This window comes from Telopea speciosissima, chromosome 9 (assembly GCF_018873765.1).
Source record: "Telopea speciosissima isolate NSW1024214 ecotype Mountain lineage chromosome 9, Tspe_v1, whole genome shotgun sequence".
Taxonomy (NCBI): Eukaryota; Viridiplantae; Streptophyta; class Magnoliopsida; order Proteales; family Proteaceae; genus Telopea; species Telopea speciosissima.
In genome coordinates this window covers 51576609-51648697 of record NC_057924.1, presented here as the reverse complement: position 1 = coordinate 51648697, position 72089 = coordinate 51576609, and the positions used below count along the sequence as shown (strand labels likewise).

The 72089-nt window shown below is 38.7% G+C and overlaps 1 protein-coding gene across 1 annotated transcript; it reads left to right on the top strand.

Moving 5' to 3' along the window:
- The first annotated feature begins 20792 nt into the window (after positions 1–20792).
- On the top strand, positions 20793–69593 carry LOC122639043 (probable alpha-galactosidase B). The gene is made up of 12 exons (XM_043831882.1): positions 20793–21316; positions 47627–47780; positions 47889–48146; positions 66281–66455; positions 66659–66720; positions 66822–66985; positions 67095–67192; positions 67956–68014; positions 68125–68259; positions 68347–68461; positions 68543–68593; positions 69376–69593. The coding sequence occupies exons 1-12, from the start codon at positions 20811–20813 to the stop codon at positions 69591–69593; spliced, it is 1995 nt and encodes a 664-aa protein (XP_043687817.1). The 5' UTR covers positions 20793–20810.
- The last annotated feature ends 2496 nt before the right edge of the window (positions 69594–72089 follow it).

Here is a 72089-nt window from a genome sequence, read left to right as displayed (position 1 = left end):
CTGATAAAGAGCCTGATGGCTCAGTTTGATGATGGGGCAATAAAACATGTCCCTCGGGTAGAGAATCAGACTGCCAATGCCTTGGCATAGGTAGCGTTAGGTTTACGCCCCACAGAAGACGGTATAGACCGAACCATCGTCATACGAAAGCAGTTGGTCTCGTCGATACTCGACATGGACTAGGTAGAAGTGAACTAGGTAGAGGACACTCAACCAGACTGGAGAACCCCAATAATCCAGTACCTAAGGGACCCAAGCCCTAGCATGGATAGGAGAACCAGGTATAGGGCGTTGAGTTATGTCCTGATGGGGGATGACCTGTTCAAGAAAGGGAAGGACGGTCTACTACTCAAGTGCGTCAGCCTCAATGAGTCTATGGTTGTTATAGCTGAGGTGCATGAGGGGATCTGTGGGTCACATCAGGCCGGTCCTAAGATGAGGTGGCTAATCAGGAGGCATGGCTATTACTGGCCAACCATCCTAGCAGACTGTGTAAGGTACGCCAAAGGTTGTCAAGCTTGTCAACGGCATGGCCCGGTGCAGCAGGCCCCTGCGGTGGAATTCAACCCGGTAGTGAAGCCGTGGCCGTTCAGGGGATGGGCAATGGACCTAATCAGGAAGGTGACGCGACTAGCTACGAGGGGACATTGTTTCATAATCGTTGCGATGGACTACTTTACCAAGTGGGCTGAGGCGGTTCCCATGAAGATGGTCACTCAGACCGAAGTCAACCAGTTCTTGAAAACCCAAATAATTCACAGGTTTGGGTTGCCTGAGACTATCACATACGACAACAGGTCAGTCTTCACTGGGGATCAAGTCTTTAAGTTTGCCACGAGTCTTGGGATCACCATAACTCATTCCATGCCCTACTACGCTTAGGGGAATGGGCAAGTCGAGGCAAACAACAAGGTGCTAAAAAATTGCTTAGCGAAGGAGGTAGAAGAAAACCCTAGAAGATGGGCTGAGCTGTTGTCCGAGGTTCTATGGGCGTTCAGGACGTCGCAGCGAACAAGCACTGGGACCACACCATTCGCCCTTACCTATGGGCATGATGCAGTCCTTCCCCTGGAGATAAGTGTCAGGTCTGCAAGGGTGACATACCAGCAGGGGTTCACACCTACCACCTATAGTGAGGCCATGCTGGCCGAGCTGGAGGATTTGGACGAAGAACGCTTTAAGGCCCTTGACCAAGTTTTGGCGCAGAAAGCCAAGGTGGCGATCGTGTATAACAGAAAGGTGATGCCCAAGAGTTTCCAGGAGGGCGAATTGGTACTAAAGGCCGTCCTTCCAATAGGGACTAAGGATCCCACTTACGGCAAGTGGTCCCCCACGTGGGAAGGACCATTTGTGGTCCATCAAGTACTAAGAGGGGGAGCATATAGGCTAAAAGAAATGGAGGGAGGCGTGCACTTAAAACCCATAAATGAGAAATTCTTAAAAAGGTTCCACCCCACTATGTGGGATCTAGGGGTGTTAAGGCAAAACCAATCTAAGGCCGACCCAATGGTCAAACCGACAAGTGTGTTTGGGCGAGACAGACCCAGACGGTCAGGCCATGGGGCAGAGAGAGAGTTAATGTGTTACTGCAACAAAAGGAAGTGTTCAAGACTAGGGGACATCTGCCCTAGATTTTGCTAGGCACGCAGGCTTAAGAAAAGTCTTCTTTGGGGAACGACCCCCAAAGGTCGTTCCATTGGGATTCGAGGTTCGCAACATCTTGGTTGGCAGTCGCCAATTGGGTAGTTCGATCGCCCTTCAAATTAGCGGCCTCAGCAGCGGAGGCCCGAAGAGCCTCTGTAGTTTTGACAAGAACTTTAAAACTAGCGAAGGAGGGCTTCACCAGTTCTTCCTTCTCTTCTTTGGCTCGTTAGGCTGCAAGCAATTCAGCCTCCAGGCGAGTGATCTCGGAGCCTAGGGCGTTGATCTCATCCTTAAAACGTTTTTTGGTCATACCCGATTCCTGGAGCTTCGCTTTGGTCTACTCCCACTCAGCACATAAGCCGTCCCCCTCCTTGATGATCGCTTTCAGGTCACAAACTGCCTTAAGAGCATGTGGTGCATTGGCAGTTAGATCTGGGATAATGGTAGCGGCCTTGTTAACCCATAACTTGGCTGAGTCCGGGAGGGTGGTACAGGCTGACAGAGTCTGAAGTGGCTGGTTGAGCACGAGAAAACGGTCCGGGTTAAGACCTTCCTTAGCGGGGAGCTGTTGCTCTACAAACTCAACAAAGGCACACTTCGCCGAGTGGGGCTGGTGTGCCCATAGGAAGGGCTTCCCAAGGGGGGTGAGGCAGCTAGCCAGGACCAAGTCAAAATCAAAATCCTGTTAAAAGAAAGAGGAGATTGGTCAGGGGATGCCTAGCCAGACCTAAGCGCAAAGAAACCATCGTTAGGACGTACCACTAAATCAGGTGAAGGACTTCGGACTGGAGCAGGAACAGGACTAGAAGTACCCACTTGCTCCCCGGTGCTGATGACTTTCGAGAAGGGTGACGAGACAAAGGGAGTAGGCGATTTGGAGATTGCCTCATCATGGGAACCTACGACCGGGGTGTCCTCCTCTTCTGAACCTAAAGCAACATCCAGGAGGGTTGGGGAGGATGGTACATGAGCTTTTACAAGACGACGTCGGGAGCATCTCAGACCGGAGGGCGCTTCAGAAACCTCCTCGATAGGGGGAGCCTGCTTGTGGGATTGCAGCTGCTTGGGGGGCTTCTTCGTTGTTTGCTTTGGTTTTTTCTAGAGATGACCTATGGACAACGGACTAGTGGGGGCTAATGAAGGGTCTTTCGCTTCTGGGAAGTGTCAGCGCCAGCTGTCTGGGAAGGCACAGACCGGGCAAGGCGAGCCTCTGGACACCAGGTAACAGACCGTTAGTGACAAAAATAATAATAAATCAAAGACTACAGGGTTACAGGGGTACAATGCCGGACAGGATTGATGGCCTGAACAGCCTGCCTCATACGAGTGACCTCGTAGTCATTGGCATAGGAGCCGACGAATTCAACCCCGTCGGACCACATCCAGAGGTGGGGGTTGACAAGCTCAGCCACGCCCAGGCCGACATTGGGAAGAGCAGGCTGTCGATCCATGAAGGCTTTAAATGAGCAGTCACAGCTGCTCATATCCACGGAGGCCCTCCTAGCCACTTTGGTCTACAGCTAGGTCATGGCGTCGCTGCATAATAACACGGTCTGGATGGTACTTGACTCCGAAAGCCTCTTCGTATCGAAGGATAGAGTTCATAAGTGACTTACTTGAGACATGGGAGGTCGATGCTTTACCCTTGCCGAAGACATCCTCCATCTGCAATTCGGATTCAGAGTCAGCGTCGACAGTAATGGGAGGAAGCTCTTCGGCATACAGGTTAGCGGAGTATATGGACCACCAGGCCAAAAACTTTGTCGTAGCGAAAGGCTCTAGGTCGAACGGCTCAGGGGAGAAACGAGGCATGACAGGGTCGTCCATGATGGCGGTAAGCTCGATCTGACCCGTCACTCTCAAGATAGGTCGAGTGGGTCCACCCTTATTTTCGAAGAAATAGCACGAGAGAGGGACAGATTGCCATAGGCCGAACTGACAGGCACAACATTGGGGATTGTACACTTTGACCCCGCACGTTTTATTGCCAGAAGGTTCTGAGGTGACCCCAAAGTGCAGGTCCCTGCACACTAGGAACTTACGCCATAGCTCGGGGGCAGCTTGGGGATTGGACGAAGCAACCAATAGCCAAGGAGGGAGATCGGGATGAAGATGAAAGGGCATAAACAGTGCAGGGGAATGGGACTCCCCAAGATCAAGAAAGAAGGTATGATAATCCTGCAGAGAAGGGCGTTCGTCCTCCGCCAACTTTAGCATGAAATAGAGGCCGAGGGAGCGACACTCAAAGACGGAGGAGGGAGTGTAAAAGGAAGGGAAATAATCCCGCAACCAGGCTTGGAGCAGCCAGAAAGGGCCACCCCTTGACTTGAAGTTAGTGCTAACTATATTGCTGCAACCCCTGTAGAGGGCGGACAAGACGAAAGAAGCCATATCCACTAGATGCCCTCGGGCAAGGGCATTTGCCAGACGCAGGTAGGTCTTGGCAATCTTGTTGGATTTTACACATGCCAGGTAACGGCAAATCCAAAAGCACAGGAAAGCTATGAACTCGGCCTCAGAAATGGGCCCTTCGATTCCCTGAACGGAAGACAGTACATGCTATAGATGGCCTTTTTGGTGAAATCTAGGCCGTGTTATATCTCAAATCCTCTGGAATCTATGTAGCCACGAGAAGCCCCATGAAACTCGGGGCCAACGGCCTTGAGGCCGGTAAGGGCCCCAATGTCAAGAAGGGTGGGGCTCATAGGCCCGCAGGGAAAAAGGAAAGCGTTGCTGGAACTCGACTAGAAACGTAACACAGCCTGTAACAGGGGGACGTCTGGGGGAATGGCAGTGCTAGACATATCCAGGGGTTGAGAATCCCTAGGGCTGTGAGGCGATCATGCTCTATCGCCGCGACGTGGTTCACCAATGCCTCCCAATCTGGGAGGAAAGACGGCCAGAGACGGCTAAAAGGCTTAGGGTTGACGCTGAAAGGGGCGAAAGAGAAAAGGAGAATGGCTTCATCCGTATGTCGTGGGAAGTTGGGAGTAGGAGCTGGTACATCAGGCTGAACAGGTCCTAACGTAAACTGGGGAGGATCAGGAGAAGGGATGAGTACCTCAAAACGGGATGAAGGCGGGAGTTGTGCTTGTTTCGCCTTCAAGGTCTTCTCGAGCTCTCGCTCCCTCTGAGAAATCATGGGGTAGGGAGGAAGGTTGTCCATGGCACAGGATCAGAAGATGGATGATTGGAAGAAAGTGAGAACGAAAGGAAAACCAGGGAGAATGGCGCCTTAAAAAGGAAAACGGAGGGAATTTATGGCGCCAGTCTGGGAGAATTTGAAATTCAAAAGGAGCGTGGTTATTCGGACACTGATGGAGAGGTCGGCGGCTACATGGGGGGTGTCGCACTGATTGAAGGGGCAACGTTCCAAGGCGAAATAGGGTGCTGCGTCATAATTAGGGCATTGGAACTTCAGGAAGAAGTGCAAAGGGTGCACAATTTCTCGATGCTAGGTAAGCCACGTGGCACGGCCCCAGGAAGTTGTGAGGGGCAATTGTTGGAACCATTTTTGGGTGGGTCCCACGATACCATGCACTATCTAGAGGACCATTGTGATGAGCCACATCAGTGGCCTCAGATAAGGGGGGGCTTGACTCCGTCAAAGGCAGTTGAGAGAATCACTCCCACAAGGGAGGTGCCCCCTGCTTCCAAGGGAGAAGGAAAGCAGGCCACGTTCACCCCAGCGGTGGGGCCCAAGAAGGGCACAACAAGATCTGCCACGTGGAGGTGGAAAGGTAGGGTTTTGAAGCCAAGGGGGATCCGCCGCCACTATCTAAAAGGACCACTATAAAAGGGACGATGGCTACTGCAGATAAAGGACAAAAAATCAAACTCCTTGGCATTATCTTTACTGTTTCTTGCTTATCAATTTTATTTTAGCTTTCTTAGTAGTTATAGGAGTGTACTTGCCATCGAGCCAATCATTGAAGAAGTTCTGTTCTTGTGGATTTGGTTTGTTTGTAACTGGTCAGTGTATTTCTCTTATTAATTAATTTAGTAATTCTATTTCGTGCAAAGGTCAGCCCCTTTTCTCAATCGATCTTTACAAGCTCTTGATGAGCCCCATCGAGTCCGTAGCCTATATAGTCTAACCCAAAGGTCCTTGGAGATAACTCAGGCACGAGGGAACCCTACATCCCTGGTTGGTAGCCAGATAGGCCGCAAACCCCAGTCCGTTTGAACCTGCGTCAAAGATTCTAGCACGCCCTGCATTTGTCATAATCCACATCATCTTGTGAGTGTTGGATACTTTTTTTCACCAACACCAGTTAAAGAATAAAAACTAGATTCTCGACGGTAGGTACAATTTTCAACTTTCTAATGTTCGGGTTTTTCTCAAATCTAAAAATTCCATAAATCATAATATGGTAAACCATTGCTAAAAACCAAAAGTGCGGTAAAATATTCATTTGTTTTGATGTCCAAAAAAATATTTTCATTCAGAGCAATTTTGACAGCATTCACTCACACCAAATTAAGTTTGACCGGTACATAACTCCTTCAATATAAACCAGATTTAAGCAATCTTGGACTTATTGGAAAGCTACCAAAACAAAGCTTTCTAACAAATCCAAGATTGTTTAAATCTGATTTATATTGAAGGTGTTATGTTCCGGTCAAACCGTATTCGATATCATGTCCAAGAACAATATACAGTATCAAACTTGGATTAAAACCACAAGTATTACTTTTAATATTCTCTATGTGAAACTAATGCATGGATTGGATTTAAAATGTAAAAAATGGGCAGCACAACAAGAATCAGGGCAGAAAAACAACTTCTGGGCCTCGAAACCAAGGTTCGAGTTAGCCTGGAGAAAGTTCCAGGTTTCGACCGAGATATGGTCAAAATTGAGACGAACTCAATTTCTGGCTGGTCGAAACCTAGTCGAAACCCGAGTTTTAAAACCTTGGTTGAAACTGATTAAAATCTCCGAGTTGTCTCGGTGTTAAGCTTGGCCAAAATAAAACCCAAGATAGAAACCCATGTTTCAACCCTGAGCTTCAACCGAAGAAGTTCCCAGGTTAGAAACCCATTGTCAAAACCTCAAAACAAGATCTGACACATCTCTATTTCGTGTCAGAAACCCATTGCCAATTTTGGAGGTTTGATTTTTAGTTTTGGAGGTTTGATTTTAGGGTTCATCTTCCCCAAATGGTTTAGGGTTTAATTTTCAATTTCAAACCCTAAACCATTTGGAAAAGATGAGGGCATTTTGGTTATTTTATTTTTAAATTTTGGTGAGTTTTTATCATAAGGGCATTTTATTCATTAGATATCCTGAAACTAACATCTAACGTTCTAAATTAACGGCAGGGACCAAAACAAAGTTTTGAAAGTAGGGGGGAATTTGCAATCAAAAAGTTGTAGGGGGCATTTCGACAAATGGGTATTTTCAAGGGGATATTTTTAAAAATCCAAAAAAATAAATAAATTCTATGAGGGTCTTAAGGTGTCCTAGCCAAGGTTTTAATAATTGGTATCGATCTTTGTTGATACCAATCTGAATCGGGTTGTAGGGAACCCTAGCGGCTCAAAGAACCCTTGTTGCTTTTTCGAGAAACCCTTCGTCAGCCCTTTCCCCCCACCTTAAAACCATGGACTCAGATCCTCTACTGCCGAGCTGCCAGGCAGGATCGTGCTACCCAAATATGGTGAGGCGCGCAATGACCGCCTTACCCTCACTCGGGCAAGACGCTTGGGTAGGGATAAGGCAATCATTGCACGCCTCACCGTGTCTAGGCAGCACAATCCTGCCGGGCAGCTCGATAGTAGAGGATCCAAATTGTAAAACCATTACCTTACAAGGCTTGATCTCTGTTGGTTTGTGCTGACTTGTACTAGCAGGCCATAGGTCTCTAGTTGGTAGCTCACCCCCTTGGCCGCCCCACTTTGGAACCCCTTAAAAAAACGCCTTGCCTTATCTATGTTTGCACTTTCCACATCATAATTTATATACTCCCAAGGATATGATATCGAACCAAATATTTTTTGAGTTAGAAATCCCTTTTAGTGGTGCCTTTCTCGTTTTTCTTTTCCTTTCTTTCTCACTCACAAACGACCCCATTAATCTTATCCCAATTCCCAACAGCTATATATAATGACCCTTCTCTCTCACTCTTCCATTAATCTTTATTGTATTCAAACTGGTTAATTTAGATCACAACATCAACATGGTTTGGAACAAGATAACTGTAGTAGGTCTCTTCATCTTTGTATTATTTATCTCTAAATCCTCTGTTCTTCAAGCTCAAGACAGTCAATGTATCCAACGCTGTACGCCGAATTGCAAGACCCAATGCGAAGAGACTTGTGAAGGACGAAGTAGCTGCATTCAGCGTTGCATCCCCAATTGCAATCTCGCATGCAGAGAGAATTGTAAGAAGCGATCTCATCATCTGTAGAATAGCCGATTTCATAAGACCCTCAAAGCTTTCTTTATGTAGATTCTATATATGGGTTCCATTGGATCCCTTCTGTGCTCTACTAATAGAATTTTCTCTTTTCTCTGTAACTCTGTTCTTCAGAAAATTTGGGTCTTTAGAATTCCTTTCTAAAAGAGTTGATCGATTTTGATCTCTTTTAAAGAACAATAGTGGATTTTTTTTTCTCTCTCTCTCTCACAAAAGAAGCAGTCTTCCTGCAACTCCAGTGGAATCTGAAACCTTAAAACAAAATCCTCAAATCATTGAAACTTTAAACGTGAAGTTGTGAAACTGAAGCTGAACACTGTTATACTCGGCAGAATTTGAAAGACTTATCTGACTTAAGATGGTTGATGAATACCAGTAGCATAGCTACAACAGAGAGTCAATCACAAACCAGAAGCAGTGAATCCCAAGCAAATCTTAATCACGAACAAAAACAAACACGAACAGGTTGAGTTGAGTCGTATCTAACAGAATATCTCCCTAAGGTTTTAGATGCCCCACTTCTTCAAAACTGGTTTGACCTTGCATCTAGTTCTCCAAGATGAAACAACCCACTAAGCGTATAACTTGCAGTACCAAATACGAGTACAGAGGGATTCCAAAAGGCTATACTATCATTCAGTTTTTTAAGAAAATACAGTAAAAAAAGTCTCTGGAATGGACAATTGCAGAGACAGAACTCGGTTTCTGTTGTGTAAGTTAATACAAAAACATCAGGCTTAACATGGTATATATAGACTTGAAATACCCTTTCATGAAGAGGTTTTTGATCTCTTTTAAAGAACCATAGTGGATTTTTAGTCTCTCTCTCTCTCTCTCTTGAAAGAAGCAGTCTTCCTGCAACTCCAGTGGAATTTGAAACCTTAAAACAAAATCCTCAGTCATTGAAACTTTAAATGTGAAGTTGAGAAACTGAAGCTGAACACTGTTATACTCGGCAGAATTTGTAAGACTTATCTAACTTGCAATAGTTGATGAATACCAGTAGCATAGCTACAACAGAGAGTCACGAACTAGAAGCAGTGAATCCCGAACAGCAAATCTTAATCACGAACAGGTTGAGTTGAGTCGTATTTAACAGATTCTCTCCTTAAGGTTTTAGATGCCCCACTTCTGCAAAACCGGGTTGACCTTGCATCTAGTCTTCCAAGATGAAACAACCCACTAAACGTATAAGTTGCAATACGAAATATGAGTACAGAGGGATTCCAAAAGGCTATACTATCACTTAGTTTTTTAAGAAAATACAGCAAGAAAAAGTCCCTGGAATGGACAATTGTAGAGACAGAACTCGATTTCTGTAGTGTAAGTTAATAAAATATTAGGCTTAACATGGTATATATACACTTGAAAACCCTTTCAAGAAGAGGTATACGAATATGATAACGTATGGGTGAACCGAGTTTTAAATTTTAAAAATTTAAATTCAAATGCAAAACTTTCATTATCTCAAAAAAAGGTTTTGTCTACATCCATACCCCGGCCGTGGTCGATTCAAAGCACCCCAGGGATCACAAATATGAAAGAAGGGTGACCAACTCTCCAAGGGGCTCACACCCTTAAGAAACTAATCTATATATATGCCACTCAAATTACTCTCCCAAAACCAATGTGAGAAATATTCTTAATCATGTTGCCTCTTACACACAAAAATACAAAAAAAATTTAAATAAAAAATAGGTAGGAAAGTTTAAAACCACTTTTTAGAACTTTGACTTTAGAAACAATATTTTCAATTATATGTACAATGCATGCGAAGGTGTACCTTTTATAAAATGACACAATGAGTAAAGGAGATGATCTAATGTGTCATTAATGTACTTTGGCTCAAATAGAAATAGTACTTAATTATAGTTCCATTAAACCTTAACAACAAGCATAAATGACATTATTGCATTCCACCTCAAGTTGATTAGTATCAATGACAAAAGTCACTCCCTCCCACCATCTATTCTCTCAAGAAAAATGCAAGTTGTGGCACTCATTCTTTAACAAAAAACAGAAAGCAACAATATTGAGATAAGAAGATATCTCATGAGTCACTATACACATTCAAAACTTAAATCCCATTTGACATGGACTAACTAACCTGATCCTTTATGGTCAGCTAAAACTTTAAAGGTAGTCTTTTTTCTGTCATGTTTTAAAAGTTCCCTACAGGGTGAAGAGATATATCCACAATGCATCCCATGATGTGTTGCAATGCAAAAAAAATATTCCCCACTACAACTAATTTTTAAATATTTCCTTAATATACAACTCCTACACTTGTTTAAGCCCCCACTCACCTTAATTTTTTGTGTTTTTGTTACCTTTATAAGGGTGTACCCTTTATATACACTTCCCATACTTGTATAGCCCCTTATTTGTTAGTGCTAGATGGTAGTTCCATAAAGGATTTGCATCCCTATTTTTGTGTTATTTTTGTCTTTATAAGGTCTTCCCTTCTATTTAAAATTAGGTTTGTATCAAAACATACCACAACCTGTTTCCAAATTTGCTATCTGACATTGAGGGTCCAGTCATTAAATTTTGCACAAAATGTTAGGAATTATCAGATAATCTGTAGTAATTGTATCTCAATATTCTTGATTGATAAATAATGAATAATTTATTTTTGGCAACAGACTCTTTGTAAAAGCAGAGGTTAAGGCTGCGTACATTATAACCCTCCCCAAACCCTGCATTGGGTACACCCTTTATAGTGTAACTTACTTGGCATCAAAATAGTCTCCATCCTCTTCTTTATAACTTGTCATATTTTAGGCAAGATAAGTGTAGGATTGGGTGGCATCTCAAGAGGGGAGGTGAAATGGGTATTTTAAAAATTGAAATATTGGAAGCTTAAACTTAAACAAAATGCATTGCGTAAGGGAATAAAAGAAGCACGAGAGAGTGAGAGGCAATGATTTATGGTGATGTAGAAAAACTTCCGTACTTCCACTCCAAAGAGATACCCACACTCCTGTCTTTGGGTCCTGATTAAGCTTTCCACTTTAAATCCTTCTAATAGTTTCCATTTTGTTTATGAGAGTGCTTGTTTATCATGTGTTGAATCTCCTTTATGCTTCTTCATAACTTGGGATTATTTAGTCTTTGCGCACTCATACACATATTAGTAATCCCATAGACCATCATCCAAATGTTTGTTTAGTCGTAGAAACACGAGGCATGATTCAATAATAAGCTTTTAAAGGGCAAAGGTTTCTGTTATTTTTTAACTACTCAAATTATATTTCAGGTAGGATATCGGTTTGAGTTCAAACTTAGTGGACTTCTTGCTCATCTCATCATTTTTCTATATTTTAATTCCCATTTAAAATTATAAAGCTTCAAAAGTTATTTGGAAATTCAACTTTATCCACTTGAGATTCCTTAGTCCTACTTTGAAAATACAAACATAAAAATTATGGGTCACATATGGTGGACCTAAAACTTGACATGTGGTCAGGATCCAAGTGAGGGCTTCTCTCATCCAGTGGTTATTTCAGTCAAAGGATGTTGAAAATGGCTAAAAAAAGGGAGGCAGCTGGATCAGATTCTCGTACCAGAATCAGTCTTGTACGCCCTTAAACTCACAGATGGAATCCAATCACTCTTTTGGAAAGTAATTTTGTTTTTGACATGACAAACTTAGCCATAGTAAGAGCTTCTTTGAAGCTATTTGTTGGGTCCTTATGGGAGTATTGAAATTTATTTGTTTTCAAAGGGAGAAATTAGATCCGATTCTATCTTGATGAGAGCTTTGATTACTTTTTTTTTTTTTTTTTTTCGGTGGAAGAGCTTCGATTCTTTTGGTTTTCATAATGTTGATCTGAATAGAACTACTCTTTTTTTTAATACGTAGAGGAAAAGTTTAAGGTTATTTTTTAAAGAGATACAAACGACTAAAACATAGACACAAATTTCTATGAGGGGCTTAAGGTGTCCTTGCCAGGGTTTTAGTAATTGGTATTGGTTGTGTAGATACTAATCTAAATCGGTCTGTATCGGTCAGGTCTACCCCTACTTTCTTCAACAAAAAAAAAAAGATTTATTTTTTACATTTTTACCCTTGTCCGTATCGATCCACCAATACAAGATCGGTCAAGAGTTGATATCGGTCTCTACTGATACCGCTACGAATCGTCGATCCGATACTGATTCCTCAAACCATGGTCCTGGCAGTTCAGAGATACTCATTCTCCCAAAAGTGTTATTGGTGAAGCCTGAATTTAGTTTAGAAAGTGTTGCGACAATTCTTTGGCGGACCCTTTCGCCTTCGAAGTACACCAGAATGGCCAAAAAGTGCATTCTTCAACGTCATAGGTACTGAACCTTGTAGAGAGCTTTGATTTGATATGTATTTCGACCTAGTTTGGTTCAGGTCCGAACCAGGTGGATTATAGAGAATAATTTTATTCTTTATAGGATTAGCATTTTCTTGTAAATAGTTGTTATCTCTTTGAGAGATGAGTTTGAAGGTTTTGTATTGTGCTTTACATATTAAAGGATTCGTATTATCGTTCAGCCGTGGACGTAACCTTCCTTCATAGAGGTGAACCACGTAAATCTTGTCTTGTGAGTATATTTCTCTTTGTCTTTGTGTTTTTTTTTGCAAATCGTCATTTTGTACGTTGTTTTTTTAACAGAAAAATGAATATAAAAATCATCTTGAGGGGCTGTAGGGTACTATTGGCTCAAAGAACCCATGCTGCCTTTTTTTTAGAAACCCATTAATCAGCCTTTTCCCCACCGTAAGACCATTACCTTATAAGGCTTGGTCTGGTGGTTTGTGCTTGACTTGTAGTAGCTGCAGGCCTTAGGTCTTGGCCGCCCCACTTTGGAGCCTCTGAAAAAAACAAAATAGGCCTTGCCTTATCTAGGTTTGCATTAGGTTTGTCAATTAATACGGTTTCGATATGGTACCAAAAATATGTACTTAATATCGATACGGTAAAGTACCGTTTAGAAGCCTTATTTTCAATACCGCAATCGTACCATAACGGTACGAAAATGGTATACAAAACAGTATGGAGAATAGGAGAAGGGAAAAGAAAAAGAGGAGAAAAGAAGACTCATTCAAAAAACAAAAAAAAAAATTCCTAATAGTCCCTCAAGCTTCAAGACTCCATTGATGTAGAATACATCCGTATGAACCTTCCATTTCTGAAAAATCCATATGAAGATAAAACGAAAACACAGATAAAAAAAACAAGAATCAGAATAGCAGAAATGTCTTCTTCTTCCTCCAAACTCGTATTAATGTATTCAACCAACCTTATAGAACAACAATAGCGGTAGAGGAGACCCAAACCCAGTTAAGAGAAGCAAACCCATTACCCATCTCAAATATTAAAAGTAAAGAAAACGATTTACAGACAGAAAACAGTAAAATTCAAAATCTTAAGCTTATATGAAGATGATTGATGAGTGAGACGGTGAAAGAAAGAGAGAGAAAGAGAGACAGGGAGAGGTTATGGGTTTGGGTTCACGGAAGTTACAGTGAAACAAACCTGAAAATAAATTTCAGAAATTAATGATGATTTAGTGATTTACCTGAGAATCTAGAAATCCAGTAGCAGAGAACCAGAGAGGGATCTGAACTCTGAACAGTCTGAAGAGATCTCGTCGGAGTGCTGCTCTGGGCGTCGCAACTCGTCTGGAGTCTGAAGAGATCTCGTCTGGAGTCACTGCTCAGTCAAGACTCGAGGAGGCTCTGGCCGCTCTGCAGGAGTGCTGCTCTGGGCGTCGCAACTCGCAACGAAGCTTAGCCAGGAAGGGCGAAGCCGTAAAGGGGAGAGGGAAGTGGGAAACTAGGTTACTCCACCATTACTGTGAGAGTGTGAGACTGAAACTCTGAAAGTCGAAAGCGTGAAACTGTGAAAGATTAAGCCGTTCAGGAATTAGGGATTTAGGATTTGGTTTTACAAATACCCCCAATATAGTACAGTTTTGGTATCATTTCGGTATAACGGTACGGTTTTGATACATATCGATGGTATTGTATCCAATATCAATATCGTATCATACCGTGATCAATACCATTTGACTATACCATATCATACCGCATCATTTTTGCAACGGTGCAATTTGATACGATTTTACACGGGCGATTTCGATTTCGATACACGGTTTCGATTCCAAATTGACACCCTTAATTTACACTTTCCACATCATAATATATATACTCCAAAGGATATGACACCGAAGCAAACATTTTATGAGTTAGAAATCCCTTTTAGTGGTGCGTTTCTCGTTTTTCTTTTCCTTTCTTACTCACTCACAAACGACCTCATTAATCTTATCCCAATTCCCAACAGCTATATATAACTACCATTCTCTTCCATTCTTAATTGTATTCAAAGTAGTTAATTTAGATCAACATGGTTTGGAACAAGGTAACTGTAGTAGTTCTCTTCATCTCTGTATTAGTGATCTCTAAATCCTCTGTTCTTCAAGCTCAAGATAGTCAATGTATCCAGCGATGTACACCGAATTGCAAGCCTCAATGTGAAGAGACTTGTGAGGGACGAAGTAGCTGCGTTCAGCGTTGTATGCCCAATTGCAATCTCGCTTGCAGAACGGCCTGTAAGAAACGATTTCATCATCTGTAAAATTAGGCAATTTCATATATATTTGCATAGGAAGAACTATCTTGAAACCCTTAAAACCTTTCTATATGTGGATTCTGTATATGTGTTCATTCCCTTGTGTGTTTCTACTAATAGAAAATATTGTCTCCTGTCTCTTTTCTCTGTAACTCTCTTCTTTACAAAATTTGGGTCTTTAGAATTCCTTTCTAAAAGGGCTTTTGCTTTTGGAGTCTCTCTTTGTCTCTCAAAAGCAGCAGTTTTCCTGCAATTTCAGTGGAATCTGAACCCTTAAAACAAAATATCCTCAATCATTGAAACTTAAAGGTGTGAAGTTGAGAAACTGAAGCTGAACACAAACACTCAAATTGATGAAATTGAATGGCTACAGCTCTGTCGGTACAGTTGATGTGCCCACCAATGAACACTCACTCCCTACAGGGTTTGTTGTTTATTGTTTGATTTGATATGTGTGGGGGTCTGCAATTGCCAAAAATTTCTTCTTTTGAATCTTCTAGATAGAGTCGCCTAATGTGTCCAAATGAACCCCTGAACTTGGCCAGAAAATATGTAAATATTGTTTGTTTAGAGAGACACATGGCTAACTTTGAGTCGTGTTTAGAAATTGTGTCGGTATAGAGATTATGACATGTTTGCACATGTGGAATCATATCAATCTCGGGAATGTTTATTCACACACTCACACGTGACTGAAAAAGAGTTCAGTTCCTCTGTTGGGAGTATGGTTCATGATCTCGGTATCGGTTGGATCGGATCAGATTGAGATCGGATTGATCAATACGGATCGGAATCTCCTAAACTCGGGCAAAAATGACACTCTTGTCCCTATTATCTTATGAAAAAAATAAATTTTTTTATATTTTTATCCCTGTTCGTACAGTTGGATCGTAATGGTATTAGGATCGATCTTGGTTGATACCGGTCCGATCCGACCAAAATCGGCCAATTCGTTTCAATACCTCAAACCATGGTTGGGAGGTAATGACTTGCCTCATTATTGCCATTTACAAGGTGGAGAGGGGTATTTATGAAATTACAAGGGACAAATGGTTACCTCTCACATATGTATAGAAGATCCTATCTCAAAAAGAGATAAAGGTAAGAGAATGCTACTTGAGTTGTTACTTGTGTACGACGTGTGATTCTTGCGCCTAGACACAGGATCATATGAAATGACTATTGCGCCTCATGAAAAGACGAAAATCTCTAAAGACACACTGATCATTTCATGCAGCTTTGTGTGTAGGCGCAAGAGCCGCACACCGCACATGATCAGATAACCTTCTCTTTCCCCCCCCCCTCCCCCAAAAAAAATATATATATATATATATATATCCGATTCTTTTGCTTTTCTAAAATATTGCTTTGCTTCATCACGTGATTCTCTAATTTCTCTTTGGGGTTTATACATTTAGTTATTGTTTTGGTAACATATACATTTAGAATGAACCAACTAAAATGTATACCTTTCGGCAAGTGGGACTCCTCTTTTGGTGGATCAAAGTAAAAACTATATTCGGCATGTATATATATGTTAGAAAGGAGATAAGATTTTCAAATTTTTTCTTTTTTTTTTGGGGGAGGAGTGGGGGTTGTACTTTTTTACATGTTAAGTTTCATTTATCTATGCATGGAGGTAGAAGATGTTCTAAGTAATTTTCTTTCGTTCTTGTTTTAATTTAATGAAATATTTTATTTTTTCATAAAAATAAGGGTAATCTTCCGTGTCACTATAGCAAGTGAACCAGTATACTTCACTATGACTGGTTTACCGTTACAAATGCTTTTGGTAAGTTGGAATAGAAGGATTATTTTGTAAAACCACTTTTAAAAACACCGAAGCAAATCCCTTTTCCTAGTCTCTGGCTCCAACATTGGCTTAATCTCTCCCCTCCTCGGTAGGGCTGTAAACAGATCGGATTCGGCTTGGATAGTGCTATATCCGCATCCGCATCCGCATCCGATTAGCTATCGGACGGATTCGGATAGTGCTAAATGGATACGGACACGGATACAGATCGGATATTTTATCCGTTTACATGTAAATATAGCTTTTTGAATAGCTATAGCCTATCCGTATCCGCATCCGTTTAGCTTTTGGACGGATTTGGATTGTGCTAAATGGATACGGATACGGATACGGAAATGGAAATGGATTTCGGCTATTCATTTACACCCCTACTCTTCGGCCCTCTCTATCTCTCTACCCTTATGTAGTATCAGCTTCCCCCAACCGAGAAAGAGAGAATGCAGTCCCAGAGAGAAAGATTGACCAAAACACCTGTAAAACCTTGAGTGAAATTGAAGCACAAGATCAAAAGAAATGTAAAAAGAATATTTCTTGCCAACGCCGTTGCCACTGCTGCTTCCGTTTGCTGCGATTAACTTCCATATTTTCTTTGCATATTGCAATCGAAGCTAAGGTTTCGTGCTGGCCATCCATCATAGCAGTAGCAAAGATATGGGGAGGGAAAGTGGAAGGAAAATGAGAAGAAGACAAAGCATGGCTGGTAGTAGACCAATTTGGATCCTCTACTGCCGAGTTGCCTGGAAGGACCGTGCTGCCCAGACACGGTGTTGTGCGCAATGTCCGCCTTACTCTTCCCAAAAGCCTTGCCCGAGTGGGGGTAAGGCGATCATTATGCGCAGCACCATGTTTGGGTAGCACGGTCCTGCCAGGCAGCTCGGCAGCCTGGGTAAATATAAAATTATATTTTTATCCCTCTTCTTTAAATAGTGGAACAGTTCACTTCACTCTCTTTAGTGATGTATAGAAAGACCCTTTTATAAAACATTTACCACACCAAGTCACGTCTACGAGTTTATAAAACCCCAACTAACCAACTGCGAGTTTGTATAACTTTGAACTCATGGTGACCGATGCTACACTCTGTCTCACTTGAGTCACTCTGCTCATGTTTCATGCTCTTACTTATAGAATCACCACTCACTCTTAGTCTCACTCTCTCATTCTCATTCGCTTCTCCTGAAGTAAGGGTGTAAGTTTGATCCTATCGGCCCAAGCCCGCCCTGAGTCTGAACATAATTCTTTTTTCCAATAAGAGTATATTCTATAAATTGGTGAAAAATAAGTTAACCATATTTTTTTACAATTTTCCTATAACACATTTCTTTTTTTCGATAAAAGAGTAAATTTTATCATTTTAACGAGAACTTAAGACAATGGCATAACTTTATTTTGAACACCTTTTTATACCATGACTTAAAAAAACTTTTGAGAATAAAACAAGGAGGCAATCAATAGAAGATCACAACTTCTCACTTCATTACTTTGTTTACAATAAAAAGCACCCAAGACTAAATCAAAAGACTACAACAATAATGTAGGTGGAAAACAAATTAATTCTAAGAAACTGCTTGAATTGGTGTTGTCACCACCAACAACCTGTTAGACAGAAGTAGGCTTGAATCTCCAAGGCGAAGAACGTTTGATTTGAAATAACTTGGGTATTTATCACCCACTTGGCACCTGTTCCCAACAGACAGATCCTTCCATATTTGAATCTGGATAGTTAGATCGTAAATTGAATGCAAGTTCTCGCACATACACCGTAGCAACCTCTATTTATTAATTTAAATGATACACAACATTTTATTAAATATATCCAAAAAATCATCTTTACATTTTTTATGTGGGACTATTCCTAATGCCATTATGTTGGAAAAACCTCCAACACAATCACTACAAAGCTCCAAAATCAAAAGCTGCCTCATCATCCTCGTCAAGAAGTAGTCTCTCCATAGTCATCGACGCCTAATCATCTGCCTCCTTGTTTTCAAGAACATTCTTCTAATCGCACTCAACAATCTTGTTTCTTCAACCCGGGCAATGGACAAGCTGCCTCCTCCTCCTCCTCATCATCCTTGTCATTGATTTTAGACCAATTGAAGATTGAAGAAATCTGCTACCAGTATGGCACTCGAATATTGATTAGGCTGTCGCTAGTCAGGTACCCTGTCCTCGAACAAAATCTCCCAGAATTTTGGTCTATAACTGAAAATTTCCCAATAGCCATCTAAACCAATTGAAGTAATACCTACAATCTCAATAGAATCTTTTCCTTGCAAAGGAATCCCAAATCAGTCAAAGCCTTTGAAATGGTGAATGTAGATTGTATTAAAATCCTCTACAGTACCGGCGGGGCGGCAATGCACATCCGACTGCACAGCAGAGGCCATGTATGCCATGTGTGCCACCTGGCCTCTACTGTGTCGTTGGATGTGCACTGCCGCTCCGCCGGTACTGTAGAGGATCCTGGTCCAATGTAGATTATATCTCGACGAGTGACAACCTCAACGTTCTCAATTCTCAGACAATGTTTACACTTAATTTTTCTATCTTTTTTATGAATGATAGCAGAAATTTCAAAATAATCGGTTACTAGCTCACCCTCTTCAAATGGCATATAACCCTTGAATTAAAAAACAAAGCACCAAATTAAACCCTTATTATAGTTCCCATCATTGGCCCTCAGGGGATAACTATTTCTCTGTGTCATGTCTGGTAAAAGTAGAGTTCCATACAAAACAAAACAGAGGAAAGGAAAAGAAAAGAAAGGAGCCCAAGTCAATCATCAAAGCAATCAAAGTAATTGGTGTGGACCTTGATCCTCTACGGCCGGGCAGCCGAGCGGCAATTGTGTAGCCTCACACAGGCAGGTGCAAAATGACCGCCCCAGCTACTGCCCGAGCACCTTGCCCAAGTAGGGTCCATGCCCTGCATCTGTGAGGCTATGTGACTGTCCTGACGCAGAGGATCCAAATTGAGTGTCCAATAGTTCCAATTAGAATTAAAATGGGAAAACAAGAAACTGAAAAAAATACCTGGCCATGTATCTTCCTCCGAGTACCTGCCTCCTCAGAGCATCTTTGCCAAAAAAAATAATTTAAGGATTCTATTCCCTCAAGGCCTTGAATCTCCTCCGGATTCGAGGAGGAGAATGACATGTGGCATATTTTAAGGATTCCCAATCAAGGTTTGTGTTTTTTTTTGGGGTATAAAAGGAGCTTGTATTACATCAATATGCTATAAAGATTAGGTATCTCAAAATGACACGTGGTATATTTTAGGAATCAAATTTAAGTTTTCCACTGTAAAAATGACCCGTGGCATATTTTAATCCAATGGCTAGAATTTAAATCCAACTTTTAACCATTAACTAACTCTAGATTACACCAATCCCTACACTAACCCGAGTAGATGTAACTAAACCTAAACTTAAACCATGGTTTAATTAAAGAAACATTTAGGTCACGATTGAAAGAGAGGGAGATGCTATCTTGACCTAAACGGAAAATTATCACCTCAATTTATTTGTCCATCAATTTCCTCAATTCCTTCTACTGGGGGGAGGTGGACTCTACCTGGGCAGTGTATTCGGGTAAGATGTAAGGTGATCATTTCCACCCCTATTAAATGGAATTGAGAAAATTAACGGGCAGATAAATTGAGGGGATAAAAATCCTAAACAATGGTTTAACCCCTAGTTTTTTCTCCTTCGCAGCTTTGTTCGCCATGCCAGAGACGAGACAGGGCCGCAGCGGCGTTTGGAAACAGCTGAAGCAGGATTATAGCTACACAGGTTCCTCACTCTGGTGATTGTGAAGATGATAATGGCTTTACAAAAACAAAGAAGATGACAATGGGAAAAGCTCATGATGAAAAATCCGAATCCGGTCAACCACTTTAGAAAATGTCAAAATGAATTATTGTCACAGACGTGGCCACACTCCCGGACAGAGTCGTTTTCTTCATCTCACAGCCTTAGAGACCAGGTAAAGAAAGTCATGGAAACGTAACTTCAGGATGTAATGGGTCATGACCTCTTCTAATACTTTTCAATGTTTTCCAATTCCATTTTCATGTGATCTCCGAGAGAACATGAATTCAATTATTAGGGATTATAAATTATAAATTGCAACTCAGAAAAGTCAAATTGACCAGCCCAATAACAATTATCAGGAATTAAAATTTAGAAGAAGCAACTCAGAAAGTCACTCGGCAAATGCTAACCATGGAAATCATGAATTTTAAAACCAAAGAAAGTTTCTTGAGAGGAAACAGCTCTTTGAACATCTTTATCTTCTCTGCAACTGAAACTGCAATTTCATTTCATGGCGACACTAGATTGGACTTCACCGTCCTCCTCCGTTGCCTCCACAAGCACTGGATCTTCTAGTTACGATGTGTTTCTCAACTTTAGGGGCAAAGATACTCGCAATAATTTCACTGGTTTCCTTAACTTAGTTCTGAAAGACAGAGGAATCAATGTCTTTATTGATAGTGAAAATTTGTGGACTGGAGAAGCCATTGGCACTTCCCTCCTTAGAGCCATCGAGGGCTCCAAAATCTCTATCCCTGTCTTCTCTAAAGAATATGCTCATAGCAAATGGTGTTTGATGGAACTTAATCAGATAGTTCATTGCTACAGATCTAAGGGTCAAATGATCCTACCCATTTTCTTCTTCGTTGATCCTTCGCATGTTCGGAATCAAACAGGAAGTTTTGAAGAATCATTTCTGGAACACGAGAAGAATTTCGAATCCCCCATTATAGGGAGTTGGAGGGAAGCTTTGAAAGTGGTAGGGAATTTGAAAGGAGTAGTTCTCGACGAAACTAAGTAAGTCTTCATCTCACAAACTTCTTATTCTGAAGGTATCTCATTATCATAGCTTAAAATGATTTGGTGCAACATTTGTACTAGACTCTCTCTGCTTATAACTCAAGTGGTTCAAGATTTTCAAGAAAATAGGACATTTCAAACTGATTTTGACATACTATCAGGGATCTTCTACATTGTTTGAAGCCCAATATTGATAGGTTGATCATAGAGATTCAATTTTCCTATTACTTAGTAGCTCTAAGTTGCAAACACATATGACCTAACTCAAAAGCCATCACAACCCAACTTTGTATACAAGGATGCATATTTCCAATTTTCACTCATACTAAATTTTGAGTAATGTTTATTTCCAACTTCTTGCCATTGCACCAAAAAAATTTTAATTTGTTATGATCTTACTTTTGATACGAAATGGTTGCAGGAATCAAGCAGAGCTAGTTGAATCAATTGCCAAAACAGTTTTGGGTGAATTGATCAGTACGACCCACTTAGCTGAATGTAAATACCAAATTGGAATGGATTCCCATACAAAAGATTTGTTAACTTTATTAAAACTTGATTCATATGAGGTGCAGCTTGTGGGAATTTGTGGTTTCGGTGGTATTGGGAAGACAACTATTGCAAAAGCAGTCTACAATCGCATCCTTTTAACCTTCAGTAGGCGTAGTTTTCTTTCAGACATTAGAGAAAGAGCAAAGCAATATGGTCTAGCGTCTTTGCAGAAGCGACTTCTTAAAGATATGTTCAAAATAGACTTTGACATTGATGATTATCATAAAGGAACAAAATTGATAGAAGAAAAACTTGGTACACAAAAAGTTCTTCTTGTTCTTGATGATGTGGATAGTCAAGAACAAGTAAATGCTTTGGCTGGTGAACTCAATTGGTTTGGGCAAGGAAGTAGGATCATAATAACAACCAGAGATGAACATATTTTGAATGTGGCTCAAGCTGATAAAGATAAAATCTACTGGCCCCAAGAGCTAGATCATAAGCAATCTCTTCAACTATTTAGTTTGCATGCCTTTAAAAGGGATCAACCTCCTGAAGATTATATGCAACTTTCACGTGATGTGGCACGATATTCGGGAGGGTTGCCTTTAACTCTAGAGGTGTTCGGGTCTTACCTATCAGACATAAGCGACAAAGAAGAATGGAAAAGTACATTACAAAAATTGAAAGAAGTTCCTCCCAAAAAAATCCAAAGAAGGTTGAGGATAAGCTATGACAATCTAGAAGACGAATATCAGAAAGCCATATTTCTTGATGCTGCATGCTTTTTCATTGGATGGAAGAAAGAAACTGTAATATCTATATGGGAAGCTTGTGGCTATTATCCAAAATCAGCAATATGCAGATTAATTAAAAGATGCCTTCTAAAATTTGAAGATGATGAGGATGGTGAATACTCCTTGAGGATGCATGATCAGATTAGGGATATGGGAAGGGAAATTGTCAAAGAAGAAAACCCTATGGAGCCTGGTAGGCGTAGTAGGTTATGGCTTTATAACGATATCTTGGAAGTATTAGAAGCACGCCAAGTAAGACCTCTCTCTCTCTCTTTCTCATTCAGAACATTTTAAAATTCTTTTGGGTAGGTGGATCTCATTGCCTTTACTATGATATTCTAAATGCCATGGGATACGTCTTTATCACTTCCCATTCTTTTTCCTTTTTTTTTTCTTGGTTTCGATCATGCACCGATTTCATTTTACATTGGTTGTTTTCTATTGTAGGTAAATGACATGATAAAAGGCATGATCCTTTCCTCTGGCTTCTTTCCAAGTGTTTATTTAACTAATGAACACTTCGAGATGATGTCCAATCTAAGATTTCTTGACATTAATTCAGCAAATGTCAAGGGAGACTTTTCAAACCTTCCTTCTGCATTAAGATGGTTCAGATGGATCAGCTGCCCTTGGGGTATTGTACCAGTCAATTTTTATCATAAGAGACTTGTTTATTTCAACCTTTCAGGAAGCAATATTAAACGAGCTTGGAATATCAGGCCTCAAGATGAAAATAAAGTATAGTATTTGATCTTTTCTTTTTTCTTTTGATTATTAAGTTTTATGGATAGTACACATTTATGATTTCTTCTCTCTGTTTGACAGCGGTTTCAAATGTTAAAAGATCTCGATCTTAGTAGATGTAGATATCTATCTACATCCCCGGATTTTTCATGGTTTCCTTACTTGGACCGATTAGATCTTGGAGACTGCAGTTCCTTGGATAAGCTAGACGAGTCCATTGGACAGTTGAGTCAGTTAAAAAGTCTTATTCTTATGAATTGTCGAATCAAGAAGTTGCCTAAGTCCATTGGTGATCTAAAATCTCTAGCTAAGCTTGACTTGTCATTGACACAAGTGGAAGAACTCCCAGACAGCATTTCTAGGCTGAGTTCTCTCAAAGAGCTTATTCTTAGGGAGTGCATATTACTCATGAAGTTGCCTGGGTCCATTGGCGATCTAAAATCTTTGGTTGAGCTCCACTTGTGCAATTGTTACGAAATTGGGGAACTACCCAATGGTGTTGGCCTATTAGAGAAGCTTGAGGTATTAGACGCTGAGTATTGCTGGAAACTAGTGAAGCTACCAATATCAATGGGGAGAATGAGGTGTTTGAATAGCATTAACCTGAAAGGAACAAGAATTTCAATATTACCTGATGATTTTTCAATGCTCTCCAATTTAGTAGAGTTGAAAATGTCTGGGATGCTTCAATCCCTCCCAGTAGATCTGTTAAACTTGAAAAACTTGAAGCAATTAGAGCTTTGTGAATGCCAGAAGTTGGAATACCTCCCAGAGCTTCCCTCAAGTTTAGTTGAACTTTCTTGTATATATTGTTTTTCTTTAGTACAACTGCCAGATTTGTCAAGGCTGAAAAATTTGACAAAATTATGGCTTGAGGATTGCGAAAAGATGGAGGAGCTTCAAGGCCTTGATGGACTACAATCCTTGGAAGAATTGGATGCACCAAGATGCTATAACTTGACAAATACTCCAAGGAAGATACATGGCCAGGTCCTTTCACTAACTTGTTTTTCCCTTCTCTAATTAGATGAACTATTAGAAACTGCAAATTAATTTATGCAGAAAAGTTCTCTGTGGGGGAGTGTAAGGCCCACGCTCAGACAAAATGGGGAGTGAAATGACCGACCCACCCCCTATGAAAGGTGGAAATCCTGCCCCCCCATATGCTTTTGTGGGCAGCCTTTAACACCTTTTTTGTCCAGTCCTGCTGCTTGTACAGGGAACGAATAAGGGGGGCACTCAGTCTCAAGCGAAAGATAAAGCTACGCCTCAAATCCCTCATTAGGAATTATTGCTACCCACTGCTACTGTTTATGCTCTCATTGGCCCCCACGCTTTCCCACAGAGAACGATCCCCCTTAGTTTATTTATAGAGAAAAGTTCTCTGTGGGGGAGTGTAAGGCCCACACTCAGACACAGTGGGGAGTGAAATGACCGACCCGCCCCCTATGAAAGGTGGAAATCCTGCTCCCCAATATGCTTTTGTGGGCACTCTCAGTGGCCCCCACGCTTTCCCATAGAGAACGATCCCCCTTAGTTTATATCTGGGAAAAGGTTGGGCATGCTGCCAGGGTGCCCAACAAATGTTTTCCTCTCTCCTCCGCCTTTGGAAAAGACCCCCTTGCTCTCCTGTGTCCAGTCCTGTGATTGGTGTATGCCGCTAGCTTACCCAAAGCTGTTGGCATGCCCAACTCTCTCCCATTTTTTTAATGATTAACTGATCCTCTGCTTTCCTATAATTTGCAGGGAACACTTCTACCCAACGAACCACGAGATAGTTATTCCTTGACTGTTAATGATGGGTTCTATAATAAGGGGTTAATTCTGTGCCTTGTTTTGAAATTCCACTCATATATGCAACCACCCATCTATTTGGATATTTCTGCTTGTATCATCCAAAAAGACAGAATAACCAAATGTTCTCATACACTGAGAATTGAAGATATTGAGTTTACCACTCGTCGAGATATAATCTACATTCACCATTTTAAAGGTTTTGACTGGTTTGGTATTCCGTTGCAAGGAAAGGATGCAATTGAGAATTTATATGTTCATGGATCATATCCATCACGCAACAATTTAACAGTGAAATTCTGGGAGGTCTTGTTGCAGAACAGAGATTCTGAGCAGCAATTGCCTAATCAACATTCGAGTGCCTTGATGGTAGCAGATTTTTTCAATTGGTCTTATGTTGACAATAATGGGAGAGTACCAGCTTCTCTTAAACCCAGCTTAAATTGTTTGTCAGAAGCTGAGATTGAAGGATCAAATTCTGTTTCTAAAGAATTAGAGGAGGAACAGGGGATGTTGGCATCATGTTTAGGATTCAACTCTGTTTCTGTTGGCCCGAGTTTAATACCCTGTGAAGTGAAATTATATGACGGTTTTAATCTGCAACAAAAGCTTAGCCAACAATCAAACATGGACGATAATGTTCAGGGATATCCCTCTGGTTTTGAAGAAGAGGAGAGGAGTATTAGGACAATCAATTTCTTTGGTTCTTCGTATGATGGGTTTACTGAATCCGGCAGCGTTCCTGAAGAGGTGGTGGATAAAGAAGATGAGGCTGCTGGTTCAGAGGTATGCAATTGCTCTGTCACATTGAAAGCTGTTTGGGATTGTTTCAGCACCTATTTCAGTGCAGGGTTTACCTGATGATGCCCTGTTCTCTTCTACTGTAACACTGGTTATGGGGGTTTTATTTTTCTTGCGATATGATACGATTGTCAACACCAAGCATAAGCAGGTTAGTTATTGAATTTACATACACTCTAATCTAACCTTAAATTTGTTCTTATCACCCTGTGATGAAAAAGAAATTCTAACCTTTTATGTGTTTGTTGATGGCCTGACAGCTGACCATATCCAACTAGTGGGAGATTACAGATGCATGCTTTAGTCTGAAATAATGGTAAGCACATGGACATGATAATTCACACTCATTTGCTCTGTAACCACTACAAGAAAGGGGAACATTATAAATTCTTTTAGAGGCATTAATAAAAAAAAATTCTCTAAAAATCATTAGTATAGAAAAGTTCATGCAAATCCCTATTCCAACCCAACATGATCCTCATCCAATTATTGTTGGGTAGGGTGATGTGAATCTGAAGCCTCTGTTTCCTTTTGGTGATTGGTTGGTAAGATTTGTTCCTCTTTTTTTTTTCCTAATAAGAGAAAAAAGTATAGAAGAGGGACAAGTGATCAGTTGTCACACCGTTAAAGCTTGGAACAAACAGCTTCATAAGGGAAACAAATCCAAGAAACTGGTATTTATTCTGCCCCAAAATTTTTTCTCCGTTGGGCATGCACATATGCACCCTCTGTCTCAATTTTCCCTAGATCAACAATGATTTACCACAAAAAAAAAAAAAAAGAGAAGGAGATCGCTTCTAGCTCGGTGATGGCTTTAGTTACAAGAGTTGTGTTAATTTGAGTTAGCTTGTTAGATTTGTTTCGTTTCTTACATTCGTTTGAACGGTGGGATTAGGCTTGAACGGCTGCATGGGTTTCTTTTTATACAGTGTCAATCTCGCCCTCAAATGGATATCTATTGAATTGAACTTATGGATCTGCCTTATTTTTTTTTTATGGTTTAATTTGATTTTTCTTCTTTTGATGCTGTGCATGGGAGTTTATGAGAGTGTCAAGTAGTTTATTTTATTGTATCAGATTTATTTGCTGTTTCTGGTTTAGAGCTTTATGTTTTGTGTTTTGATCATCAGTTTGAATTATTTTTCCTATTTTGCTCTCTGATTGGTGTTCTGCTCATTCTTTAATACTTTGATGGAATAATCTCCTAGTATTCTGAGGGATCTTTTGGTTATTATGCCATTGTTTTATCGTTTTATATTGATGGTCCTACTCTTTGTAATTGGTGTTGAAGTCTGGATGATTTATTTTTGGTTACAGAGATTTGCTGTAGGCAGGGACGTGGGGTCCTTCTTAGTAAAAGGAAAGGAAATAATACTGATTTCATTCTTCTTGGTATATTTAGATCCAAATTGGTATTTGTAGCTCTTTACTTATTCAAAGAAATCTCTGCTCATCCTTTCTAAGATCCATACTTGCTGAGGTTGGATAAATTAAACCTTCTTTATGTGGAATCTTACTGACAAATAAACCTCTTACTAGGAGTTTGGTATTTTATACTGGCCTGGTTGTTTCCATTGAATTTGTATCAAACAATCAGTTTTCATTTTAATTTACCAGGCTTGTCATCCTGGCTGGAAGGTTTATTCTTCCAGGAGTGATCAAGGTACATTCTTTATTTAATTGCTTGTCCAAAGTTTCTGGTCCCTGAGGCTTTGATTGGTGGCTATATTTATCCAGATTGATTTAAATGTTGGTTAAATGTTGGATAATTCTCCCGTTATCCAAATATATCTAATCTGGGGCATGTTGATGTCAGTTTCAGGTAAAATGTACAATTTTAGGATCTCTATTGTGGGTCTGTCAACCTCCTTCAACTACAGGATTCAGGGACACAATGCAGCTGGTTGAGGTAGCAATACATCATAATGTTCCCAGGCGATCAACTGGTCCACTTGGGTTTGCATTATTTTGATTTTAGCGCTAAAAAATACTGGGTTCATCGAACCTTCCCAATCAATCAACTGGGTACAGTTTCATTTCACTGATACATGACCTGATCATTTTGTTACTTCTTTTTGTTTCTGAGATGGCAGCTGTTCACATTTTCTTCTCCAGGTCCAACCTGCTGAGATTGACAATGTCCAATGGTGTTATCAGTTGCATAGCTGGTTCACATACTTCATGCTGCTTCTGTTTCTTAATACTGCTAGTTTTGAGGTAGTGATATATTCAAGTATCATATATGCTTCTTATAGGTATAAATAAACTGAAAGTGCTGAAAACTTCCACACTTTAATTTTGAACTTTGTTTCCTATGTCAACAAATGACTAAGTTGAATGAAGGATTGTCACTCTTTGATGCAATCCTTAGTATCCCCTTATTTCAAATAGGTTGGTCCTTCTTCTCCATTTGTACAGGATTTGTGTGCTGTGAGGAATAACAGTTTAACCTACAGTAATGCTTACATCAGTCTACTCTGTTATGCTGCATGATTAATCTTACATCTCATCCTTATCACTGGATCTATATAGGTCTTTGATGCATTGAGGACAACAATGTTTATACTAGCAATGATGCCTATGTTTTCATAGGCATTTCTTTGCTGGCACCTGATGAATCAAAAGGTATTTTCATTATGCTTCCCAGTTTCTGGATCTTAAGTGTAAGATTATACAAATGATAAGCTAACACTGATCTTTCCTAGTCAGTTGGTGATCCCAAGGGATTCTTCTTATTTGGGTTGTTCAACATTTCAGAGCATTAGAACATTACTGATCTCATTCTTGTTTTCTATGTTTCCTATGGAGGAAAATTGGGATGTTAGAAAGAGATGTAATTATCATTTCAGACCTAAAAATTTGAAGTTATTAAGTTACTTATTTTTTGAATATAGATATTATGAGGAACTTAAAATCTTAACTTCTCGCTAGATGTGTATCTTAACATGAGGTACTATTAACCAGTTTTCCATTTTAGAATCTCAGGGCTCTAGCTTTTTCTCCTTGTAGTAGGGTATTTTTTTTTATTTCTGTTCACATTCAGATATCTTTTTATGTTTGTTTCTGTAAGTTTCTATATATCATTTTGTACTACCACAGGCTCCTGATTCCCACCTGAGGAGGTAGAACATAAAGACATGGATTCATTTGGGCAAGAAATTATGACAAAAGCTAGATCAATAGTAACAAATGCGAAGGTAATTCAAGCTGGCATGAAAATTTCACTTCAAAAATAAATGTGTAAGATGTTTAACAATTGACATTTCAAAATTGGTGTCCAGACTCCTTGCACACTTTCATTAGGCCTAGGAGGTGTTTCAAGGATGACGAGATTTAGAGGAATGGGTATTGAACGGACTAAGCTTCTAATTGAAAAGTGGCAGTCATTGGGAGTAAGATCTCAGCGGGTGAGGAGGGCATGGAAATGCTGGAGACAAGTTCTATTATTATACAGAGCCATGGGTAGAGGTAGCAATACATCATAATGTTCAGTGAGGATCATTTGCTTTCATTTTTGTAACATGATTGTATAGAAAATGATTCTCTCTCTCTCTCTCTCTTCCATTGATTTTCTTCTGTTGTCCCCTTGTTCTTGTAGTGTTGCAGTGTAATTGATCAAAACAATGGTATCAGACTATGAAGTTTCTATTTCTGGGATCCCATTACTTCTTCTGTTATTGCTCATTTTATCCAAAATCCAAGTTTCTTTTCCATTTGAGTTGGCTTACAAAGAAGATGTTGGTTCCTTTGATATTCACAGTTCATTCCAAACTCTGGATTCCCAGGTCACAACTGATGATTCCCTTTGCCTTTCCTCTTTTCTTAATTAACGAAACTGATGCAGTAACACGTTGGCTTTAGTCTTAGGTTTATGTTTATTAGTTGGAAGTTGAATTTGAGTTATATTGTAATTTTCCTTTTTTTTTTTTTGCTGTTGATGGAGTCTAGACAGTATTAGAGTTGGAATTAACTTTACTTTCAGTTTCATAGTAGATGATTAGGACTCTTGTGTTTGCAACTCTTTAAATTGATGCCTGTAGTCCATCGTTGGACAAAGATTTGATTGAATGAAATTTTATTGGAGTTTATGCTGGTGCTGTGAGAGCCTGGTTCAATTGCTGAGTTCATCTTCCCTGGTTTGAATCTCTTCTACACATCCTTTTTTCCTTTTATCAGGTCTGAACTCTCCCTTACCCCTCTTATCATTCTTTAATTTGTTTCTTATTTATTATTCTTTAACCTTTTCCTTCTCTCCTTTCTGTTATTACAAGATTTTCTATTGGAACAGTTGCGCGATTCCTTGGGCCTGATATTTTGGACATAGACTTTCCCTTGATAGGCGATTGAGGCCCCAAAATTCAGCCCCAAAGAACCCCTGCTGTGAGTTCCATAGACGAAATTCAGAACTGGGTTTTCCCTTACCGCCAAACCTCACTTGCAGATATTTCTCTGCTTAAATCGTAGCCCATAAGCGAACTGAGTAGGGTATGTTGATCCGGTTTCCACACCAGAAACAAAGGAAGAATAGTTGTAGATACAATACTTTGAAGGGTGGAATTGGCATACTTTTTCTTAGTTTTGTTATTTTAAAACTGGGGGGGGGGGGGGGCCAAAGAATGGTCTATGACCACGGTTTTGTAGAAACGCGGTATATTTGCAAAGCCATAGCACATTTTGCCGCCTTTTATGGTAATTGTGGCTAAGTAGTATTTTTCAAAGCGATTTTCGGCAAACGCAACTAAAGACCTCTGTCCAAGTGTAGTTTTTGAGCGCTTTTTTATAGTGAGGACGACACTACAAGGTTGATGAACAAGGTCAACTGCTAATGGTGATCAGGATTGGGCAATGGATTATATTTTGTTAATGTTTGTAAGGATGTTATGATTGTGGATTACAAGATAAAATTGTAACTATTGGTTTCATTACCTTTGTAAATGGTACTACTCCTTTTTTACAACGGAATGAAAAGAGAAAATTATGCCTTTTGTTTTCTGTTCTTGCTTTTTGTCTTTGATTGGTCATGTGAAACTATTATTGTCTACAAATTAATTTGACGCTTGGGCTTTGGAGACTTGGAGATCTTGGAAAAGAAAGTTTCCCTAATGGAATCGCATGAAATTAGGGGCTTGAGATACATTTTTACAACTTTTAATTGGGAAAATGAACTTTGTCCGGAAGTAAAGGTCCATGGGCATGTTAAATAGAAAGATTAAATGTCCTTGGGCAGTACAGTGGTTGAAGAGCAAAATCCACCATTTTAGTGTCTCTCTTTCTTCGGTGGAATATAAGCATGTGTGGAGGGAGGTGAATCAACCAACAGATTAAATTGCCTCCTTACATACGGGTATTCAAAAATCCGTATTTGATCCGCGTTCGTATCCGTTTAGGAGAATCCAAATCCGTCCGAAACTAATCGGATATGAATATGATAATCCCCTTATCCGACCGATTATTATCCAATTCGTTTAGCAATCCAACGGTAATAAAATATCTAAAATATATCTTTGTGTCCGTCTATCCTTTTAAGTTACCTTATTGGATTTTGTTATCTTATTTTTATAATTTTATAAGTTATGATAATTTGATCTTTTTCTAGATTTTCTATTGGTTTATATATTGTTTATGCAATGTGATACATGGAATCAGATATCTATTAAAATAAATACAAGATAAAATCAAAAGTAAAAATCATAAGAAAATAAAAGACTAAGAAGAGCAGAAAAAAGGGTAGTTGCTGAACTCTCAAGTCTCAACCCTAACCCTCATCATAAAAACGGTAAAGATGTCAACGGATAGTTGAAAATTCGTATTCGATCCGTATTTATATCCAGTTAGGAGAATCTGTATTCAAAAAATCACTATCTGGAAACTATTTGAGTCCGTCCAAAAACCGATTGGATATTATCCGAATCCGTCCAAATATAATTGGATACGAATATGATAATGGCACTATCTGACCGAATTCAATCTGTTTACACCCTTACCTACGGGTGATGTGGAGATTATTCTCCAACCGATTGAGTTTCCAAAGGAACTTTGTAAATTAGTTAAGGGGGGATGTTGATTTTTGTGTCTACTATCGGTTGTAACTTTCTTGTTTTTGGCACTTTTGTTGATGCGAGGTTGTCCCGTTTTTGTTAGGTGCCTCTCATTTCCCTCTTTAAGCCTGTTTTAAAGGAGGTTCTAGGTGGCTACCTATTTTCTCTATATTTAATTCTTTTTTTTTTTTTTTTCATTTTTTAATATAATTTACTTATCCAAAAATAAATGTGTGCAATCTATCTGTACTATGCTCTTAATGCTATATTTATCATTCTATCTATGAATACATGAACGCATTTTTCACAGTCTTTTCACGTGTGAGTATCAGAGGGCCTTCCCATGTGACCCATCCAAAGGCCTTTTGCTATACTAAAATCACAAATATGTTGCCTAACTAAATATTTAAAGGAAATTTTTCTTAGATCCACTAGATAAGTATGGAAATTATGATATGTAGGCTTCAAATTTTTTTACATCCAATACTTTCTATTTTAAAAAAATTTACTTAATCCCCAGAGTTGGTTAGTACTCATGCTATGCAAGAATAATATAAATTCGCTTTCAAAATTGCCCTAACCTCATTTAACCGTGAAATCCTTATCAAAGTGTACCTTAATTGTAGACTCTTATTTTCTTTTAAAAAAATGAAAACAAAGCTATAGTGTCGACTCCAAAGAGAAGCACATCTTAATTGTTGGAATAGAAAACAATAGAAAAGTATTAAAAAATAAAAACAAAACAAAAAAAAGGGGATGGTTCACTCACCATCCTAGGGTTCAAAAACTTTTGTATGTTCCAAAATACCCTCTCGATACCTATTCCCGTCCTCTCCCTCCCCGTGGTGAATAGGATCACCATGGGTGGAAGGAAACTCGGTCAAAAAGAAAAAAAAAATAGTGAGAGAAACAATTAAAAAAAAAACACCTAGAGAAAGTTGCGCACCCCTTCCTTCCTATTTTCCCCTATCATGGTTTAAAACGGATTTTTGGGGCAATTTTAGAAGTTTGCTTTTATTTTATTCTTGCATGGCATGAGTGTTGGAAAAAACTCTGTTTGAAGAAGGAAACTTCAAACTGCTTTGAACGCAATCTCGCTATCTTAAAGGAGATATTTGCCCCACACGACAAATTCTCCTTCAGGAATCAACAAAGCAATAAATATAAAACACAGAACTCCACTTAGAGATACTAAATTGCAAGAGGGAGAGATAATTCGTTTGAACACATGACTCCTATTTTATAGAAGTGGAGCACCTCTTCTGAATAGACATATCTATTCATTCTGTATCCATTAGATCAATTGCCATATGATCTAACGGTCCAGATTAAACTAGAGATGAACCTGTTCACAACAGTCATATCCTATCAGACGTGACCTTAGGATCTTCTAATCCGACGAATCTGATCATTTAAAAAAAAAACAACGTACCAGATCAGATCGCTTGCATCGCGATGCAAGCGTGCAAAGTGCTAAGTGCGTGCGTACGCCACTAACGCCTCTACAGCCCACTGCCCACGCCGCGCGTGTGCGGACGGCTACGCCGTCCTCACATATACACTGTAGAATGTCTCCTTTTTCCGATTTAATTCAAGAGATAAAGAAGGTAATATAATAAATACCATTTATAACTTTTGTAGTTTTCCGATGTGGGACTAAAGCATTTTTCCCAAAATAACAAATTATTTATTTAATCTCTCATTTATTACAATTTATCTAACAATCCCCCACTAGATTGTAATAAACATATTAATATCTCTAACTACATAGTTATGTATACAAAAAGGTTGGCTTGGCATTAAACCTTTAATTAGTGTAAGTATTTCAGAGTCGTAACGTAGAATGTGATTGACTTAGTATTAAACCAATTCTTACAAGTATTAAAATCGGAAATACCACACACACAACTATGATTGATTCTATGTCAAAACCTATAACATAGTAGCACTCTTACGGCCCTGTGCTCTATCCTGAATTCATGAACACTTGCAAGAATAAACCCTAAATTCTTGTTTAGAAACGGCACCATATCAGTATTCATATAGGTAGGTTTTTCTTTAGTATCTCTGTTATTGTAGATACTCTTACTTTACAAAAACCTTATTAAAACTTCATAGAAGTTACCCTCAACTCATAACAGTTAACATTGACACCTTTTGGGCTATTAATTTCAATGTTTTTACAATCACTTAACAGTAGCTAGTTATTACCCATTAAACCTTATTCATAAGGTTCGGTTCCCACTACTGGTGACTATAAGGGTTTCAGCCCCATTCCTTTGGATGTACCTTCTACAAGCTCCCTAGGTAGGCTTTTCGTAAAAGGATCCGCTAAATTATTGTTAGACTTTACATACAGAATGGTAACTATACCATCTCGGATCAATTGGCTAACATATTCATGTCTTAAGCTTATATGTCTAGACTTTCCATTGTAGATCTTACTATAAGCATTAGACATAGTGGCTTCATTATCACAGTACAGGAAAATAGCTGGCATCGGTTGTGGCCACAACTCTATATCCAGTAACATATTTCTAAGCCATTCTGCTTCTTTTTCTGCTGCTCCCAAAGCTATAAATTCAGACTCCATGGTTGAATGTGAGATACAAGTTTGCTTCTTTGAAGCCCAAGATATGGCTCCACCAGCTAGTGTGAAAATCCATCCAGATGTGGGCTTATTATCACCTCTACTGGTGATCCAACTAGCATCCGAGTATCCCTCTAACACTGCTGAAAAATTTCTATAAAATAAACCAAAGTTCATAGTCTTCTTAAGATATCCAAAAACTCGACCAATGGCTTTCCAGTGATCCACACTAGGATTACTAGTGTATCTCGAAAGTTTACAAACAGCAAAAGCTATATCAGGTCTTGTACAATGCATTGCGTACATTAGGCTTCCAATTGCACTAGCATACTCAAGTTGTGCCACAGCCCTACCTGAATGCTCGCTTGTTTTAGAACTAGAATCATAAGGAGAACTTGCTTCTTTTATGTCCAAAAATTTAAATTTCTCTATCATTTTCTGAACATAATGTGACTGACATAAAGCAAACCCTTCACTATGTTTCTTTACTTTAATTCCTAAAATAGTATCCACTTCATTTAAATCTTTCATTTCAAATTTTGAAGTAAGATATTTCTTAGTTTCAAGTACACCAACTAAGTTAGTTCAAAAAATAAGCATATCATCGACATAGAGGCATATAATTACACCATATGTATTTGTAAATTTAGAATATATGTATTTGTCTGCACTGTTATGCTTAAAACCATTTGACAAAATTACTTGATCAAATTTTTCATGCCATTGTTTTGGCGTTTGTTTTAAGCCATACAATGACTTAACTAATTTACAGACTTTCTTATTATTTTCAGGTAGAACAAAACCCTCAGGTTGTTCCATATAGACCTCTTCATCTAAATCACCATTTAAAAACGCTGTTTTAACATCCATCTGATGAACACATAGGTCATATAATGAAGCTAAGGCAAATAACACTCTAATGGATGTTATTCTAGCAACAGGTGCATATGTATCAAAATAGTCAATGCCTTCCTTTTGTTTAAAACCTTTAGCAACTAATCTTGTCTTAAATTTTTGGACAGATCCATCTGTATTCAATTTTTTTTGAAATACCCACTTACAACCTATGGGCTTAGATCCTTGAGGTAAATCAACTAGCACCCATGTGCCATTAGACATTATGAAATCCATCTCATCATTTATAGCCTCTCTCCAGAAAGCTGAATCCCTGGAACACATAGCCTCACTATATATTTTAGGATCATCTTCTAAATTGAATACTATTGGTATTTCATTTAGAACAACTTTCCTATTCCCTTCCATAAGAAAAACAAGAGCTTGTGAGGAAATAAAATCCGGACCTAAGTCCTTTTTTTTTTCTAACTATTTGACTTCTTTTGGGTTCACTAATCACACTCGAATCTCTTTTCAAACTAAGAGATGGTTGAGTTTTCATATTAGTGTGACCACTAGACTCCAAAATAGAAGATGATGTCTGATACCTCTTCAGATTTTGATTCATTGATGAATTTATTTTCTATAAATTCTACATCTCTTGATTCAACAATTATGTTAGAATCCAGATCCAAAAGTCTATATGCTTTTGAATTTTCAGCATATCCCACGAACACACTTTTAAGTGCTCTAGGACCTAATTTTGTCCTTTTAGGATCTGGTGTTCTATAAAAGGCTAAGCACCCCCACACTTTAAAATATCCAAGGTTAGGCTTCCTTCCATTCCATAACTCATATGGACTTGATTGTATTTTCTTAGAAGGAATCCTATTACTTATATGACATGCAGTTAATAATGCCTCACCCCACAAGTTATTCGGTAAACTAGCACCTGATAACATAGCATTTACCATATTAACAAGTGTTCTATTTTTTCTTTCAGCTATGCCATTTTGCTGAGGTGTATAGGATGCAGACCTTTGGTGTATTATCCCATGTTCTTCACAAAATGCAGAAAAATCATTGAGAAAATATTCTCCACCTCCATCACTTCTAATGATTTTAATCCTTTTATCCTTTTGATTTTTTACTTTTGCTTTATACCTTTTAAATATATCAAAAGCTTCATCTTTAGTTCTCAATAAAAATACGTGTGAAAATCTTGTACAATCATCTATAAAGGTTATAAAGTATCTTTTCCCTCCTCTAGTTAAGAGGCCATTAATTTCACAAATATCAGAATGTATTAATTCAAAAATTTGTGAATTTCTCTCAACATTTGGAAAATGCTTCTTAACCATTTTTTATTGAACACAGACTTCACATTTATTTTTATTTTCATGCTTATAAGAAATTAAACCTTGTTTTGACATATTTTTCATGTATCTAAGATTCAAGTGTCCTAAACGATCATGCCATAAATCAGATGAACAATCAATCAAGTAAGCAAAACTAGAAACCATTTTATTAATACTGAACTTGAACATCCCATCAACAGAATAACCCTTTCCCACAAAGACACCCCCTTGGACAATATCATGTTATCAGACTCAAGAACGGTTTTAAAACCATTCTTACAAAGCATACTAGCAGAGACCAAATTCTTACGAATTTCTGGAACATACAACACATTCATTAACTTAAATTTCTTTCCAGAAGTAAATTGCAATTCAACACTTCCTTTTCCCAGGACCTTAGCAGAATTGTGATTCTCCATTAGAACATCTCGTCCTGTAATATCTTCAAAGGTCTTGAACTGTATCTTGTCATTGCACACATGAACCGTTGCTCCTGAATCAAGCCACCAATCTTGAGATTTCACCACACTAGCCATATGCAATTTAGTAATCATACCAATTTCCATCATTGCGACTAGATCTTGTGGTGCAGATTCAACAACATTTGCTTTGTCTGGAACACTACTGTTCTTCCGATATTTGCAATCATGAATGTAGTGACCCTTTTTTCCACAATGGAAACATGCTCTGTCTTTCTTGTCTTTGCTGCTATTCTTGAAAACTCCCTTCTTGTTGATCTTTAGTTTCTTATGAAACTTCTTAACTCCACTTTGTTCAATAGTGTTCACTTTCGAACCAATGACCAAGCCATCACGAATTCTATTCTCTTCCTCAATTCGTAGATGCTTTTCGAGTTGTCCAATAGATAAATCTTCTGTCATATGAAGAAGTTTCTTTCTGTAATCATTCCAACTGGGGGGAAGTTTAGATATAATCGCCCCCACTTGGAGTAAATCAGAAACTGTGACTTCAAGATCACGGAGTTTTCCCACTATAACTTGAAGATCATGAAATTGATCCATAATACTGACACCATCACTCATACTGAATTCAAAATATTTCATGGTGAGAAATTTGCTCATGCCTATTTTCTCAGTTCTGTATTTCTCTTCAATCCGTTTCCAAATTTCATATGGTGACTTGATTGGCTTGTAGTAATCATAGAGACGATCTGAGAGACTATTCAGAATATATCCTCGGCAGATTAACTCATCCTCTTCACGCTTACTTCTTTCTTTCTTCACAGCATCAGTGTCTTTATCAGACGGTTCTGGTAATGGTTGCAACACAGAACTTAGCAAATAAAAGATCTTCAGACGAGTCAATAGAAACACCATCTTATCTTGCCAACGGGTGTAGTTGGTGCCATCAAAACGTTCAAGTTTGACGAAGTCTGGGGACGTCATCATCTTCAAAGCAGCGTTGTCTAATCCTCCTTCCATGGTAACAAATTATCTCCTTTAAATTGTTGGAAAAAACTCTGTTTGAAGAAGGAAACTTCAAACTGCTTTGAACGCGACCTCCCTATCTTAAAGGAGATATTTGCCCCACACGACAAATTCACCTTCAGGAATCAACAAAGCAATAAATATAAAACACAGAACTCCACTTAGAGATACTGAATTGTAAGAGGGAGAGATAATTCGTTTGAACACATGACTCCTATTTTATAGAAGTGGAGCACCTCTTCTGAATAGACATATCTATTCATTCTGTATCCATTAGATCAATTGCCATATGATCTAACGGTCCAGATTAAACCAGAGATGAACCTGTTCACAACAGTCATATCCTATCAGACGTGACCTTAGGATCTTCTAATCCGACGAATCTGATCATTTAAAAAAAAAACAACGTACCAGATCAGATCGCTTGCATCACGATGCAAGCGTGCAAAGTGCTAAGTGCGTGCGTACGCCACTAACGCCTCTACAGCCCACTGCCCACGCCGCGCGTGTGCAGACGGCTACGCCGTCCTCACATATACACTGTAGAATGTCTCCTTTTTCCGATTTAATTCAAGAGATAAAGAAGGTAATATAATAAATACCATTTATAACTTTTGTAGTTTTCCGATGTGGGACTAAAGCATTTTTCCCAAAATAACAAATTATTTATTTAATCTCTCATTTATTACAATCTATCTAACAATCCCCCACTAGATTGTAATAAACATCTTAATATCTCTAACTACATAGTTATGTATACAAAAAGGTTGGCTTGGCATTAAACCTTTAATTAGTGTAAGTATTTCAGAGTCGTAACGTAGAATGTGATTGACTTAGTATTAAATCAATTCTTACAAGTATTAAAATCGGAAATACCACACACACAACTATGATTGATTCTATGTCAAAACCTATAACATAGTAGCACTCTTACGGCCCTGTGCTCTATCCTGAATTCATGAACACTTGCAAGAGTAAACCCTAAAATCTTGTTTAGAAACGGCACCATATCAGTATTCATATAGGTAGGTTTTTCTTTAGTATCTCTGTTATTGTAGATACTCTTACTTTACAAAAACCTTATTAAAACTTCATAGAAGTTACCCTCAACTCATAACAGTTAACATTGACACCTTTTGGGCTATTAATTTCAATGTTTTTACAATCACTTAACAGTAGCTAGTTATTACCCATTAAACCTTATTCATAAGGTTCGGTTCCCACTACTGGTGACTATAAGGGTTTCAGCCCCATTCCTTTGGATGTACCTTCTACAAGCTCCCTAGGTAGGCTTTTCGTAAAAGGATCCGCTAAATTATTGTTAAACTTTACATACAGAATAGTAACTATACCATCTCGGATCAATTGGCTAACATATTCATGTCTTAAGCTTATATGTCTAGACTTTCCATTGTAGATCTTACTATAAGCATTAGACATAGTGGCTTCATTATCACAGTACAGGAAAATAGCTGGCATCGGTTGTGGCCACTCTATATCCAGTAACATATTTCTAAGCCATTCTGCTTCTTTTTCTGCTGCTCCCAAAGCTATAAATTCAGACTCCATGGTTGAATGTGAGATACAAGTTTGCTTCTTTGAAGCCCAAGATATGGCTCCACCAGCTAGTGTGAAAATCCATCCAGATGTGGACTTATTATCACCTCTACTGGTGATCCAACTAGCATCCGAGTATCCCTCTAAAACTGCTGAAAAATTTCTATAAAATAAACCAAAGTTTATAGTCTTCTTAAGATATCCAAAAACTCGACCAATGGCTTTCCAGTGATCCACACTAGGATTACTAGTGTATCTCGAAAGTTTACAAACAGCAAAAGCTATATCAGGTCTTGTACAATGCATTGCGTACATTAGGCTTCCAATTGCACTAGCATACACAAGTTGTGCCACAGCCCTACCTGAATGCTCGCTTGTTTTAGAACTAGAATCATGAGAACTTGCTTCTTTTATGTCAAAAAATTTAAATTTCTCTATCATTTTCTGAACATAATGTGACTGACATAAAGCAAACCCTTCGCTATGTTTCTTTACTTTAATTCCTAAAATAGTATCCACTTCATTTAAATCTTTCATTTCAAATTTTGAAGTAAGATATTTCTTAGTTTCAAGTACACCAACTAAGTTAGTTAAAAAAATAAGCATATCATCGACATAGAGGCATATAATTACACCATATGTATTTGTAAATTTAGAATATATGCATTTGTCTGCACTGTTATGCTTAAAACCATTTGACAAAATTACTTGATCAAATTTTTCATGCCATTGTTTTGGCGTTTGTTTTAAGCCATACAATGACTTAACTAATTTACAGACTTTCTTATTATTTTCAGGTAGAACAAAACCCTCAGGTTGTTCTATATAGACCTCTTCATCTAAATCACCATTTAAAAACGCTATTTTAACATCCATCTGATGAACACATATGTCATATAATGAAGCTAAGGCAAATAACACTCTAATGGATGTTATTCTAGCAACAGGTGCATATGTATCAAAATAGTCAATGCCTTCCTTTTGTTTAAAACCTTTAGCAACTAATCTTGTCTTAAATTTTTGGACAGATCCATCTGTATTCAATTTTTTTTGAAATACCCACTTACAACCTATGGGCTTAGATCCTTGAGGTAAATCAACTAGCACCCATGTGCCATTAGACATTATGAAATCCATCTCATCATTTATAGCCTCTCTCCAGAAAGCTGAATCCCTGGAACACATAGCCTCACTATATGTTTTAGGATCATCTTCTAAATTGAAAACTATTGGTATTTCATTTAGAACAACTTTCCTATTCCCTTCCATAAGAAAAACAAGAGCTTGTGAGGAAATAAAATCCGGACCTAAGTCCTTTTCTTTTCTAACTATTTGACTTCTTTTGGGTTCACTAATCACACTCGAATCTCTTTTCAAACTAAGAGATGGTTGAGTTTTCATATTAGTGTGACCACTGGACTCCAAAATAGAAGATGATGTCTGATACCTCTTCAGATTTTGATTCATTGATGAATTTATTTTCTATAAATTCTACATCTCTTGATTCAACAATTATGTTAGAATCCAGATCCAAAAGTCTATATGCTTTTGAATTTTCAGCATATCCCACGAACACACTTTTAAGTGCTCTAGGACCTAATTTTGTCCTTTTAGGATCTGGTGTTCTATAAAAGGCTAAGCACCCCCACACTTTAAAATATCCAAGGTTAGGCTTCCTTCCATTCCATAACTCATATGGACTTGATTGTATTTTCTTAGAAGGAATCCTATTACTTATATGACATGCAGTTAATAATGCCTCACCCCACAAGTTATTCGGTAAACTAGCACCTGATAACATATCATTTATCATATTAACAAGTGTTCTATTTTTTCTTTCAGCTATGCCATTTTGCTGAGGTGTATAGGATGCAGACCTTTGGTGTATTATCCCATGTTCTTCACAAAATGCAGAAAAATCATTGAGAAAATATTCTCCACCTCCATCACTTCTAAGGATTTTAATCCTTTTATCCTTTTGATTTTTTACTTTTGCTTTATACCTTTTAAATATATCAAAAGCTTCATCTTTAGTTCTCAATAAAAATACGTGTGAAAATCTTGTACAATCATCTATAAAGGTTATAAAGTATCTTTTCCCTCCTCTAGTTAAGAGGCCATTAATTTCACAAATATCAGAATGTATTAATTCAAAAATTTGTGAATTTCTCTCAACATTTGGAAAATGCTTCTTAACCATTTTTTATTGAACACAGACTTCACATTTATTTTTATTTTCATGCTTATAAGAAATTAAACCTTGTTTTAACATATTTTTCATGTATCTAAGATTCAAGTGTCCTAAACGAGCATGCCATAAATCAGATGAACAATCAATCAAGTAAGCAGAACTAGAAACCATTTTATTAATACTGAACTTGAACATCCCATCAACAGAATAACCCTTTCCCACAAAGACACCCCCTTGGACAATATCATGTTATCAGACTCAAGAACGATTTTAAAACCATTCTTACAAAGCATACTAGCAGAGACCAAATTCTTACGAATTTCTAGAACATACAACACATTCATTAACTTCAATTTCTTTCCAGAAGTAAATTGCAATTCAACACTTCCTTTTCCCAGGACCTTAGCAGAATTGTGATCCCCATTAGAACATCTCGTCCTGCAATATCTTCAAAAGTCTTGAACTGTATCTTGTCATTGCACACATGAACCGTTGCTCCTGAATCAAGCCACCAATCTTGAGATTTCACCACACTAGCCATATGCAATTTAGTAATCATACCAATTTCCATCATTGCGACTAGATCTTGTGGTGCAGATTCAACAACATTTGCTTTGTCTGGAACACTACTGTTCTTCCGATATTTGCAATCATGAATGTAGTGACCCTTTTTTCCACAATGGAAACATGCTCTGTCTTTCTTGTCTTTGCTGCTATTCTTGAAAACTCCCTTCTTATTGATCTTTAGTTTCTTATGAAACTTCTTAACTCCACTTTGTTCAACAGTGTTCACTTTCGAACCAATGACCAAGCCATCACGAATTCTATTCTCTTCCTCAATTCGTAGATGCTTTTCGAGTTGTCCAATAGACAAATCTTCTGTCATATGAAGAAGTTTCTTTCTGTAATCATTCCAACTGGGGGGAAGTTTAGATATAATCGCCCCCACTTGGAGTAAATCAGAAACTGTGACTTCAAGATCACGGAGTTTTCCCACTATAACTTGAAGATCATGAAATTGATCCATGATACTGACACCATCACTCATACTCGAATTCAAAATATTTCATGGTGAGAAATTTGCTCATGCCTATTTTCTCGCCTTACGTATTTCTCTTCAATCTGCTTTCCAAATTTCATATGGTGACTTGATTGGCTTGTAGTAATCATAGAGACGATCCGAGAGACTATTCGGAATATATCCTCGGCAGATTAACTCATCTTCTTCACGCTTACTTCTTTCTTTCTTCACATCGGTGTCTTTATCGAGGCGGTTCGGCAATGGTTGCAACACGTAACTTAGCAAATAAAAGATCTTCGGGCGAGTCAATGAAACACCATCTTATCTTGCCAACGGGTGTAGTTGGTGCCATCAAAACGTTCAAGTTTGACGAAGTCTGGGGACGTAATCATCTTCAAAGCAGCGTTGTCTAATCCTCCTTCCATGGTAACAAATTATCTCCTTTAAATTGTTGGAAAAAACTTTGTTTGAAGAAGGAAACTTCAAACTGCTTTGAACGCGATCTCGCTATCTTAAAGGAGATATTTGCCCCACACGACAAATTCACCTTCAGGAATCAACAAAGCAATAAATATAAAACACGAGAACTCCACTTAGAGATACTAAATTGCAAGAGGGAGAGATAATTCGTTTGAACACATGACTCCTATTTTATAGAAGTGGAGCACCTCTTCTGAATAGACATATCTATTCATTCTGTATCCATTAGATCAATTGCCATATGATCTAACGGTCCGGATTAAACCAGAGATGAACCTGCTCACAACGTCATATCCTATCGACGTGACCTTAGGATCTTCTAATCCGACGAATCGATCATTTAAAAAAATAACAATGTACAGATCGGATCGCTTGCATCGCGATGCAAGCGTGCAAAGTGCTAAGTGCGTGCGTACGCCACTAACGCCTCTACAGCCCACTGCCCATGCCGCGCATGTGCGGACGGCTACGCCGTCCTCGCATATACACTGTAGAATGTCTCCCTTTTCCGATTTAATTCAAGAGATAAAGAAGGTAATATAATAAATACCATTTATAACTTTTGTAGTTTTCCGATGTGGGACTAAAGCATTTTTCCCAAAATAACAAATTATTTATTTAATCTCTCATTTATTACAATCTATCTAACAAGGAGTACTAACCAACTTTGGAGATTGAATAAATGTTTTCAAAATAGAAAGTAGTGGATGTAAAACAAATTTAAAGCCTACTTATCTTGTAATTCCTGTTCTTATCTAGTTCACCCAAGAAATTGTCCTATATACAAATGGGTAAAGCCAATATCTGTACTGAATAGTTTTGATTTGGGCCAGATATGAGTCTGATTTCAACTCCTACTAGGCCCAAACTCAGTCCAACTAAATATTGCTGCACATCAGGTAAATAAGCCGCCCGTGTATTATTCATACCCCTCGGATGAGCTAATTAGTTACAAAGGGCGTACCCAGTGCATGAAGCTCCCACCATTGCAGGGTTTGGGGAGGATCATAATGTATGTAGTCTTACCCTTGTTTTGGCAGAGACACTGTTTCCAGAGGATGAGCTAATCACAACTTTTTAATTGATCATAACGGAGTGAGCTGCTCCTCAATACATGACTGGCCCACCCCTTAAAAACAGGCAGAGAAAGTTGCGCACCGCTTCCCTCCTATTTTCCCCAATCATGGTTTAAAACAGATTTTTGGGGCAATTTTGAAAGTTTGTTTTTATTTTATTCTTGCATTGGCATGACTACTAATCAATTTTGGGGATTGAGTAAATCTTTTCAAAATAGAAAGTTGTGGTTGTAAAACAAATTTGAAGCCTACTTATCTTGAAATTCCCGTTCTTATCTAATACACCTAAGAAATTGTCTCATATGTAAATGGGTAAAGCCAATATCTGTATTGAATAGATTTGATTTCTGCCAGATATGGGTCTGAGTTCAACTCATACTGGACCCAAACTCAGTCCAACTAAATATTGTTGCACATCTGGTAAATAAGCCGCCCATGTACTATTCTTACCCCTCGGATGAGCTAATCACTAAGGGCGTACCCAGTGCACGTGGCTCCCGCCACTGTAGGGTTTGGGGAGGGTCATAATAGACGTAGTCTTACCCTTGCTTTTGCAGAGACGCTGTTTCCAGAGGATGAGCTAATCACAACCTTTTAATTGATCATAACAGAGTGAGAGTGAGCTGCTCCTCAATACATGACTGGCCCACCCCTTAAAAGGCAATGATTACATCACCTGGTTCAACCAATTCAAATAAAAGAATACCTTTTGTTCATGGAATTGGTCCGGCAACCTTTTGGGATTGGTGTGTGGTTTGTGTGATTACTCTTTCATTAGAAAAAGTTGTGCTGTTTGCGCTGGGTATGTGAGTTTAGTCCCACATCGGGTGTGTATTGTGTATATCCATCATTCCGCAGTCCTAAAAGTTGATTAACCATTTGGGATTGATGTGTGGTTTGTGTGATTACACTTTCATCAGAGAAAAAAAAGGAATTGGTCCGGATTGGTCCGGCAAGTCACCCATGGGTGTCGTTATGATTATCCAAATTTTACTCACATAGAAAATATGTGTCTTAGATGGCAAATTTCAATTGGTTGACGATGTCGCTACATTATCTTCAGATGAGATGTGATAGGATAATATTTTTTTCTCAATTAAGTATGTATCTTTTAATTAGCCATTTTAACTATGTTTTGATTTACTTTTTAAAAGAGATTAATTTGGGGATATTTTGTTCCCTAGTCAAGTCAAGACAGGTAATAATAGGAAAATCACAACCGCCTACCAAAAATTGGTTAAAAGTTATTGATGGCAATAGTGAGGCGATTTATTTTGCCTTCTCAGCCTTATCCATCCATAATTTCTTACCAAAAAATGGTAAAAAGTAATTAATGACATTATGACAAGAGCAATTGAGAAACAATTGAAGCTATATATTTTGCCTTCTCACCCTCACCCTCACCCTCATCATTGTCTTTGTCTGAGGAGCTGATCCACTAATATAACCATGAGATTCTTCATTTTCAGTTCCCTCTTATTATTTGGTCTACTTTTTCCAAGGTATACCATCTTTCTTATCCACTTTTTTTCTTTTTTTATCTTGTTAGATGCAATCCATTCTATTATTCTCTTCTCTCTTGTTTTCAGTTTGGTTGTCTTTCTACATGATTCGTTATGAACTTGATAGCTCAAAAAAAAAAACAGTTTCATGAAATTATTGGGAAGAAGAACGCTGCCCGGTCAAAGCGAGGGCCATCGACCCGGGGGATTTTTTAACTTGTAGGAATGGGACGGTCATTTCAAGGGAGGGGGTTGGTGGTGCTGTGTCTAGAGACTACATGCAACCAGGCAGTGTTCTTTTTCCTGAAATTATTTAATTTTTCTAAACTCTAATATAGTTTTTTATTTTTTTTTTTGATAAAGAATTCTAATGTAACTTCAAAAGGAGTTTAAGTGATGCACTGGTTTTTTTTTTCAGAGAATCAATGGGTTCTCTTGTAAAAAACCAAGCTATTCCTGATTGTTTATTGGTCTGGTTATTTTTTATTCTACTTAGTTCCATACAATTTAGGAGGGAGACTCTCATTTCATAAAATTATAAAGAGAAAGAAATACCCATATTAGAATTGGGACTGGGTTTTCCTTCAGCCATGGTCCATTCACCGGGGCATTTCATATGCACACGGATTATCAGGAGGATTTTGGGAAATATACTAAAATCTTATTGGGGTTTATGAACCCGAAGATAGTGCAGTAAACCTTCCCGTATGGTGGAGGAAAACTTTCTCCTCGGAATTTTGTACAAAAATAACCCATTCTTTTACTTTTCTTTCTTTTTTTTTTTTTTTTCTAATGAGGGTATCCAGGCCTTCGGCCTGACTATTCCCCCTGATCCATGCGAGCCCCACAGTCACAGAACCGGATCATTCAAGGATTTAAATGGAAAGCCAATTAAATCCAAGGTGAGTGGATCCAAGCAAGTAAGAGGAGTCGAACACAAATCCCCTGTCAATTTAGATCAATGCCCATGCCAACTACGCTACCCCCTTGGGGTTACAAAGATAACCCATTCATGAATTTAGAATTATGTAAAATAATTTCCTAATAAGGATAGCATATATGGAAAAGATTTCCTAGTATCCAAATATCATATTCTATTATTCAGACTTAAAAAAGGTCATGTTCTGTTGTACAACTCTATTAAGAAGCCATTCCTGATATCATATTAAACACTAATCTCCTCATTGGTTAGATGTCACTGGTTGGATAAGAGTTTATAATGACAATTCTTGGATAAAATTTTAAATTTCCCTACTACTTCCATCTCAATATAACTTATGGGAAGCAGTTTTCTGTACGGGAGTGTGGCCTACGCCAGCACTCCCATGTGTCTATCTCTCTCCTCCTTAAAACAAGGGGGCAGAGGTGTCTTTTCACATGGGGAGGAGAGAGATAGACTCATGGGAGTATTGGCGTATGCCATACTTTCGGACAGAGAACTTTTTCCCATTTCTTATTAACTATCTGGTTTGGTGGCCGAATTGGGATTGAATTACTGTTTTTGTTCTTTGGTTCTGTGTTCATTGTGTTGAATGGTTTCCTAGAGAATATGGTAAAGAGTAAAGTCTATCAACTTCATTACAGGAAACCATCTGAAGCTTTGCCTGCTTTACGAGATGCTTACACCCCTCCAAGAGGCTGGAACTCATATGACTCCTTTTCTTGGATCATTTCAGAAGAAGAGTTCCTAGCAAATGCAAAAGTCATTGCTAACAGTCTACTTGCTCATGGATATAAGGTTGGAGAAACTTCAAATTAATTACATCTACACATGATAAAGTAATTGTTGAAGACATTGAAAACCTTTTTTTTCTTCTTCTTCTTCTTCTCTGTCCATGTTTTGTAGTATGTTGTGGTTGATTTCCTCTGGTATAGAAGGAATGTGAATGGTTCTTCAGTTTCATCACCTGGATATGATGTGATAGATGAATGGGGGAGGGTAATCCCTGATCCAGACAGATGGCCTTCTTCTAAAGGTGGTAAAGGGTTTTCTGAAGTAGCCAAGCAAGTTCATGCCATGGGTTTAAAGTTTGGGATTCATGTCATGAGGGGAATAAGTACACAGGCAGTCAATGCAAACACACCAATCTTGGACATCACAAAGGTTTTGTTCTTCCTTACTACCATAAAATTCCAATGTCTTTCTTCTTTTCTTTTGGTATTAAATGATGTCATACTCAAATAAAATTGAAGTAAACAATTCTCTCACCAATTGCCTGATGTAGATAAGTAGTTATAAGAGAAAACCTGTTGCACAGAGCCTGGAAAGTAAACTGTTGAATCATCACTAACTGTTTGGACCTTCACTTGCTTGTTTCCTGTTAGGGAGGTCCTTATGAGGAGTCTGGTAAACAATTCAAGGCTCGTGATATAGGACGTGGAGACAGGGCTTGTTCTTGGATGTCACAGTGTTTCATGCTTGTAGATACAAATTCAGGAGCTGGAAAAGCCTTTTTGAGGTCACTGTATCACCAATATGCTGAATGGGGCGTGGATTTCGGTAATTTGATGCGACCAATTGATATTTCTTTGATTTTTCTTTGTGTTCATAGTCATGATCAGTGTCCATGGAAATCTTTGAAGGGCTATAACATTACGTGTCCCCTGCTTTATAACCAAAAATTTCTGCACTTATTGAGTAGATAAAAATTATTTACAACTGATGGGTGACTAATATTGATTGTTATTTATATCTTCACAGTAAAGCATGATTGCATTTTTGGTGATGACTTGGATGTAGATGAGATAAGAACTGTGTCAGAGGTGAATTGTAACAATCTTATTTGATTGCAGTTGTTAGTTATCTACCAGTTTAGATTATTCTCATTTTAAGGAGATTGAATGAGTCTACATATGAATTACAGATATTGAGGGAGCTTGACCGCCCCATCGTGTATTCCATCTCTCCAGGAACCCATGCGACGCCTGCCATGGCCAAGAATGTAAATAGTTTTGTGAACATGTATAGGATAACAGGAGATGATTGGGATAAATGGCAAGATGTAGAAACCCATTTTGATGTGGCAAGGTAAATTGTGTTCTTCAAAGATAACTTATTGATCACTAGTAGAGTTTTTGGTCCATGTTAGTTGTGTGCAATGTGTGGTTTATAATGCACATATGAACTTCTGTAACAGGGACTTTGCTAATGCTGCCTTGCTAGGAGCCAGGGGTTTACAGGGGAAGTCATGGCCTGACTTAGATATGCTACCACTGGCGTGGCTTACTGATCCAGGTGAGTGACTTGTGTAAAGAAAGCTTAGGCTTATAACTTCTGAGATAAAGCAGTCACAATTAGCGAAAGCCAAACAAAAAGAGAAGTGGAATCAATTTTCTTTTCACTATGAGAAGATCAGAGATTGGCCACCCAAACAGCTCATGTTTCAGGCCAAAACCATAGCACTGAACTCTTTTACCTCCTCCATCTCCCTTACTTTCTCAATTCTGTAAAAACAAACCTTTTGAGACTAGTCTGATATGACTTATATTAATATTGTTTCCACTCCATAATAATTGGATTTGAACACCATCCAATGGATAGGATAAAAGATTACCTTTCGACAATTTTTGTTGAATACGGCTCTGCTGAATCAGATGAACCTTCTTTCCCTGTGAACAAGCTGAGAAGAACATATAACCATAAAGTGAAAACAAAGGATACAATCAAATTGAATCATAAGGAAAACTCTTTCCTCACTTTTTTGTTTTCAGAAACGAAGTTCTGGCCAAGGTCTGCTTTGCTATATGTGCATATCTATGTACAAGACTAGAGAATAATGATCCATGACCATAGAACAAAATTATTACAGCCTGCCTGGTTATATTCTCTTGAAATGAAATTGTGGAACTATCTTTTTTCTACCTCTTCCCTTTTCTTTCTCATTTTCTAATTTGCCTCCAAAAGAACTCACTTAGTATTCAGCTAAAATTCAATGAATTTGGATATTTCTTTTACATTAGATGTCAAAGAAGGTCCACATAGACTATCTAATCTCAGTCCAGATGAGCAAAGAACTCAGGTATGTGGGAGCGATCTGTAATGACTTTATTTCATGACATCCTTCCAAGTCATGAGTGTAGCAGAGTTCAATTTTTCTTAGGGAGAGGTGACTAATTTTTCTTGGGTACAGGTGACTCTATGGTCTATAGCCAAATCTCCTCTCATGTTTGGGGGTGACGCAAGGCAAATTGATATGAACACATACAATCTCATCACAAATCCTGTATTATTGGAAATAAATTCTTTTAGCAAAAACAACATGGAGGTACACTATCCACCTTTTGATCATATGAGTCCTTTAAAAAATTAGTAGGAAATGGCACAATGGAATAATTATATGTTGTAATTTCAGTTTCCTTTCATCTTTGGCACAAAAGTTCAAAGTGACAAAGGGTTTCTCACCATTCAATCTACAAGTCTGAAGAATGAAACAGTATTGGATACAGCTAAAGATGCTATACTTTCAGGTGTTTATTTTTTTCCCCTGCATGTATAATAACAAGTGTGTGGCTAATATTCTCAAAATAAATAATTGATTTTCTTTGCAGATTATGTTGCAACCAACATTGCTCGATCTTGGATTGCAGTAGGAAGAAAAGGTTTGATTATTTTAAAAAATTTCTGTTTATTTTCTCAGGAAATATAGAGATAATGGAAGAGAAAGAAAATCAGATATGTTTTTCAACTGGTGTTTGGCTGTGCTAAGGAAGTAAAATTAATTGGTGGGAACTATTTAATTATCCAACTCAAAAGCTTAGGATAATAGATGGAGAGGCCCAATTGGTATATGAAAGCATCTAAAGTCCTAGAGTTCTTTAATATAGGATTTGCCAACATAGATTGACCCTCTTTTGGGTGGAGAGTCACAATTAGTATATGAAAGTACTTAAGGTCCTAGAGTTTTTTAGTGTGGGATTATTTCTAACTCCCCTTTCACATGTTGTCCTTCTTTTGGGTGATAGTACAAATGGCTAGTGTGACTGTACAAGAATTTATCATAAACATAACAACAGTGGTGGCTCTGATACCATGTATTATCCAACCCAAAGCTTAAGTTATTAGGCGGAGAGGCCCAATTGGTATATAAGGCATCTATGGTCATAGATTTCTCTAGTGTGGAAATATTCGCAAGAGGACTTACTCACTTCTTGAGGTTTGTTAATAAGAATCTCAAAAAGCCTCTGTTGGGGTGGGGGAAAGGAGAACGGCAGAAAATGCTAAAGCCAGGGTACAAATTCTTTCAACAACCAAACACTTAATTGGAATGGCTACTATAGTGGGGAAAAGAAGATTGTACTTCTCCATACTTCCACACACTCTGTTACATTCAACCAACCACTAAACACATCAAAAAGGTTGTTACTGTTTCTATTTTTCATATTGAAACTAGATGGACTTATGATTTCCGTTCTTATGGTTAATGTCTTGATTTTGTAGGAGAGATATATCTTTCCTTCTTCAACCTAAGCCCTGACAGAATGGTAATATTTACAAATATAGCGGAGTTTCGTAAGAGGCTTCCTGGTAGAGACTGGAGCAACGCTTCATGCAGAATTAAGGAAGTATTTAATGGGAAAGATTATGGTTTAGTCAAAACAATATCACAAGTGGTTGAGACCCATTCTTGTGCTTTATTTGTATTGAACTGTTATTAAATTGAGTTTAGTTTAACCAACTTTTAATAATATATTAGTCATTTTTATCTTTTCCCTTGCATATGACTGAATCTTTGTTAAAAGCTCTCAACCAAAACAAAAATAGAATCGATTTAGCTTACGAACTATGGATCAACAGTGCAACCATCCAAGCAATCTAACTATGTGGTTTGTATGGTATGGTGAACCATGTCAAGATATTCTAGAGTGGTGAAGAATGTTGTCATTAGTGTATCTTCATCTATATGTCTGAGAGTCTGGCTCTTCTGCATGTACAACTAGTACTCAACACCTATCCCTTTTACTTCTTCCTCTTCATACTCAAAATGGTAGTTTGTGGGATAGATGTCGAGCACAAACCTTACGTGCAGCGTAGCCACCATGCTCTTTGCCTAATACACTTTTAATAATATATTAGTCATGTCTATCTTTCCCCTTTCATTACCTTTGTACATTGTACTACTCATTTTTTATGACGGAATAGAAAGAGAAAATTATGCCTTTTGTTTTCTGTTCTTGTTTTTTTGTCTTTGAATGATCATGTGAAGTTGTTATTGTCTACAAATGAATCTCACGTTTGGACTTCAGAGAGTTGGAGATCTTGCAAAAGAAAGTTTTCATGATGCAGTCACACGAAATTAGGGGCTTGAGATTATTTAGAAATCTAGAACTACTAAGAATGATGCATCTCAGTACATGGATTACTAGGTTGATGCATACCAATATAACTGAATTCAACTTGGCTCATACTAAGCTTTTGCTCAACTAAATGTGGGTAGCTACAAGTATCTTTTTTACCATTCTGGACAATTTAAGTGTGAACAATGTGGATATCATTTGAAAATGAGTAGTTCAGATAGAATAGAGCTTTCGATTGATCCGGGTACTTGGGATCCTATGGATGAAGACATGGTCTCTATGGACCTCATTGAATTTCATTCAGAGGGGGAACCTTATAAAGAGCGTATCGATTCTTATCAACGAAAGACGGGGATAACTGAGGCTGTTCAATCAAGCATAGGTCAACTAAATGGTATTCCCATAGCAATTAGGGTTATGGATTTTCAGTTCGTAGGAGGTAGTATGGGGTCCGTAGTAGGCAAGAAAATCACCCGTTTGATCGAGTGTGCTACTAATAGACCTCTACCTCTTATTATATAGTGTGTGCTTCCGGAGGAGCACGCATGCAAAAAGGAAGTTTGAGCTTGATGCAAATGGCTAAAATATCTTATGCTTTATATTATCAATTTTGAACTTCGCCGAGCCCACTAGCATCCCTTTCCACTGTGCATTTATCGAACAAAGCAGACAACTATAGGATCGAATTCGCTTTTTGTGGTGTACTGGTCATCCCATACCTTTTGCCTATCTCATCTGTGTGGAACCATATAGTTTTTTCCCCCCTTGATATGATTAATAGCCATATTATGACATATGAGAGGGTATATAATTGAAGGGCAATAGATCGCTGCCTAATCGTATAGCCCTGCACCAGCATGGGGTCCAATAAGAACACACAGTGGCGTCAACAAGGATGAGACATTGATTTTAAGGGGCTAGGGGTAATTTATGCATGATCCTGTGTCTGAGCATAGGACCCACTCGATGAAGCAGCGTTCTTTTTTCCATAATTGAATTAGCCTCCACTCAATGAAGCAACGTTCTTTTTCCCATAATTGAATTAGTCTCGAAAATAAATGTGTGTGCAATCTATCTATACTATGCTCTTACTATTGTATCTATTATTCTATTTAATGAATTAATGAATGCAATCTTTTCACGTGTGAGTATCAAAGAGCCTTCCTATAGGATCCATCCAAAGGCCTTTTGCTATACTAAAATCACAAATATGTTGCCTAATTAAATATGCAAAGGAAAATTTTCCTACATCCACTAGATAAATATGAAAATTATAAGATACGTGGGTTTTAAATTTGTTTTACATCCACCACTTTCTATTTTAAAAAAATATTTACTTAATCCCCAAAGATGGTCAGTACTCATGCCACGCAAGAATAAAATAAAGACGCTTCCAAAATTGGCCCAACCTCATTTAACTATTTTAAAAATCGTGATATCCAATCAAGGTGCACCTTAATTGTAGGCTCTTATTACCCTTCAAAAAAGAAAACAAAGCTATAGCGTCGACTCCAAAGGGAAGCTGTTATACCCGTACCCCGGGATATAATTAAATATTATTTCTTCTCGTGACGTGTAGATACCGCTGCCATGTATGCTGGTGACCTGTTCTCCATGATGGTCAAACCTAGCTACAAAATCGTTGACCACAGTACGGGTTTGCCTGTGGAGGAAAGATTCCTCAACCGCCAGTGGGGAAAGTTCATTGACGGCGACTTCGTTAACTATCCTCCAAGTACCAGCCCGAGAAGCGAGGAGTTTAGGAGAGAGCATCCTGGACCGTCACCTCAGTTGGATAATTCGTTCAGTGATGACCTTGGCATTGCCGTGGCGAAGCTATTCGGGGTCATGGGTGATAAACCATGACAGGGGAAAAGTAAGTTCTAGCCTCAAGTCTTATTATTTATTCTTCCCCTGGTGACCTCGAAGTGCGGGTCCAGGCCTGAACCGCCCGAGCTAATTCATGAGAGAAGGGAATATTTTAAGTTCGGGTCCCACTTACCTTTGGGAAGTACATTGGGGACTTATACCCATCTCATATGAACCCATCTAAAAAATGGGTTTTTCCCTAATTAAAGTTGTGGGCAGGCCCATTTAACTTAAGAAGCCATTTAACTAGTATGGCCCATTTCACTAAGGGCCCATTTAACCTATTGACCCAATGATGGGTTATTCCATTCACTTACCCACATAGAACTAATGGGTCGACCCATTAAGCCTCATGACCCATTTGACTAGAGGTACCCAAATACCCATTTATTATAAATAAGTCCAAGAGGGAGAAAGAGAACATTTACTTCTCCTTCATCATTCTCATCTACCCTAAATCGTGGAGGAGAGAAAGAGGAGAGAAAGAGGAGGAGGAAGGTGGAGAAGCTTGGTGGAAGGTGGAGACCCCATCTCTTGGAGCCATAAATCGTGGAGCTCTCTCATCTTGGGGGTAGGTAAGCTATTGAAGCTTCTTCCTTCTTCTATTTCGGATTTTAAAAGGGGTTGGGTAATGGGAGAGATTGACCTAGAGCCCTCTTGGAACCTAAGAAGTCAATGGAGCCTTAAAGCCTAAGCTATGGTGGAGTTATTTCACTCCATTATGAGCTCTAATGTAAGGGTTCTCATTTCCATTTGAGAGATTTAAGGTTGGACCCTATTATGCTTTAGGTTACGTTCTTCTCGGTTCCTTCGCTTGAACCTATTGTGATTGAATGGACCTAGAGAGGTCTTAGGACCCTAATGAGCTTAGGATGGAGTTTCCTAGATGTTCTTATGCTTTAAAACCACTTGAAAATGGAGCCCTTGGAGGGGGATCCTTCGGATTTTGGACCTGCAGGTGTGAGGATTTACATGTGGTTTCGGACTGCAAGAAACCACCACGAGAAGGCCCCCCTCGGATTTAGGCGGTTTCATCTTTGAGAAACTCTGCAGACTTATGGGCTGTTTTCTATTTACATGGGTTGCGATTGGGCAGAAACCACATCGCAACCGACCTTGATCGAAATCGTCCGAACCCCTGGTTTCCTAGGATTTACATGTGGTTGCGAATTTGGGCATGAAACCACTCCTGCAACCACTCTATTTCGAAACCTTATACTTAAGTGATTATGGGAGACCTTTTGGGGATCCTTTCCCTTCGTTCATTTAACCTTATTTTACTCTTTGTTTAGGTTAATATATCCATCTTGTGGCTTATTGCTTGATCGAGGCGACAACTTATAATCTTGGTGCTTGGCATATACATTGTGAGTGGGTTTGGTTGTTTGGGCTTGATATTATTATTGCATTATATATTTTGTAATCATTATAATTATTAAGCATGTTTGCGCATATTGCATACTTTTATATATGATTATTATAATATTGATGGGAGATGTTGTACTTTGATGGGTCTCGGTGCCGGTGGGTACCGGTGCCGGAACCCCGAATACTATATACATTTATGAAGAAATTATGTTGAATGTCATGTTGAATCGTATGCGCCGTGATGTCTTGTAACCGGGCACTAAACCAGGATGAAAAGTTGATGCGCCCGGATTACCTCTCGGGACGATAGGACTTGCATGTAGTATATTTGTGGCTAGGATTTCACACCCTTATGCTGCGACCCTTACCAACAGGGGTTTAGGTGTTGGGTAATCAGTACACCGGATTCTGTGGAGGTGGGAGAGGCCAGTCATGGTAGTATTGGTTATCAGGGGTCTGCCACTGAGTGGTCTTGGTGGCTTCGATCGGTGTAGGTCCCACGTGACAATTGAGGTTTCATTGTGGCGATAAGTTAAGTGACCCACAGTGTCTCCGGAGTTATCACAGTAGCATACGCCATTGACTTAGTTGTTTGTTAGGTGGAAAAATGGACTTAACATGTGCATGCATCATTGGACTATGTGAATTGCGTGTTTGTGCATCCCCATCCCCTCACTGGCTCAGTGGAGCTAACCCCCTCGTGCGCACACTTTTTAGATTATGATGCAGATGACGGATATCTCGCGGGACTTGGAGTTCAGCCCTCGGGATACGATGAGATTGGTGAGGAGGAGCCGGAGGCCGTGTTTGAGGAACATGGCGACGGGTGTCCTTGCGATGATTGTGCCTACCGGCCGTGAGGATATTTGGGACTTGGTCCCTTTTTGATTTACTTTTGGGGCTTAGGCCTGTGTTGAAATATTTACTGTTATACCCTTTTGATAGTTATTAGATGGTCATTGGAAATATAACTAACTACTGTAATTATCATCTAGCCTTTGAACATCTTGTAACTATTCGATTTATACGCTTCCGCAATACTACTGATCTTTGGAATGAAATATTCTTTTTTTCCGCATTCTAATATTAAATTGTGTTAATATTGGTTATGACTGTGCGTTGGGACACTGTGTCAGTGATCCGGGCGGTTTAGTAGGATGACACGCGTCGTCCTAGTCACCCTTTATATGATATTATATTCCTTGTCTGGAATAGGGGCGTGACAGAAGCACACCTTAATTGTTGGAATAGAAAAACAATAGAAAAGTATTTAAAAAAATAAAGAGGATGGTTCACCCACCATTCATAGGGTTCACAAATCTCTCCTAGGGTTTTAGTATGTTCCAAAATACCCTTTCGATACCTATTCTCGTCCTCTTCCGCCCCACGGTGAATGGGATCATCATGGATGGAAGAAAACTTGGTCAAAAAAAAAAAAAAACAGGTAAAGAAAGTGGCACACCCCTTCCCTCCTAGTTTCTCCAATCGTGGTTTCAGATTTTTGGGGCAATTTTGGAAGTTTGTTTTTATTTTATTCTTGCATGGCTGGCATGAGTACTAATCAACTTTGGGGATTGAGTAAATCTTTTCAAAATAGAAAATAGTGATTGTAAAACAAATTTGAATCCTACTTATCTTGTAATTCCTGTTCTTATCTAGTACACCTAAGAAATTGTCCCATAGGCAAATGGGTAAAGCCAATATCTGTACTGAATATAGTTTTGATTTGGGCCAGATATGGGTCTAATTTCAACTCATGCTGGGCCCAAACTCAGTCGCCCATGTACTATTCATACCCCTCGGATGAACTAATCACAAAGGGCGTACCTAGTCCATCAGGCTCCAGCCACTGCAGTGTTTGGGGAGGTTCATACTATACGTAGTCTTACCCTTGCTTTTGCAGAGATGTTGTTTCCAGATGATGAGCTAATCACAACCTTTTAATTGATCATAACAGAGTGAGCTGCTCCTGAATACATGACTGGCCCACCCCTTAAAAGGCAATGTTTACATCACCCGTAAAGTTGCTAAATTGTTCAACCAAATCAAATAGAAGAATACCTTTTGTTCACGGAATTGGTCCGGCAACCTTTTGGGATTGGTGTGTGGTTTGTGTGATTACACTTTCATCAGAAAAAACTATGTTGTTTACGCTGGGTATGTGGGTTTAGTCCCACATTGGATGTGTGTTGTGTATATCTGCCATTCCATGGTCCTAAAAGTTGGTTAACCATTTGGGATTGGTGTGTGGTTTGTGTGATTACACTTTCATCGGAGAACAAAAAGGAATTGGTCTGTCACGTCACCCATGGGTGTCGCTATGATTATCCAAATTTTACTCACATAGAAAACATGTCTTAGATGGCAAATGCCAATTGGTTGGAGATGTCGGTACATTATCTTCAGACAAGATGTGATAGAATAATATTTTTTTCTCAATTAAGTATGTATCTTTTAAGTAGCCGTTTTAACTATGTTTTGATTACTTTTTAAAAGAGATTAATACATTCAAGGAAGGAGCATTAATTTGGGGATATTTTGTTCTCTAGGGTTTGTTTGGTTGCAAAGAGAAAATAAATTTTTGATGTAGAGTGAAATTTATTTTCCAAAAGAAATAATTCTAGGTGTTTGGTTACAAGGGGATTGTTTTTCCGTGGGAAACAAATTTCACTTTTCAAATAACATTGGAATTTTTATTTTCCGACAAAAAAACGCAAGTAAATTAAAAACCCAGGGATTCTCCACTTTGGGGGCTTTTCTCTCGATTGAAATATTAAATACTCTGTAGAACAGCTGAAGGCGATGGTTATCTCTCTCTTGAGATCGAAGCTCTGAGCAAGGCTGGAAGATTGCGTATGCGTTGGTTCTCTCTCCAAGAAGCTCAGAAGGCACCGGTTCTCTTTCTGTGTGAGAAGCTTGGAAGCTCTGAGCAAGGCTGGTTCTCTATCTAACAAGTTTGGTAGCTCTGATTTGATCGAAAGTTCATCAACTCTGCTCTGATCAGGTTCATCGACTCCACTCTGCTCTGCATTTTAATGATTTGAATATAAATGAAATAAATCAAATTTGCTGAGTGAAAAAACCCTAAGTTCCCCCTGTCGTCTCTTTGATGCAAGCAAACAAAGATGCAACCTCCTCCTTATTTTGTGTCTGGCGCAACGCTTTCTCTTCCTTGGCTTTGGCGATGGTGGTAGCAGCTGCTCTTACAACCTCCTTCTTCTTCTTCATCTTTTGCTCCTTGAACACCATTGCAACCACTCATTTTGCGAGTGGTATTTAATCATAATCTGTCTGATCTCATCCCATAAATATTCAGACATATCGGTTCAGAATTGGTAACTTCAGTTAGAACGATAGATCCAATCCTTGGGAAGATTCAGATTGTAACTTCTAAGGTTTGTTAACGATGGAACAAACCCCTACTACTACTACAACTCAAATATGGTATTTGACTGGCTGTATTTCAAATTTATCTAATCAAACTTGGCTGCATGCTGGTTGTATAAATTCCTTTAGCTTCCTAGTTTTCTAGTCAAATTTCTCTGTATCTGATCAGTGTTCATAATCTCATTATAGTCAAATGTTGATGGAGATAATTTGGTATGTCAAAGAATCTGTAACTCTTTATGGTGTTTCTCTATATTCAATCAGCAGTGATAGTAGGTATTAGTTAGGAGCTTAAGCAGAAACAAATGAGATGCTTGTGTGGTGCACCCAAAAGTGACAGAATTGCTATATGTATTTTCTCAATGATTCCCCCCTCCCCTTCTCTGCAACTATTGAAAACAGTGTTAACTATATAGCATGGATTTATAGTCGTTTTGTGTCTAAAGTGGAAAACGTAGTTAACTATATAACATTCCCACTTGGCAACCAAATCAGTATCCCATGGTAAAATTGTATGGGCTCATTTCATGTCTATGGAATTTTTTTGTTTTTTGGACCGAAATGTCTAAGAGATCAGTATTCTTGACAAAATTTTTTGATTAATCAATTGGATTTGGGTGTTGGTCAGATCAACAATGTTTACATAGTTGCCTTAGTAATTATTGTTCACTGTGGATTTCTGTCATCAATGGGATGATGAAATTGTATGGATCACTTCTTTGTTTTTTTTTGGGGGGGAGGGGGGAAGCGGTGGTGTTGGGGATTTTTTTTTGTTCCTTCTAGTTTGAAGGCTTTTCACCTTGGGGGCCTTTTTTCAATCTTATTCTATGTTCTAGTCTTAAGTATGAGATCAGGGCAGGAATGTGAAGAGTAAATAGGGATTCTGAGTTTGAACACTAAGTTGCTGACAAACCAGTATTACTAACTTATGAACAGACCATTTACATCTGAATAGAATGTTGTATCATAGAAACACTTGATAGCTTTAGAACCTTAAGCTGTACTTACTGCTGACTGTCATAGGAACACTTAATAATAGCTTTAGAACCTTAAGGCTCTACGTACAAATGACTTTGGCACTTTGCTGTGACTTTCTAATTTTTGGAGAGTTCTTAAACTGTATTGTTTCTTAGTTGTTTAGGACTTTCTATTTTAGGCAGTTACTAAATTTTCATTGTTGCTTTGTAGTAAATTTCTCACTTTATTACAGAGTTTCCTATTTGGTTGTAATGATGGCAGCTTATAAATAAAGAACAAGGGCACACTAGCCCACAGATTTGGATGTTTTCAAAAACATGTATACTGTGGTGAATCAGTCACAGTCCTTGTGGTGAAGCAAGTAGCAACCCAAGGTGGTGAAACCTTGGTTTGGGACTGGTGGTGAAGCCTTTCCCACAGGTCATAGATGGTGAAGACTATGATCATAACCCCTTCTTTTCCTCTTTCTTTCATCACTATTCAGCAGGTATTCCAGCGGCTATCTCTCTTATTAGGGATTTTAGAACTTTGTGTGCTTATTTAATCCTTTATTCTTTCCCTTCAAGTTCTTTCTATCTACTATTTTTTTAGTGCTGTTTCATGTCTGCGATAGGGTTATTTGACAGCATATAAGTCTGAAGCTTTGACTCTGTTTTTAGAGTATCTAAACATCAGATGGGGCTGAGTTTTGATGTTACGTGCCTTTATTTTAATAATTAGAATATTTTTAATAATTAAGATTTTAGTTATTAGTAGTTATTTATATATAATTAATGGGAAGGAGTTAAAAGATAATGGGGGTTGTATTGTACGTGGGTGGTTTTGTGGAGGAGTTGTAGGATTTATAACTAATTGTTTTTAAGCATATTTAATAGGAGCAAGTGAAGTGAATGGATATGAATTGAATCCCTAAAAATTCTCTATTGAGAAAGAGGCATGACTTCCTCCGTAAAGTCAAGAGGATCGGCTTCCTCCTAATTAAGCCAAACTCATCCCCTATTTTCTCTCTCTCCTTCTTTCTCTCCCTATTTTTTTCTCTTCTCTTTCCTTATTTTATTTTAGATTATCCGTGCACTATGTTATTATTCCCTCCCCCTTCTACTCCCTTCAACCCAAACTTGAGCATCATCACAGTGGTGGATTGAGAGTTATTCAAGTTCTCCTTACTTGCTATTTTCTGTTTTTTCTTAGTTTCTATTTTTTGTCCATGTTTATGTCTCCTAATCTTGCCATCATCTTGCTTTGATATTTTAACCACTTACTCACCCCATTAGGACCTCTAATATATGTTAGTTTCGGCCCCATTAGATTTGGGATTTGCAAGTTCTAATCACATTTAGTCTCCTCATATTCATACTTTTTGGTTCATTGCAATTCTGGTTTCTAGTAGGTTTCTAGAGTGTGTTTGTTTCAGCCTAGGTCACCTCATAAAAAATGAATGCTTCCCTGCCATACAGAGAAAGTTGGGTTCATGTTTTTCTTACTTTCCTCTGCCTCAAGGAGAATTCCCTTAGCCGATGTACATAATATGTATAATGAGCTTGTGAAGCTTAAAACTATATATCTTCAACTGGAACATTAGAATAAAAGAAAAGCCGATGTACATAATATGTATAATGAAACATAATATGTGAAGCATAACATGTTCAATGGAAGGGGGAGAGTGAAGCAATCAGATCTCTACTTGGTTTTGCATGTATGTTGTAGACATTTCTTTCATTGCTCTAGATAATGTTAGTTCACTTATTATTTTGGTGGATTCAGTTATTTAGATTTGATTGTGGGTGTTTATTCTTTCATGGGGTTTAAGTTATAAATTGGAGGTTTTTTGGGTTGGCATTTCTTTCATTCCTGAATGTTTGTTGTGGTTGATGTGTGTATCTGCTTTCCATCATTTATCAACCAGAGATGTTCATCCATTGTTCCCCTTCCATAAATCCTACTGTATGAGAGTGAAAGGTTATTAAGAACAAGACAGGGTGATTGGAGATGCATCGATGATTTAGTCAGGTGGAGGTCGGCGAAATAAAATATATTTATTTAGATATCAATTATGTTCTATTTGACTTTCTCCTCTTTTGGATCGTAATAGGTATTTTGGAATTTTGGTTTTGATTTATTCCTGGTTCAAATCTGGATTGATTGTTTCCATTTTTTTGTTTGAGCTTTGTTTGGTCTAGTTTAGGCTAAAGTTATTTGGGTAGTCTTTGGTAAGTTTGGGGGGGGGGAGGAGGAGAGTTTTTGGTTTTCAAACTTAAATTTTATGGTAAGGGTCTCGGCTCTTGAATTCTTCTATTGATTGATTGCTATTTATTTGTTTATTTATTTATTGGGGGAGGAGGGTTGTACTCTATAATTTTTGGGAAAAGGTTCCCCTGCAGCATACTTGAATTTGCTTGATGAAATTTAGGGTGTTGGCACTTATTAATGGTGGATAAATTTTCAAATTGAACTCTCTTTGATCTTTGCCCAATGTCTTAATTTTTCACTCCATGACATTTAGTAATATTCTCATTCTTTGCTCCAACCATTAAATATAATGTTGATTTGTCCAACGTAGGTTGGCATTTTTTATTGTGGAGATTTGCTTGCTTGCGGGTTCTGTGGGGAATGCCTACCATACCAGATACAGGATAGTCTTTGGGGACCAACCTCCTTCTTGCGAGATCTTGAGGAAAGGAGTCTTTGGAACAGGGGCTGACTTCATTGTGTTCACTGGCATACTCAATGAACTCTTCTATGTTTGCTACTCTAAGGCTAAGGATGGATTCAGATCTGATTTTGGCAAAGATATTGGTGTGGGGTTGGGAACCTACAGCTGAGTTAGCATAACATACAACATTGTTAGCTACATACGATACAACATTGTTATCTAAGTATGGAACTGTTTGCACATTGGATTTATAATGTTTAGCTCACTCGTTGAGTTTCATTGGTGTTTCCTGTGGAGCTTAATTTTGGTCTTTGGATATGGTATTTGATCCTAGTTTCTATTCCGTATATATATTCTTTTCTTGTAACCCTATCCTTGCCCTTGTATACAGTTCTCACATTGTAGTTGGAAAACTTCAATTAGGAACTTGACACTGCAATCTGATACAGACATGCTATTGAGGCTGGTCATGTTTGTGGCCATTTTTGGATTCTTTTTTTTTTTGTAAGCAAAATGCACTATTTGGTTGATTGAGGAAAAAACCAACTGGTTATAGATAGAATTTCCTTTATCCAACTTGTCATTGGAAATTGTTTTTTTTTTCTCTTCCACACAAGGTTAGAGAAATGTAAAAGAGGCTTATTGAATGTTTGCATTTTGAATCATTAGGCCCGAATTTACAATTTAGTTTTGCTTCAATGGTTATTAATGACTATAAATGTCTATCCATTTATTTATGAATGTTCGATAATATTCCCCCCATTGATGTGCGATACCCTCTCCTAACCATCCAAATTGTTAGAATTTAGAGGCTCTCTAATTGCAGATGCACATTTGTGTGTAAATGTTATTGGTCTCAATGGGGTGGATATGATGTGTTTTCAAATAGTATTTCAAATTCATTAAAATTTTATTATATATTACAAAAGTTTGAAATGACCGACGCACCCCTAGTCCTTTCTGCCTTCTAGGGGGTGCACCGGCCATTTTGCATGGCAATGCCTAAGCGTAGGTACACACTGCGCTGCAGCACCGGTTAGCGTTCCTTTTTCATAAATTATTAAGAAAGAGCCTTAATAAGTAAAAGTTAGTAAAGTGGGTTGGATTATAAATTTTTAAAAAATTTACATTGATTTTACATCAATTTCACAGACAACCCAACGACTTAACAAAACTAATTTCACTTGACTTCCTTTGCAACCAAACGACTTAAAAGGACAAAACAATTCCCTTCTCTTCCCTTTACTTCCCTTCTCTTCACTTCCCTTCCCATTTCCGTTGCAACCAAACACGCCCTAATCAAGACAGTTTTTTTACAAAAATTGGTCAAAAGTTATTAATGACAAATAGAGCTATTGAGAAACAATTAGTGAGGCTATTTATTTTGCCTTCTCATCCTTATATCAATCCATAATTGCTTGCCAAAAAATGGTAAAAAGTAATTAATGACAATAGAGCAATTGAGAAACAATTGAAACTATATATTTTGCCTTCTCACCCTCACCTTTGTCTGAGGAGCTGACCCACTCATATAACCATGAGATTCTTCATTTTCAGTTCCCTCATATTATTTGGTCTGCTTTTTCTAAGGTATGCCATCCATTCTATTATTCTCTTCTCTCTTGTTTTCAGTTTGGCTGTCTTTCTACATGATTCGTTATGAACTTGATAGCTCAAAAAAACAGCTTCATGAAATTATTGGGAAAAAGAACGCTGCCCAGTCACAGCGAGAGCCATCGACCCGGGGGAATTTTTAATTTGTAGGAGTGGGACGATCATGTCAAGAGGGGGCACTGTGTCTAGAGACTCTTGACACAGGCTGCATGTAATCAGGCAGCATTCTTTTTTCTGAAATTATTTAATTTTTTAAATTCTAATGTAGCTTCTTTTTTTTTATTTTGGTAGAGAATTCTAATGTAGCTTCAATAGGAGTTTAAGTGATGCACTGATTTTTTTTTTTTTTTGGAGAATCAATGGGTTCTCTTGTAAAAAATCAAGCTATTCCTGATTGTTTATTGGTCTGGTTATTTTTTATTCTACTTAGTTCCAAGCAGTTTAGGAGGGAGTCTCATTTCATAAAATTATAAAGAGAAAGAAATACCCATATTAGAATTGGGACTGAGTTTTCCTTCATTCATGGTCCATTCACCGGGGCGTTTCATATGCACACGGGTTATCAGGAGGGTATTTTGGAGAACATACTAAAATTTTATTGGGGTTTATGAACCCTAAGATGGTGCGGTAAACCTTCCCATATGGTGGAGGAAAATTTTCTCTTTGGAATTTTGTACAAAGAAAACCCATTCTTTTTTTTTTTTTTCCCTTCTAATGATGGTATCCAGGCCTTCGGCCTAACTATTCCCCCGGGTCCATGCGAGCCCTACAGTCACAGGACCGGATCATTCAAAGATTTAAATGGAAAGCCAATTAAACCCAATGTGAATTGACCCAAGCAAGTAAGAGGAGTCGAACACAAGTCCCCTATCAATTTAGACCGACGCCCATGCCAACTCCGCTACCACCTTGGGGTTACAAAGATAACCCATCCATGAATATAGAAACTTATGTAAATTCTTATGTAAAATATTTTCCTAACAAGGATAGCATATATAGAAAAGATTTCCTAGTATCTAAATATCATATTCTATTATTCAGACTTAAAAATTGTCATGTTCTGTTGTACAACTCTATTAAGAAGCCATTCCTGATATCATATTAAACACTAATCTCCTCATTGGTTAGATGTCACTGGTTGGATAAGAGTTTATAATGACAATTCTTGGAGATAATTTTAAATTTCCCTACTACTTCCATCGCAATATTTCTTATTAACCATCTGGTTTGGTGGCCGAATTGGGATTGAATTACTGTTTTTGTTCTTTGGTTCTATGTTCATTGTGTTGAATGGTTTCCTAGAGAATATGGTAAAGAGTTAAAGTCTATCAATTACATTACAGGAAACCATCTGAAGCTTTGCCTGCTGGACTAGATGCTTACACCCCTCCAAGAGGCTGGAACTCATATGACTCCTTTTCTTGGATCATTTCAGAAGAAGAGTTTCTAGCAAATGCAAAAGTCATTGCGAAAAGTCTACTTGCTCATGGATATAAGGTTGGAGAAACTTCAAATTAATTACACCTACACATGATAAAGTAATTGTTGAACACATTAAAAACCTTTTTTGTTTTCTTCTTCTTCTCTGTCCATGTTTTGTAGTATGTTGTGGTTGATTTCCTCTGGTATAGAAGGAATGTGAAAGGTTCTTCAGTTACATCACCTGGATATGATGTCATAGATGAATGGGGGAGGGTGATCCCTGATCCAGACAGATGGCCTTCTTCTAAGGGTGGTAAAGGTTTTTCTGAAGTAGCCAAGCAAGTTCATGCCATGGGTTTAAAGTTTGGGATTCATGTCATGAGGGGAATAAGTGCACAGGCAGTCAATGAAAACACACCAATCCTGGACATCACAAAGGTCTTGTTCTTCCTTACTACCATTAAATTCCAATCTCTTTCTTCTTTTCTTTTGGTATTAAATGATGCCATACTCAAATATAAATGAAGTAAACAGTTCTCTCACCAATTGCTTCATTGGAAAGTACACTGTTGAAGCATCTTACTTGGTATTTTGATTCTTGAACCCAATTGGAACTAATTGTTTGGACCTTCATTTGCATGTGTTCCTGTTAGGGAGGTCCTTATGAGGAGTCTGGTAAACAATTTAAGGCTCATGATATAGTACGTGGAGACGGGGCTTGTTCTTGGATGTCACACTGTTTCATGCTTGTAGATACAAATTCAGGAGCTGGAAAAGCCTTTTTGAGGTCACTGTATCACCAATATGCCGAATGGGGCGTGGATTTCGGTAATTTGATGCGACCAATTGATATTTCTTTGATTTTTCTTTGTGTTCATAGTCTTGATCAGTGTCCATTAAAATTTTTTGAAGGGCCATAACATTACATGTCCCCTGCTTTATAACCAAAAATTTCTGCACTTATTGAGTAGATAAAAATTATTTACAACTGATGGGTGACTAATATTGATTGTTTTTTTATATCTTTACAGTAAAGCATGATTGCATTTTTGGTGATGACTTGGATGTAGATGAGATAAGAACTGTGTCAGAGGTAATTGTAACAATCTTATTCGATCGCAGTTGTTAGTTATCTACCAATTTAGATTATTCTCATTTTAAGGAGATTGATTTGAGTCTACATATGAATTACAGATATTGAGGGAGCTTGACCGCCCCATCGTGTATTCCATCTCTCCAGGAACCCATGCAACGCCTGCCATGGCCAAGAATGTAAATAGTTTTGTGAACATTTATAGGATAACAGGAGATGATTGGGATAAATGGGAAGACGTAGAAGCCCATTTTGATGTGGCAAGGTAAATTGTGTTCTTCAAAGATAACTTATTGATCACTAGTAGAGTTTTTGGTCCATGTTAGTTGTGTGCAATGTGTGGTTTATAATGCACATATGAATTTCTGTAACAGGGACTTTGCTAATGCTGCCTTGCTAGGACCCAGGGGTTTACAGGGGAAGTCATGGCCTGACTTAGATATGCTACCACTTGGGTGGGTTACTGATCCAGGTGAGTGACTTGTGTAGAAAACTTTGACTTATAACTTCTGAGATAAAGCACTCACAATTAGCGAAAGCCAAACAAAAAGAGAAGTGGAATCAATTTTCTTTTCACTATGAGAAGATCAGAGGTTGGACACCCAAACAGCTCATGTTTCAGGCCAAAACTGTAGCACTGAACTCTTTTTATCTCCGCCATCTCCCTTACTTTCTCAATTCTGTAAAAACAAACTTTTTGAGACTAGTCTGATATGACTTATATTTATATTGTTTCTCAAAAACCTACTAGTTCATGTAGTAACCCTGAACACTTCATAATAATTGGATTTGTACACCATCCAATGGATAGGATAAAAAATTACATTTCAACAAGTTTTTATTGTATACGGCCCTGCTGAATCAGATGAACCTTCTTTCCCTGTGAACAAACTGAGAAGAACATATAACCATAAAGTGAAAACAAAGGACACAATGAAATTGAATCATAAGGAAAACTCTTTTCTCACTCTTTTGTTTTCAGAAACAAAGTTCTGGCCAAGGTCTGCTTTGCTATATGCGCATATCTATGTACAAGACTAGAGAATAATGATCCATGACCATAGAACAAAATTATTACATTATGCCTGGTTATATTCTCTTCAAATTAAATTGTGGAACTATCTCTTTTCTACCTCTTCCCTTTTCTTTCTCATTTTCTGATATTTTTGCCACCAAAAGAACTTACTTAGTATTCAGCTAAAATTCAATAAATTTGGATATTTCTTTTATATTAGGTGTCAAAGAAGGTCCACATAGACTATCTAATCTCAGTCCAGATGAGCAAAGAACTCAGGTATGCGGGAGAAATCTGTATTGACTTTATTCTTGACATCCTTTCAAGTCATGGATGTTGCAGAGTTCAATTTTTCTTAGGGAGAGGTGACTAATTTTTCTTCGGTACAGGTGACTCTATGGTCTATGGCCAAATCTCCTCTCATGTTTGGGGGTGATGTAAGGCAAATTGACATGAGCACATACAATCTCATCACAAACCCTGTATTATTGGAAATAAATTCTTTTAGCAAAAACAACATGGAGGTACACTATCCACCTTTTGATCATATGAGTCCTTTAAAAAATTAGTAGGAAATGGCACAATGGAATAATTATATGTTGTAATTTCAGTTTCCTTTCATCTTTGGCACAAAAGTTCAAAGTGACAAAGGGTTTCTCACCATTCAATCTACAAGTCCGAAGAATGAAACAGTATTGGATACAGCTAAAGATGCTATACTTTCAGGTGTTTATTTTTATCCCCTGCATGTATAATAACAAGTGTGTGGCTAATATTCTCAAAATAAATAATTGATTTTCTTTGCAGATTATGTTGCAACCAACATTGCTCGATCTTGGATTGCAGTAGGAAGAAAAGGTTTGATTATTTTAAAAAATTTCTGTTTATTTTCTCAGGAAATTTAGAGATAATGGAAGAGAAAGAAAATCAGATAGGTGTTTCAATTGGTGTTTGGTTTTTCTAAGGAAGTTAAAATAATGGGTATATGAAAACATCTCAACTCCTAGAGTTTCTTAATATAGGATTTCCCAACACTTCCCCTCATAGGTTGTCTTTTGGGTGGAGAGTCACAATTGGTATATGAAAGTATTTAAGGTCCTAGAGTTTTTCAATGTGGGATTATTTCCAACTCCCCTTTCACATGTTGTCCTTCTTTTGGGTGATAGTACAAATGGCTAGTGTGACTATACAAAAATTTATCATAAACATAACAGCAGTGGTGGCTCTGATACAATGTATTATCCAACCCAAAGCTTAAGTTATTAGGCAGAGAGGCCCAATTGGTATATAAGGCATCTATGGTTGTAGATTTTTCTAGTGTGGAAATATTCTCAAGAGGACTTACTCACTTCTTGAGATTTGTTAATAAGAATCTCAAAAAGCCTATGCTGGGGTGGGGGAAAGGAGAACAGCAGAAAATGCTAAACCCAGGGTACAAATTCTTTCAACAACCAAACACTTAATTGGAAAGGCTGCTGTAGTGGTGAAAGAAGATTGTACTCCTCCATACTTCCACACACCCTATTACATTCATCCAACCACTAAACACATCAAAAAGATTGTTACTGCATCAATTTTTCATATTGAAACTAGATGGACTTATGATTTCCTATCTTATGGTTAATGTCTTGATTTTGTAGGAGAGATATATCTTTCCTTCTTCAACCTAAGCCCTGACAGAATGGCAATATTTACAAATATAGCGGAATTTCGTAAGAGGCTTCCTGGTAGAGACTGGGGCGACGCTTCATGCAGAATTAAGGAAATATTTAGTGGGAAAGATTATGGTTTAGTCAAAACAGTATCACAAGTGGTTGAGACCCATTCTTGTGCTTTATTTGTGTTGAACTGTTATTAAATTGAGTTGAGCTTAACCAACTCTTAATAATATATTAGTCATTTCTATCTTTCCCCTTGCATATGACTGAATCTTTGTTAAAAGCTCTCAACCAAAACAAAAATAGAATCGATTTAGCTTACGAACTATGGATCAACAGTGCAACCGTCCAAGCAATCTAACTATGTGGTTTGTATGGTATGGTGAACCATGTCATGATATTCTAGAGTGGTGAAGAATATAGTCATTAGTGTATCTGAATCTATATGTTTGAGAGTCTGGCTCTTCTACATGTACAACTAGTGACACATATCCCTTTTACTTCTTCCTCTTCATTCTCAAAATGGTAGTTGTGGGATAGATGTCAAGCACAAACCTTATGTGCAGCGTAGCCACCATGCTTTTTGCCTAATACGCTTTTAATAATATATAACAAGATGCATCTCGGTAAGATGGATTACTAGGTTGATGCATACCAATATAACTGAATTCAACTTGACTCATACTAAGCTTTTGCTCAACTAAATGTGGGTAGCTACAAGTATCTTTTTTACCATTCTGGACAATTTAAGTGTGAACAATGTGGATATCATTTGAAAATGAGTAGTTCAGATAGAATAGAGCTTTCGATTGATCCGGGTACTTGGGATCCTATGGATGAATACATGGTCTCTATGGACCTCATTAAATTTCATTTAGAAGAGGAACCTTATAAAGAGCGTATCAATTCTTATCAACGAAAGACGGGGTTACCTGAGACTGTTCAACCAAGCATAAGTCAACTAAATGGTATTCCCATAGCCATTGGGGTTATGGATTTTCAGTTAGTGGGGGTAGTATGGGGTCCATAGTAGGCGAGAAAATCACCTGTTTGATCGAGTGTGCTACTAATAGATCTCTACCTCTTATTATATAGAGTGTGCTTCAGGAGGAGCACGCATACAAGAAGGGAGTTTGAGCTTGATACAAATGGCTAAAATATCTTATGCTTTTGATGAGGCATAAAACACCCTACCTATCAGAGGCTGCCACGTGGCTGATCCGACCTCAGTCCGAGAACCGAGTTGAGCCGAGCAGGAGAATGGGCCGACCCCATCTTCGATAAGTCATCTGACAGAGCCAGATTCGAGCGAGCTGGCCGGTGGCTGAGGCCGAGCTCATACAGGTCAGCCAGACTCCTAGCCGAGCTTGCGGCCGAGACCAACCTCTCGGGCCGACCTCCATTGCCGACCTCCTCTGCCGACCCCTCCTGCAGACCTCCGAGGCCGACCCCTCCTCCACTGAGGCTCCCATAGCACCCCACCGGGGATCTCCGGGCCACGTCAGCACATCCCGAGAATCACGGGATAGGGATCGAGCCACGATCCCAGCGCAACACGGAATCGCACTCTACATGAACTCTTACCTTAATAAGAGTCCGACCCCGAAAATAACTCTCCACTCCGCTCTACGTGAGAGAACCTTCCGAAAGAAGGACTCCTACCATACTAGGACTCTCCCAACCGTCTCATCTCCTCCTCACTCTATAAATACCCAGGTATGGAGCACCATTCCTCATCTTGCCTTTTACTACGCAGTTACGCTGTTGCATTGGAGACCTGACTTGAGCATCGGAGAGTCCTAGGCCGGAGCCACACCGGCCCTCTTGTGCTCATTGCTTGGTTTTTGCAGGCTCATCCGCGGGCGAACCAAGCACCGGAGGTTTTCACACGCAACAGATTTGCCGCCGTCTGTGGGAACGACATCAGCAAGCATCGTTGTTTCTACCAATTCCAAGAGCAATAAAAATGGTGTACACGAGGTCAGGGCAGCATGGCTCGACATCCCGCACGGAGGAGCCGTAACCCGTAGGGCAAACGAGGCGATCACCGCCCCCCGAAGCCTCTCGGCAGGGGATAAACAGAAGACCCCCTCGGGCAGGGGGTGCGCAGCCCATCACGGGCACCATTCCCCCACCAGAAAGTGGGAATGGGGGAGGTGTGCTAACCACGGCCGCGGCTAGCCGGGTACAGGCCGAGCCATGCCTGGACGAAATGGGCCTACCAGCACCGCCACCCTTGCCGGAGAGTTTGGACCCCGAAGCCCCGGCAAATAATCGACAGGTTATGGACATGCAGCTGCAGATGCTCCACACCAACGAGATGCTGCGCACCTTCATGAACCAGATGGCCCGAGGCGGGCTGATGGGCCAACCACTGGCCGCGCCCCCTCAAGCCCCGGTGCGCGCAGAGAGAAACTTACAGCAAAATGGTGGCCGGTGTAGGGCCGAGCCGAGTCGAGCCGCGTCCTCACACCCGTCTCGTCAGAAGACTCCACCTCTGCGCCCTAGTAGAGGCGCTCGGCGGGATGAACAAGAGCATCACCAAAGCCCGCGAACAGGACAGGAAATCAAACCAGCCGGCTCGGTAGCAAGGAGGTCGGTATTTTCTGCACGGCTCGGAGAGGACGAACAGCCGAGGAGAGTCCGAGAACAAAGGAAAGAGCCGGTTAAAAGGCACGCGCTGAGACAAGGAGAAG

Bases quoted from the DNA above. Each gene is read 5' to 3' on its own strand.
- LOC122639043 (XM_043831882.1), top strand. From the start codon at position 20,811: ATGGCGACACTAGATTGGACTTCACCGTCCTCCTCCGTTGCCTCCACA. The intron at 47,781-47,888 runs GTTGGAGAAACT...CATGTTTTGTAG, and splicing joins TACTTGCTCATGGATATAAG to TATGTTGTGGTTGATTTCCT. The intron at 66,721-66,821 runs GTAATTGTAACA...TATGAATTACAG, and splicing joins AGATAAGAACTGTGTCAGAG to ATATTGAGGGAGCTTGACCG.